Raw genomic sequence first — 72089 nt, 5'->3', positions numbered from 1 at the left:
TCCTATGCAATGAGTTTGCATAAGATCGGACCAAGAAATAAGTCACACTTACTTTATAACACTGTTTAATGTATAAGACTGACTATTTCACTTAGATGACCTAGGTAACTCAATCTTAATCCTAAGCTAACTATGAACTCCTGTTTATTCGGGATTATCCTTAGATTTTCATAGGTAAGGGTTGGCTCAACAGCGCTGGCTCAATAAGCTTCCCATATCAAGGGTAAGACCAAATAGATAGTTGGGGACATAGGGTGCAAGAAGGAATTCACGCCTACCCGATTTAGGAATAGGAGAAAGGTTGTTCTCTCAAATACTGAATCCAGGTCTTGAACAAGGGGCCTCACCCTCTCACTGGGCTGAGAGAGTTTTGGTTTAGTGACTGGATCACAAACAAGTTGTTCATTAGAGGATCAGTAGGAACTTAAGGAACAAGACGTAATCTTGGGGGTAAAACAGACATTTGACCCAGGCGTTATTACGAACAACCTGTGAATGGTCGACTTAATAATCATGGTTAAATTATATGGACATAATATATCTACAGTGAGGGAGTGCAACTATGAGTTTTAGTCGAGTGACCTATTAGTTAACGAATGAGGGTTAATTCGGTATAATGAGTTTAGCCAATTAATCTCGGATCGTTGGAGCACATGATCTGTAGGTCCGCGAGGTCCCTTACTACCTTATAAATGGATTAGAAGTAGCATGATAAGTTAATTTGAAATGCTCAAATTAGAATTAAGGGAATTAGTAATTATATGATATTATTACACGTTTAATTTTAAGAATTAAATGAAATAGAAAAATAAATATTTAAATATGATTTAAATATATGAAGGTGGATTTGTGTAAAATTAATTTAATATTTGATATTAAATTAATTAGAATTATTTAATTGTTTAAATAATTATTTATTAATTTTATTAATAAAATTAATTTTGCAAAATTAATAATATTTTAAATTTTCGAATTCAAATTGATTTTTGAAATCATTTTGGAAAAATTGAAAAAGAAAAACATTAAAATGGAATGTTGGTTTTTTCCATTATCATCTTCAACTTGCTCACACAAAACCCACCAACTTTGGCTTTAATAACTCCAAGCATGAGCTGCATCGCATGCAGCCATCTTCTTTGCATGATAGCCTGTAATATATTAAGAAGATTGGAGTGGAATTGAGGTATAAAAATATAGAATTTTGCTGGAAAAATCGGGTTGAAAAAGTTGTTCTTCAAGTGGTGGTAACAGTGAGTTTTTCTCAAAATTCCCTTCATTCAAGCTTATTTTGAGTCTCACAACTCAATCTAAAGCTCCAAGAGAATAACGGGGAAGATCTTGAGGTGGTCTACAGCAAGATTTGGAGAAGTTTACAGCTGAGAATCAAGATTTGAAGAAGTTCTACAAAGGTACGGCTTGAAATCCACTTGTTACTGTATGAGCATGCTTTAGTTACTACTAAAATTAATGAATTAAAGTGCTTATTGATCCTTGTTGCTTCCGTTGTTGCCGATACATTCCATCACGGACTTCTTTGAATCTCTTGAAAAGAAGATTGACGCAGTTGATGGAACATCAAGTGTTTCTTTTGATTTTGAGAATATTTAGACTTAATGTTATTGTTTTCTTTTATCTATCTTCATGTTTTTCTTAGTAACTTTTGTATATTTTAAATGTTGTTTTTCTTATTGTAATTATTTTCTTTTAATGAAGAAACGTGAATCATTTTCATACGTTGGATGATTAAAAAATGAGCAAAGAAGGTTTATGTTTGGCAGACAATGCAACTGCACACACAATAGTTACAAATAAAAAATACTTTTCCAAATTGACAATGCTGAAAGAAAAAGTAAATACAATATCAAGTTCTACAAACTTGATCGAAGGTTTTGGAAAAGCAAATATTATTTTACCTAGAGGAACAAAATTTACAATTAACAATGCATTGTTCTCTAGACAAACAAAGAGAAATCTTCTAAATTTTAAAGAAATATGTTACAATAGTTATCATATTGAGATTGATGTTAATGTGGAATATCTATATATCATATCCACTGTCTCAAATGAAAAACGTATATTGGAAGAGTTGTCTGCTTTATCTTCTGAAATGTATTATACTCATATACAAGTAATTGAAACATATGCAACAATGAACTTGAAGTTCATGAATCCAGAGATATTTACAATTTGGCATAACCGATTGAGTCATCCATGATCTATAATAATGAGGATAATTATTAAGAATTCAAATGGACACCCATTGAAGATAGAGGTGTATATGGGTTGGGTTCGGTTCGGTTAAGCGTATTTTTTGGACCAACCAAAAAATTCGAGTTTGTTTTATTGGCAACCTAAATGACCCAAATAAAGTTTCCAACCCAACCCTTAAAATTCGGGTTGGGTTGTCGGGTTATAACTTATTATTTTTTTATTTTTAATGAAAAATGTGTAAATTTATATACAACACATGACTAATAGCTAAAATCTCATAAAATTAAGATGCTAAATACCAAATATCTATTATATTTATTGTAAACTTTAAACAAAGACAAATATCATGATAATTTTAAAAGAAAAATATTAAAAATTAAAAAATTAATCAATAAATAGAAATCAAACTTTAAACAAAGAGGAATATATATATAAAATTCGGGTTGGGTTGGGTCAACCCAAATTTTTTTTTAGCCAACCCACAACCCAACCCAACCCTTACATTTTGGGTTGGGTAGTCCGGATTATTCGGGTTGTCGGGTTATTTGAACACCCTTAATTCAAGAACCAGAAAATTCTTCAATCTAATGAATTATCATGTGATGCTTGCTCTCAAGAAAAATTGATAATTAAACCATCACCAGCTAAAGTGGAGACTGAATCACCTGCATTTTTAGAACAAATTCATGGTGATATATGTGGACCTATTAACCCACTAAGTGGACCATTTAGATATTTTCTAGTATTAATAGATGCATCTAGTAGATATCACACATGTGCTTATTATCAAGTCGAAATCTTGCATTTGTAAGATTACTTGCTCAAATAATTAAGGTACGAGCAAAATTTCCTGATTATACAATTAAGACCATTCGTCTTGATAATGCTGGTGAATTTACATCCCAAGCTTTTGATAATTATTGTATGTCAATTGGGATAAGTGTTGAACATCTTGTAGCTCATGTTCATACATAAAATGATTTAGCAGAATCATTTATAAAACGTTTGCAATTAATTGCAAGACCATTACTTATGAGGCTAAGCTTCCTTCATCTATATGGGGACATACTATTTTGCATGCAGCGTCTTGTATGCATTAGGTCAATAGCTTATCATAAGTACTCGTCATTACAATTAGCTTATGGTCACGAGTCAAATATTTCCCATCTGAGAATTTTTAGATGTGTAGTATATGTTCCAATTGCTCCACCACAACGCACTAAGATGGATCCTCAAAGGAAGTTAGGAATATATGTTAGATATGATTCCCCATCAATTATTAAATATCTTTAGCCCTTGACGGGTGATGTATTTACTGCACGATTTGTCGATTGTCATTTGAAGGAAACAAATTTTCCAACATTAGGGGGATGAATTAAGAAGTTGAAAAAAGAAATTACATTGAATGCATCATTATTGTCTCATTTAGATCCCGTACAGATCAATGTGAACTTGAAGTTCAAAAAATAATTCATTTGCAAAATATAGCAAATCAATTATCAGATGCATTTATAGATGCAAAGAAAGTAACTAAGTCACAAATACCAATTGCAAATTTTTCATAAAAAAATTGATATCCTAATACAACAAGTTGTCATTAATGAGTCTGGAACATGCCAGATGCGTGGTAGATCAGGGGGTTCCAAAGATAAAAATCTTCGAAAACAAAAAATAATTAATAATGAAAAAGACTTGGTTAAGGATGTAAATACCCATAAAAAAATCATCGACATGACTAGTGAGGAAGTTGAAATACCTAAAGATAATAAAGAAATTTTAATAAACTATGTCATGAAAAGAAAAAGATGGAATCGTACTAATGTAATTATTGACAACATTATTGCGTATAATATTGTTCTTGATATTATATCTAAAAATGAGGATCCTGAACCAAAATCTGTTGAATAATGTGACATAGAAAAGATTGGCTTCAGTGTAAAGAAGCAATCAAGGCAGGATTAAACTCACTTTCAAAACATCAGGTTTTTGGACCAATAATCTGAACACTAAAATGTGTTAAATCTGTGGGATACAAATGGGTATTTGTGAGAAAAAGGAATGAAAATAATGAGATCACAAGATATAAAGCAAGATTAGTTGCACAAGGTTTTTCACAAATACCTAGTATTGAGTATAAGGAAACATATTCTCTAGTGGTGGATGCAATTACACTAAGATATTTAATTGGCTTGACTGTGTATAAAAGTTTGGATATGCATCTTATGGATGTAGTCGCAACATATTTATATGGATCTCTTAATATGATATTTATATGAGAATCTCAGAAGGATTTAAGGCACCTGAAACATATACATCAAATTCCCGAGATGGTATTCAATAAAGTTACAGAGATCCCTATATGGATTGAAACAATCAGGACGGATGTGGTACAATCGCCTGAATAGATATTTATTAAAAGAAGGATATCAAAATAATCCAATATGACCATGTGTTTTTATAAAGAAATCATAATTAGGATTTGCTATTATAACTGTATATGTTGATTACTTGAATATAATTGGAACTTCTGAAGAGCTTTCAAAGGCAATAGAATATCTTAAGAGAGAATTTGAGATGACTAGGAAAAACAAAATTTTGCTTGGTTTGCAAATTGAGCATTTAGTAGATGGAACATTTATTCATCAGTCAACTTATACAAGAAAAGTTTTGAAAAGATTTCATATGGACAAAGCACATCCATTAAATATCCAAAATGGAAGTTCGTTCATTGGATATAAAGAAAATATATTTCGACCTTGAGAAGATAATGAAAAACTTCTTGGTCCTTAAGTACCATATCTTAGTGCAATTGGTGCACTTATGTATCTTGCTAATAATATTGTTGGGTTTTATGTTTTAAAACTCGTGATTTGTAAACAATAAAACTTATTCTGAAAATTCAAATAAGTTGTTATTGAATATATGTATTGCTTATTTCGTTTTAGAAATAAATCCAATAAACCACAAAGATCCATGATTATTACATGAGTACTTGAACTTTATGTGGAGACATAAAAGTAGATAAGGTTCAAGTAAATAGTCAAAATGGTCTATAGTATATGAATGAGATTGGGTGCCTTATTCTGGAAACACTATTGGATGCGGCCCACTCTCTAGTTGTTACAAAAGGTTGTAAAGTACTACAGACGATGTGATCGTAATTTGTACATGTTATCACATGAAGAGTGGGGGCGTCTTGTGCAATGGGTTTGTACAAGATCGGACCACGAAATCAGTCACTTTTACTTTATAACGTTGTTTACTATTTAAGATTGACTATTTCAAAGTGATGACCTAGGTAACTTGACCTTAATCCTGAGTTAACTATGAACTCCTGTTTATTCAGGATTATCATTAGATTTGCATATGTGAGGGTTGGCTCAACAAGGCCGATTCAATAAACCTCAATTTCAAGGGTAAGATCGAGTCGATAGCTGGGGACATAGGGTGTAAGATGAAATTCACTCCTACCCGCTTTCAGGGATAGTAGAGAGGTTGTTCCCTTAAGTGCTGACTTCAGGTCTTGAACAAGGAGCCTCATCCTCTTATTGGCCCGAGAGGGACTCAGTTTGTTGATTGGATCACAAACCAATTGTTCATTAGAGGATCAGTAGGACTTAAGGAAATCTCGGGGGTAAAACAAACATTTGATCCAGCCGTTATTACAAACAACCTATGAAGGGTTAACTTACTAATCATGATTATATCGAGTAGACATAATATATCTACAGTGAGGGGAGTGTAACTATTGGCTTTAATATATCTACAGTAATGGGAGTGCAACTATTGGCTTTAGTGGAGTGACCCATTAGTTAATGAATTAAGGTTAATTTGGTGTAAAGAGTTTAGCCAATTAAACTCAGATCGTTGGAGCCATGATCTGTAGGTCCACGAGGTCCCCCTACTAGCTCGTACATGGATTAGCCTTAGAGTAATGTGATAAGTTAATTTGAAATGTTCAAATTAGAATTAAGGGAATTAGTAATTATATGTGATATAATTATGCGTTTAATTAAAATTAAACGGAATTGGAGGACTTAATTAATATTTAAATATGATTTAAATATTAGATTCATGAAGGTGGAATTTGTGTAAAATTAATTTAATATTTGATATTAAATTAATTAGAATTAATTAAATTGTTTAATTATTTATTATTAATTTTATTAGAAAATTAATTTATGATATTAATTTTGTAAAATTGACAATGTTTTCGATTTTGAAATCAACTTGATTTTAGAAATCATTTTGTAAATTTGAAAAAGATAGAAAAATGAAAATTTGGAAAACTCCATTATCTTCACCAAGTAGCTTACTAAAAGTCCACCATTTATTGATTCAAATCTCCTAGCATGAGGTGCTCTTCATGCAGCCTTCTCCATTGCATGATTGTCCTGCAATAAATAGGGAAGATTGAAGTGAAAAACGTTCATGCAAATTGTTTTATACTTGCTGAAGTTTTGTTGAAAACTCAAAAAGTTGAAGAAGTATTCTTTAAGTTTCTGTAGTAAGTTTCTTCTCCAAATTCCCTTCATTCAAGCTTATTTTGAATCCCACAACTCAATCTAAGGCTCCAAGAGAATAGTAGTGAAGACCTTGAGGTGGTTCACAATAAGATTTGGAGAAGATTCGCAGCTGAATTCAAGATTCAAAAGGTTCCACAAAAGTATGTTTTGAAATCTTATTATTGTATGAGCATACTTTATTTACAGCCAAAATTAATTATTATGAATGCTTATTGATCCTTATTATTTCCACTGCATTCTAATATACTCCTTCAAATATAAGACCAGATATTGCATTTTCAGTAAATTTATTAGCTAAATATAGTTCTTCTCCTACAAAAAGACATTGGAATGGAATTAAGCATATACTCTATTATCTCTGAGGAATAATCGATATGCGTTTGTTTTATTCAAATAAATAAAATTTTGATCTAGTTGATTATGCAGATTTTGGATATTTATCTGATCCACACAAAACTATATCTTAGACAGGTTATCTGTTCAAATATGGAGGAACTGTTATATCATGGCGATCGGTGAAACATACTATAACAGCCACTTCCTCAAATCAAGCTGAAATTCTTGCAATTCACAAGGCTAATCGAGAATATGTATGGCTAAGGTCAATGACTTAGCACATTCGTGAAATGTGTGACTTGTCTTCTAATAAAAATCTTCCAACAATATTATATGAAGATAACACAACTTGCATAGCCCAAATCAAATGGGGATATATCAAATGAGATAGAACAAAACATATTTTACCGAAGCTTTTCTACACTCATGATCTTGAAGAAAATGGCGACATCACTGTACAACAAATTTGTTCGAAGGATAACCTGGAAGACTTATTTATAAATGTATTACCAACTGTAATTTTTGAAAAATTGGTGCACAACATTGGAATGAGGCGACTCAGAGATCTTAAGTGATGTTTTCATGAGGGGGAGTAAATATATTCACTACAAGAACTCTGGGCTTTAATGTCAGCTTAGAACCGACATTAAAGCCCAAAATTCTTGTCCATTTTTTTTTCAAATTATTATCCGTTTTTGTAAATACCATGTCTCTTTTTTTCAATTATTATTCGTGTATTCAATATAATTATTGTCCAATCCATCTTTAATGTCGGTCAAAAAGTTAATAACGACATGTCCCTAAAACCAAGGTAATCAACTTGTCCATGCACAAAATAAATTCTTAATTGCTTTCACAAATCCATAATAATAAGTCACAAAAGAGGAATTGGATGATAATTTAACTCTAAAATCAAGGTAATCAACAAATTACCAAAACTCATAAGGGTTACCCAAAAAAATAAATAAATAAAAGTGCACACACACTTGTTGCCATTATATAGTGTTTTTCAAATAGTCTTTCAATTGCTCCTTCATTATGTTCTCTCCACCATCCACCACAAATTTGATCCAAATCGAAAGCATGACTTCCTGCAAGCAGAGAAAAATAGGCAAACAACACACTACAAGAATTTTGGGCTTTAATGTTGGTTGGAAAAAGTGAAATCGAATGTATAATGTAGGTTTTGTTTTTTTTAAAAAAAAGTGGATCTTTAATGTCGATTTTAAACCGACATTAAAGATCTGTTTCACTTTTTTCTCTAACTTTCTATTTTCCCCCCATTTTTTTCATTTCCCTCTTTCTTTCTCAAGATCTTCTTCCAAGCCCCGTGAAATTCATTTTTTTCATTTTTTCCCAAGACATTAAAGACACTTCCGAAAAACGCTTCCCCTTCCCAGAAAACTCACATTCTTCTAAGCCCTAGCCCATCTTGCCTTCTTATCTCCCTTGGTCTCACTCCCCTGTCCCTCCCCGTTCTTGTGAGGCCTATTTCGGCAATGGCTTCACCCATCACTACCAGGACTACCTTATCCTCCGAGATCGCTCCCAGTGATGGCTTCTAATCGGCGGCTAGTCTCACAACTAAAGGCAACAGCGCACTTCGTTTTCTCCGCCGGTGTTTTCTGGTGGTAATCGAAGCTAGAGATCTCACCTCCTTGACGCCTGACACCTTCGTTTCCTCCGGATTCTCTATGCGTGACATGTTCACCGGCACGCAGCAAGAAACAAACTCGAAAAGGAATTTCATCGGGAAATTAACCGCTCTGGCGAGTCTCCCAGTGGAAGAAGAGTGGTCAGAACGAAACGACATTTCTGATCCGACTCCGTGGAAGAAGCGAGGTTGAAAGTACAAAATATTTACAATCGCTACCATTGACTGATACAGCAGGAGTCCATTTTCCGCTCCGTCGTCCGTTGTAAAATTCCGGTAAATGACCCTCCCCGTTCTTGGGAGAGTGCGAATGTGGCCGGAGAGGATTTACATGTCCGGAGGAGGTGAGCAGATTGAAGAGGTGATCGGAAGAAAGAAAGAGATGGAGTTGCAGCTGAGGTCAAGGATCGGAAGAACCAATCAAGCTCTATTTTCAGCACCGTCGAAGCCAAGGTTTGTCTGATTCATTCATGTTTTTCATTTCTCTCTTAGATCTGTCCATGAAATCTGCTCAAGCTCCGTGCCAATACATTTAAACATGTTTTTTTAGGTCTAGTTTGTCTGGTTTGTTTGATTTGTTCATTGTTCAAGCTTCATTCTAGCTACTTTTTTTGTTCATTCCAGTGTCATCGTAGCTGAAGTTCGTTCAAAGTTTGTTTTAGGTCTGTCAAAGCAGCTATTTTTAATGGGTTGTTTGGATCTCAAGGAGTTTAGCTATATTGTTTAGATCTGAGCGGAAGCCTCTTAGGTTTACTCTCGTTTTCAATCCAAGTCATTTGTTGTTCAAAAGGTGAAATATTCTTTTAATATTTATTTGGAATTTAGTAATTTGAAGTTATTTCAATCTTTCAGTTTTTATTTCAATGATTATGTTTCTTTTTTGTGACATTATAAATTGGAAAACTTTTTTTCTTCATGAAGAGTTGAACCATAAACTAAGATTTTTTTTTTATTCAGTTTCATTTTCGTAAGGCACTGTATAGTCTTGTCACAGGGATATTTATCTTCTTCTTCTTCTTCTTTTTTAAAAAAAAAAATTATGAAGAAGATGACAATGCTAAAGTTAGAAGGATAAAACTAGAAACTAACTTGGTCAAGAACAAAAAGATGAAGTTATGAACAACGAGAATTTTATCATTTTTTATTTTCTACATAACTTCAGCATATTTTAGTTTATTTTCATTATCTACATTAATATTTTTTTCATTTTCACAATCTGGAAGTCATTGAAGAAAAGGCTGGCAATCAACATAGGAAGATAGGGAGATCGAGGAAGTAGAGAGAGATTCCAATGTAAAGGCATCAAGAATTTCATGGATGTTGACATCTCCAAGCCATTGCTTCAGGTACTCCACACCACAATTCTTGTTGAGCCAGGGTATATATTTTGGTAGATAAAGGAAGTCCAAGATGAAAAAGGGAAAAAAAGGGCAAAAGAGGAGTTTTGATTAGAGTATAAACTGACAAACTCCTATTCAGAATCGGTTTAATTCAATGCAGCAATGTAATAAGTTGCTACATACAATTCCATCTTTTTAACATAATTCTCTCTTATTGTGCCTCTTGTGGTGGTTAGATCTCTACAGAAGACTATAATCAATGCAATGGTTATTAATCAGGGAGGGTGTTATGGTGGTTGGAGGTATTATTTTACTGTGTTGATTAAACATAGGATGGAAGTGTTGTTGGATATAAACAAGTTCATTCCCTAGTGCTTGTATGCAAAATTAAATTTGTTTGCCTATCGTTAGATTCTCTAAAACTTCCATCTTATTGATAATGACATTCACATGCCACTGTGGAAATGGCAGGTGAGTGTCATTATCAATAAGTAATGCCATTGTGGAAAAAGAGGTAAGACTTTTATAATCTTCCTTTGTCTGTTTCCATAACTATGACACTCACATGCTTTGCTTTTTTTCTTTTCTTTTAGAATGGAGGTTGTTTTTTGTATTTGGTTTATTGAGGAGAATATGTTTATATGGAGTTAGAAAAGCTGGAGATATGTAATTTGCTATATCAATTAATATCAACTCTTGAGATCTATTTATTTTTCTTGGAAGAATATGTTTAAATTGGCTATTTTTGTCAATTATTGGCATTGACTTCGTGAGATTTGAGTAGTTTATTCAAGGGTTGAATTCTAATATGTTCAGAGACGTAAAATTTAGATTTATACGAATGACCAGATCCCTGAACCTGTTTTTTTTTAACCGGCATCTCTTCTCTTTCTAGATTACGAATATTCACTATGGAGATTGTCCGAAGGGAGTGATGAGAGGGAAAAAGTTAAGCATGAAGTTCACCTTAGATCTACACATAGAATTCAAGAATTATGCTTAAAAAATGGAGGAATATATATCAAGCTTGGTCAACATATTGGTCAGTTGGTACGCCTTCTATCCACATCTCTGAGCATGTGATGAAAAAGAAGATGGGCCTACAGTCCTTAATTTACCTTACCTCATTTCTCATGCAGGAGTATTCATGCCTCAAGAATATGTCCAAATATGAGAGAATATATGTTGAACAGATGTCCAGTATCCCCGTACAATCAAGTGTGTGAAGTGTTCAAGAGAGAGCTTGGCATGACACCGGATAAGGTATATTTACTTGGCCAAACCTGTTTCATATAATCAGATTATGCATTCATTCTGTTGAATGGAGATTACTTTTGCAATCTGACAGAAGTTGGTTATCTTGATTGTGTTACTGTTACATATGAGTTGGCACTTCTGTTTTTTGTATCCTGATCACATTATAGCACGTTTCAATGTGCATGAAAAATTGAAGTTTCACTAACATTTGGCCTTTCATATGATTATAATATTAATTTTTCTCCTTGGATCAAAGTCTGCCTGAGGTTCATGCAAATGTGGCAGAAACATTATGTGCTATAGCCCGTAATGCCCCATCTGCTCTTGTTGCCTAACTTTCTAGCCCCAGGTTGACCAAGAACTGCTTCTTTATTTTTCAGTTTTTATGGTAGTATGTAGATAAGTCATCGTTGTTTTGACTTATCAATCACTTCTTATGCAGTTTTGTTGCAAGGATATTTGATCATGCTTTAGAAGATTCACATTCAAAGTCTGGCCTTGTGCATTCACTTTCTGTATGCATTTCTTTGTTAGATTCAAAGAGATCATCAGCGTATTCTCCTTTGTTTCACTCTTTCAGAAATCAACATATGTATGAATGTCCAGTTCCTGTTGATTCAGAGACTGTTGGTGAAACGCTCCCTAAACTTGGTTAGTGTATGATGCTAGTTTCATTTATTTGATGGTGCCTTAGTTCACACTTGTGCTCTCTATATTCTCTAAATCAATGGGCTAGATGTATAAAAGAAACCATAGAAGGCATACAACTATCAATATCAGGTCAATAATCATCAAAGTTTCAGAGAAATATTTAATTGTTATTGATCTGATATTGATAGGTGTGTGCGCTTTGTGGTTTCTCTTATACCTCTAGCCCATTGATTTGGCATGCATGTACACAGCAGGAAAGCAGCATTGTGAGTAGCACTATGAATATAGCAGCATGGTCTCCATAATTACAAATATTTGATTTACTTGTGGGAAGTAAAATTCTTCTATTAGTTTCTGGTAGCACTTGTCTCACAGGTGATTTGTTAAAACTCTTAAACTTGTCATCTGATGATAAAGTATTACCCACAACATATGGAGAATTACGGCCTCCTCTTGGAAAACATCGTTTGAAGGTAGGTGCTTAATTTGTGTTGTATAAATTTATATGTTCAAGGTATGGCTCTCTGCTAGAAGTTAAGTTTAAGAGAATTTTGTTTTAGAACTTGATATTGTTCTTGTGTGTTGTGATGTGTGTTTTCTTAACTCATATCCTAACTTCAATTTTGCTTTTTTGCAATAAACTTTCAAGAACTATTGACATGGATCTGATTACCACGGGAGTATCGGCAAGCGAAAGGATGCGAAGGGAGAGTTTATTATCGGAAACTTGCAACATTATTATGGAAAAAATGTAGCTTGGAGGACCCTCTATGCGCCTGGCCGAGGTCTGCTGCTAACTTTTACTGTGTGCAGTAATTTTACTTGTTAAGTTGAAGTTAAATTCTAAATCTTTCCAATTCTTCTGTAGTTGCTGGATGAGCTGAAGAAGAAGAATCCTGATAATGAAGTCCATCTCAACAACGTATATTACATCTCTTAATCTCTGAAACCCTCCCAAATTTATAGAAAAATAAAATTGTGTTGCCCTTACACGTTGCCTTGTAAAATCATAATCTTTGTATTACTTGTAATTTGTGTTTTCAAGGCCTAAATTATTATACGCCTTTTAAATTATAATTCTATAGCAGAATTTGCATATTAAATGTAATAGATTTACAATCCATACATGAATAATATGTCATAGCCATAGCGTTCGATGATGATGTGTCATGTTATACTTTTTTACCGAAAAAATGGATTTGGCAAGGGAACTTTAAAAAACGGACAATAATTGATAAAATGAACAAATTTAGACTTCAATGTCGATTAAGAATTAAAAAAAAAAGGGATTTAATGTCGGTTGCAACTGACAAGCTTTAATCACTAAAGACCTTTAATGTCGGTTGCAACCGATATTAACATTGAAGGCTGTGTTATTGGTGTTATTGTAGCCTTTTAATATCGGTTTAAAACCGACATTAAAGGGCTTTAATAACATTATCTTTAATGTCAATTTCCAACTGATATTAAAGCCCTTTAATGTTGGTTTAAAACCGATATTAAAGCCCGAATTTTTTCTAGTGACATATAATAAGAATTTAATTACCCCACACAAAAAATTTATGAAATTCAAGCTAGGGAGCTATGGAAAGACAACATGGGAATTTATGATTTCGAGTCTTCATGGGAATTTGCAAAGAAGGCCAAGATATCATGTTCTGGTATAAACAACTACACAGAAGCTCGAATCACATAATAAAAATCCAAAATATGCCAAAACATACGCATAAGCAAACGAGAGAGGAAAGGAGGAAATTAGCATCTCCAACTAAAAAGTTTTACATTATTCATATAATTAAAAAGTAAAAAGCCCCCTAAAGCAACACAAAAACTTCAAGCAATTAAAAAACACACCAAACGGATACAAGACTTCAATCAAATGAAACCACAAAAAATATCTCCAACTAAAAGATGCTATCAAGGGTCAATCCTAGATTATCCAAACAAGATTCCATGGACAAATTAGATTCAAATTAACAAAGAAGCACAATAAATGATTAAACAAGAGATAACAAAAGATTCGAGGATGATAATGAAAAATTAACCTAACCCACAATGCATGAATAACCCACACACTACCATAGTGCAATGATAACGGGCAGAAATGCACGTTATCATAGTGCTAAGTTCTTAAATAATGTTGGATTGCGTTGATTAAATATGATAAGTTGCGTCCATTAAGTATAAAATCTATAATATTGCGGTCGTATGCGTCCAACGCATTAGAACTGTTGATCTTTATATTTTCGTGCAGAATATGCGTTAATGCAATGCAAAGATGGCGATTATAGGAATTCACTGGTTGAGTGCAACTTCACCGCAAGACTTTGCGTTGATCGTGCTCGCAAACATTCGCCCAAGAAGAATCACCGCAACTTGGTCAGCGCAACATGGTGGGCGCATCCGGGTGAAAGGATAATTAAGAGCGATGGGAAAGAAAGCTGATGACAGTGGGATCCAAATTAAGTTGACAGCCGATAACGGTCACGAAGTACATTCAGCTTTATCGGTGATAATTATTCGGCGCGTCAATTAGGAATTAAAGCTGTCCCATCTGTACAACCGAGAGAGAGAAGCCGTCTTTCACCATGGAAACTCTATAAATACCAAGTGCATTCTTTAGAGAATGGATTAAGCAGTCGATTAATTCATCACTTTACAAGTTCACACCTCCGTCCATAGTTTTCTTTCATTTTAAGGCGGACGCGAGGAAAAAAGTGTGTCGGTAGATCGTTCCGGTAAGCTTGGGAAAGCACGGAAGCTCCAAGACAGAGAGAGGGCCGACGCCTGTGGAAGCGGGAACATTTGTAGCTCAGAATAGAGATTCAGAGTAAAAAGCCTTGGTCAGCAAGGAATTGCTACCAAGCTCTCTACCTTTACTTTCTATTGTCATTTTGTACTCAACTCAGTTATAAGAATGGAATTTCTTTCTCTATATCTGTTCAATCTCTATTATTCATGCATGAGTAGCTAAATTAGTTGAATGGGTTGAGAAGCAGTTACCTAGCATAACGAGGGAATCTTCACTCTTTACGATCATATTATTTATGTATACTGCATTCGTCTATTAGAGATACTCGGGAGGGTAGCCTAAGAACAGGATCTAGATTTGGGAAGGTCAGGTCAGAATCTAGGTTTGAAAGAACCAGATTAGAACGCATAAACGAGAGATAGGCGCTTAGGAATGAGCACTATTTGTTATTAATGCATCGCATACATCTTAGCAATAAGATATGATTGTATGTGGTCACCTTGCTTTCATGCATTTTGCATCAATGCATAGGACAAGAGTAGAGACTTAGGAATAAGCTCTATGGACATTTTGCATTCAACACATGCGTCCTAGATTTAGGAGCATCGCATTTACATTGGGAAATGACTTGTTGTGCATGGTTGTAACATGATCGCAAAGTTTGACACATTCCCGTGTAATGCTAGCTAAAGATCTTCTCAATCCGTTCATCGCATACTCATTGCATCTATCAACGCAATTATCTTTCTCAAATTCACCGCCTTTATTTACTTCTTTTTCATCAATTCAATAACACACCCAATACTTTATTTATTTACTTGGTTACCACAAAGTTTTCATAAACATTACCAACGCAACTATTTTCACAAGTCCCTGTATTCGACCCTGGACTTACAGGAAACTCAGAGGAATTTACACTTGAATTCCGCTGGGGAAAATTGAGTGCACAAAGCAATCCATCAACGCATATCATTCGTAATTCCATTCAATAAAATAACGCATCATGCAACCAGATTCATTTAGAAAAATAATGCATAAATATAAACTACCTAAGGATACCTAAGAAGTTCCACTACCATAAACCACTCAATGGAAGTCATAAACAACTAAGCAATAACTACCATAACTGTAGGATAGTTATATCATTCCAACACTGAATCTAATCCAATGTTTAGAACAAATAAACTTTTAAGATATGCAACTTATAAATATTACTTTGTACTTGTTATTAATGTTGTTATGAGTCCTTTTTGTGTTGGATACAACTTCTCCACTTGTCAACCTTCTTAAAACATGTCCAATGCAATCTTCCTATCTTCCTTCCAAAACTCCAAGAATCAAAATTTAGCCTTACACGTCAAACTTGAACCTAATAAAATGAAAAACTTCACTCAAAATCATTTCATTATTGTTCAAATGAATTAGCTAAAAAATTCTAATTCAACTAGTTTCCAATAGAACTTTAGTCTGAAATAGTTTAATTTTTATCTCAATTTAACATATGCGAACGATGAATCAATAATGCTAAAAAGAAAGTCTAAGAATTTAGAATGATTCACTTATGAAAGTTAAAGAACTCAATTCAAACTGTAATTATTTTGAAATTTTAGTTGACAACTCCTAAACTAAGTTTTGAAATTGGGGTAACAACCTAGTACCATTCTTACATCCAAATGGACATGTATGAGGGAACAAGTTTCATGCACCTACTAATAAAACAAAATCGTTAATAAGGAAATACCTTAATCAAATTCAATATAATTATTGGATTCCCATATCTCAAAACAAGATTCTCAAACTGTAGTCTTGTGGCTTCGTAATTCTGATCCTTCTTTGACACAGGTTCAATGTCGTAAAAAGTTTATGAACAAGTTGATCAAACAGGTTCAATGCCATCTCAAGCTTCTGAACAACAAAAAAAAAATGTAATTACAAAGCAATTGAGAGAAGATATTGTGTAACTTCTTTAAAATGGCTACCATCAAACTGCCTTCAATAGGGTATAATTTCATTAATTGGATTTTCATTATTGTTACAAATTAAGAACAACCCCTCTTCAATTTCTTTTAAAAAAATCTTGTTCAGGTTGAGCAGATCGTGAAAGATGAAACCAGAATGGCAGCTTATGAGATTTTGGACCATTTTTGTGAATTTATACTCTTAAATCTCTCCTACATACGCAAACAGGCTGACCAAACGGCATAAAATGTTCTAAACATAGAAGAAACTCTTAAGAGGAATAAATGTTCATGGGTACATTCCATTTCGTTTCTCTTGTAAATAGTCGATATGTTTGGATGAACCGATTTCACTAGCTCTGAACTGAAATACTACCATACTTGCAGCAAGTAGCACTCAAATACCATGAATTTCTTATGACAATCATAAGGTGTTCAATGTCTAATATGCTTTATGATGAGGATATCAAGAATATATGCTCAAATCACATATGTGTACTTAAGGAACTAAATGTACAAAGGCTCCATTGGTATGAAAATCTAGTGAAGAAAGTAAGGCATACGAACCAGTTTCCTTTTCTTCATTTCTCTGAGAGCTAGTTCACCAAGATCAACCTTCAGGAGAAGCTTGGCTTTTGGCACCACATTAGACATTAGATTTAAGACCTTAAGAACCGGTTCTGGCAGTTTCACATCGTCTGCAATCTTAAAAAGAAATGAAATCACTATTCACATACCTATACAGGCCAAAACAATATCAAAAAAACTTTTTCCTTTGCGAAAATATTTGAATTTACTTTACACATGGGAGCCACAAGAACACTCCATCCCATAGCTTTGGTTTTTTCAAGTGCATTTTCAAAGTAACAGCTCTCCCCATGGACTGTCCTAATATGAAATGAGGCAATCCTTTCAATTCTAGTCTACCTGCGAGTCGAAATAATAGATTCGGTAATCGAAAAGGATTGAGAAATGATGGTAAGAGTAATTATCCACATATAAAGTTAGTATCAACCCAACAAACCTTTAAGCTTCTTGTATTGTTCTATAACATCATCAACTAGTTGATCAAAGTCAGGAATGTAACCGTGCAATCCTTCCAAAAGACCGAAACCCGGATAGTCCATAGAGCAATTTCACAATGCACAACACAAAAATTTCAATCAACAATCAAATATCGAATCCTTGATCATCCATACCAATCACAGTCACACAATCAAATTCAAAACTCAATGAACCTGACTAACAAGCTGCTGAGGTTGAAGGAGAGGGTCAGTGAGGGAGCGAGCTCGAGAACTCGAACTCTGCGATAAGGCGTTTCGATTCTTCTTACCGGAGGTCAGTTGCCGGAGCGAAGTAGAATGATCAAACAACACATGACAATTGAGTGGACGTTTTTGGAAAAGCGTCGTCGCTGCCTCCAAAGCCTGCTCTGAAGTTAGCGAGTCTCTGATCTCCTCTCTCCGCAAAGAGCGCATTCGAGACCATCAGTTACTGGAAATGGACAAGAGGAGGGGGGTAGGGGAAGGTGTTGGCCAGATGCTTGGCCGGGTTGTGGTTTCACATGGAAGGATGAAGGGAGTCGTGTTGGAAGGGTTTCGTGCGGGTTGTGGGTGAGTGGAAGTCTGAGAATGAAAGGGAAAGGAAAAAGAAAATTTGGGGGGGGAAGAGAAAATTGTTTTTTTTTTAAAAAAAAAAAAGAAAAAAGAAGCGGATCTTTAATGTTGTTTTAAACCGACATTAAAGGTATACCTATAATGTCGATTTAAAACCGACATTAAAGATCCATTTTAAAAAAACAAAAACAAAAACAAAACCGACATTATACATCTGGTTTCACTTTTTCCAACCGACATTAAAGCCCAAAATTCTTGTAGTGATTGTATTCTTTTAGGAGTATGTATTATATAAAATATGTACTCTTTTTCCTTCACTAGGATTTTTTCCCATTGGCTTTTTCTTAGTAAGATTTTAACGAGGAATATTTCATATATATATATATATACACATCTAAAGGGGAGTATTATGAATATTATAATTATAAATAAATGTCTATTGCTTAATGTCTCGAAACCATGTGTCACCTTCATGTTGTCCACGTGTCTTGTAATTATTCATACTTGGTGTGTGCATGTAAGTCCACATCTTACTTGCCACTTTGCCTATAAATAATGGCATTTGGTGGATCTTAAAATCACACATACATCGGTGAGAATTCCACTTCAAAATTCCACTAATTTACATATTATCCAATTTTATAATTTTAGTTATTTTATATTATATTATATTATATATATTTAATATTATTATATAAATATATTATTATATTATATTTTTTTCATATTTGTGTTCCTGTTGTGCTCCTCAATTTCACAACACTTAGAAAATTTTATCACTTTTCATTTTAATTCATATAACTTTATATATATATACATTATCAAAAGAATTGTATTAGAAAAACGTGGATAAAATTTTTGCTTTAATATTTTAAAAAAAATGGTGAAACAATTTAACTTTTTACTGAAAATGTTGGTGAAGATATTGAAGAAAGTTTATGAAAATTAGATAAAATAATAAAATAAAAATAAATTTATCTCTGCGCTGATGTCATCTCCACTAACAAATGAACTAAAAAAACAAAATTTTAAGCCCATTTTTATTTCCTCCCAATTTCTAATCAGAATCTGCATATTTTTTTTAAGTACCAGACATGGATTCTTATTCAAATTTTCAAAATAAAAAAACTACTTTCTTTTTTTAAAAAAATTTAAATAAAAAAATTTAGAAATAGAACGAAGTATTTTTAGAATTAATTCTTAAGAAAAAAAATAAAAAAATAAGACCTTCTTTAGCAATCATTTTATTTTTTTTATTTTTGTTTTTCTTATCATGATTTGCATGTCTTAAATTCTTATTCAAATTCAAAAAACAAAATCAAAATTTAAAAATTTAGCTTGATTTTTAAAATCATTATTAAAAATTCTTTTAACAATGATCTTTTTTAGTTTTTTAAAAACTATTTTTTTAGTTTTCAAAAAAAAATTTGGCTCGATTTTTTTAGTTTTTAAACGTTATTGTTTTAGTTTTCGAAATTCTTATCTAAATTCAAAAAAAATAATAATAATAAAAACAACTTTTAAAAATTATTTTTTTAGTTTTCAAATTTTGAATTGATATCATTACTAAAAAGTAGATAGTTCATAAAGAAATTTAGAGAAGTAAATAGACTTAATTTTTTTTTTTTTAAAAAAAAAAAAAAAAAAAAAACCAAAGGCAAAGGCAAAGGTAAACCGGGCTAATTTTTAGAAATGAAAATTGAAAGGTGATTTTGATCAATATCCGAGTGGGCATGCCCGGGCATAGCATAGCTCCAACCTGCAAAGAAATGGCGGGGAGTTTTGGGTTTTGAGTTTTGACCCACAAAGTCCAGTTCGTTGCCTGTGCTAGGGATTCTGTAATTAATTTGTTAGGGCAAATTCAGAGTTTGAGTTCATATGGATTCTTCTTTCCCTAGGTGTTGTGGGTTGATCGAATTTGCAAATCAGCCGGCAGAGATCTATAGAAGTTTGAGATATTCTCCGGTAAGATTACAAGCCGTGTTAATTTTCTCTTCTTCCGATTTTCCCCCATTTACTTCCATGAAGAGCATAACGACATGTAGTTTAAGTTCCCAGTCGTTTTCTTATCTATTCTGATGTTTCGATGTTTCGTTTTCTATCTTCTTCGTTGACTGCTCAAGGTATCGCTAACAGCAGCCACGAGGAATGGTCAAATTGATGGCTGATACTCGGTAAATTCGGATTTTTCTTTCATCCTTCGTTATACTGAAACATATAATCCATTAGGTAGATGCTTTTTTCTTCCTTAATTTTGGTATACTTCATTTGATATCTGCTTGAGGATCAATCGGATTGGCATTTGTAGCTATGGAATATGGCGAAATTTAGTTCATCATGAATCAAATTAGCCTCAACCCTAAATGTTTAATTAGGTATTTTACAAACACAATCTGATTACGATTGAGGCTATTTAATTTGTATTGTCATTTAAGGTCAATAACAGTAGATTACGATAACGGTAACAATATTTGAATGAAAAAAAATGGAAAATTGTTCAAAAATTTCTCTCTTCTCAATTTCTATGCTAATTCTTGGTCAACCAACCCTTCAAGCCATTTATCTGTCAATAAGCCAAAGCAATAGCCGATCAAACATTTTACGTTGTCGATAGGCCTCAGTTGCAATAATTACTTGTTAATTCATTGTGACATTCATAAAAAACAAGAAGTTATTCATGTTGACTATCTTTTCTATTTGATGTTCTTGAGCTTAATTATTCCTGATCTGTTTCCTAATCTCTGTTTCTTTGATGGTTTCTTATTCTGACTTGCTTGATTAACAAGGACTTCTCCTCATCTCTGTCACTTGTATTAAATTATAATTTATAATTTATAATTAATAAATTATATATGTAGTTAATTAATTGTCATTATGATCAATATTTTATGAGATTATTTTGTGATAATTATAATCAATTTATTATTGATTAATTATAATTCATTGTTTTTAAATCACAAAATATTATATTTATTCTTTTAAAATTTCATTTTCATTGTTTTATTAATCAATACATCATATTTATATAAATTCATCAAATTGATATATCAAATTATGTAATCAAGTAACTTTAATTCTAAATTATCCATTTTACAAATATTTGTAATTAATATTATTATTTGATAGTTAAATAATTAATTTTGCCCAAAACCTTAAATTAGATTTATTTTTTATCAATTAATCTATCAAAATTTTTTAGAGGTTTCCAGGATTAATTTTGTAAATAAAATACAAAGGTAATTTGGTAGACAAAATTTTGATAGTTTTCTCATGTACAACCAAATATAGTCATCATTGATTCCCGACAATCTTATTATTAAATTTTTTTATTTCTAGAAGTACTTATTAGGTATCCTTAAAACTTTAAACCAAATTGTCCTTTATGAGTGTTAGTCTCTCAAATTGAATCCTATAAAACAAATGAATTGCCTCCGCATGAGCTGGCCTCCAACGTTTTAACAATTGTTCCCAAATTGGTTGTTGGGAACATTTTGTAACTTAAAACAAGTGTATTAAATTAATTTTAAAATAATCTCATAAAATATTAATCAGAATGACAATTAATTAACTACAAATATAATTTATTAATAAATTAATAGTATCAATGCATCAGTTTTTTACGGTTTATTATATAATTAACTAAATTATTTATAAATATGGAGTAGTTAAATTCAAATATTATAATTTAAAATTTAATATAATTTTTTAAATTATAAATTTAATATTCACATATTAATTAATTTTAATAATATAAAATAAAATAATAAATTCACGTATTAAAATGAGAGAAAATGTATCAAAAAAACACATCATTTTGGATGAGTATCATCTATGAGTATAAGGAATGCATGCGAATAATTTATTCTCATGTTTAAAGCTTCAAAATTTGTACCAAACAAGGCGATTTGTATTCCGTACCCAATCTCCCTCTTATTTTTATCCCAATTTCTTCGATTCAAACGCCTCCCAATAAAATAAAATAAAAATCTTATGGTCTCCCTACCCAATATCCATGGTTATTAGCTCAGACTGAATTAAAAAAAAAAAAGATGATGGTGAAAGCCTTGTTTGTAAATTCTTCAATTGTGAGTTTGGTTTCAAAGTCCAACTCTGCCCCTTCTCAGTCGATTCAACTTCAGCTAGTGCAACCCTTTGAATGCCGGTGGTGGTTTTTGTTAGACATATTTAAATAATAATATATTTAATTAAAGTATAGTTATATATGTGGATCAATAATTTATCACATTGAGTTATTTTATTAGATTGGACCCTATTATGTGATCTAATTAATTAAGGCCATAGATTCCTAATTGAGTATGGACTTAATGGGTAGAAGCTCATTCCTAGCTAATTAGGGTTTAATGGAAACCTAATTGAACTAGTATATAAAGAGACCTTAGGGCTATGATTCCCGATATACCAAAACAATAAGCACTCAGTCTTTCTTGAATCTCATCTAGAGAGAGTTTTGGTTGAGGAAGACCATAGTCATCCATCATCATCTTGAAGCTATCATCAATTTTGCAATGGAATCCGGTATGTTATTCTTGACAATTTGACATGAACGATCCTAGGATTTATCTATTCAATATAGATATAAAGAATTTATGCTAACAAGTGGTATCAGAGCATGAATTTCATGTTGGATGGTTAGTTTATGCATTTTCCATTGGCATTGTTGATTAAATTTTGGTTTCGATAAATAATTTAAAGAATTTTAAAAAAAAAAATGGTCGGCTTACTATAGCAGCATTGTAAACTCATCGACGATAGGATGGAAATCTCGGCGGTCAATTTTTTCTTTGGCAATATGTGTTCTTGCAACCCGTATTCTTGTTTATGGTATTTGGCATACCCATCACCGATTATGAATGATGTGCTAATGGTGGATTAAAGTGATTTTTTTTTTGGTTGATTCTTTTGATTGAACGTGGTTTCTAAAGTTTTTTTTTTAAGAAAAAAAAAAAAGAAGAAAAACTTTAGTTCTATTATTGTCAAAATTAAGGATGTTCAGTTCACCATTCTTGACAAAAGTCCACCAATATGATGAAATCCATTGGAAAAAAGTTAAAGACCGATCGAAGGAGTTAGGTCTTTAGTTGCTACAATTTTACCCATCAAGACTTTCGGTTAAAGACTAACTGGAGTTACCGTTGGGCGAAGGTATCGGTCAATTACCAATTAAAGTCTTGCCTGCAGTTCTTAGTTTTAATTATCAGTTTTTTTTTCTTTAATTCTTAATGGATGACTTTATGAGTTTGGTTTTAAATTTGATTAATAATGCAAAAGTTAATGTTGTCGCTGTTTTTTTTTTTTAAAAATTGAAAAGTTAGGTTAATACTTAATTGATGAATATGAGTTTCAAAAAAACTGAATTGTGATTGATAATTTTAGATACTGGTGGACTGGTTGAATTTAGTGAATTTATTTTTTAATAGTTTGATAATATTGAATTTTTCAACTATTTGGATTAATTGTTGATTGAACTTCTTGTCCGCGTTTCTAAGTTTTATTGATTAATAACTTGGTGAAATTCTTGAAAATGGTTCTTAGTTCTTGATTGATAAGTTTGTGAATTAAAATCTACAATTTGATTGTTTTTGTGATATTCACATGTTTATGTTACTTTAATTGTATTATGTGTATGCAATTATTAAGTGAATTTTGTAAAAGACTATTTAGTGTTCTTTTTCCTTTATTTTTTGTACAATAATATTATTATATTATTGTATCTTATATTTTAGATTGAATTGGTAAAAAATAATATGTTACCAAAGTAGCCTCTATTATCTAGATCGTTTTAAGTATGAAATATAAGATGTTCATATTCATGAATTTATGCGGATAATTATCGGCCAAAAGGAAGATAATTATTTGGCCAAATTGTGGGTATGCATGTGGTAATGAGTATGTGGCAATTATAAGGATTGCTCATGTGAAAAGTAGTCGGTCCAAAGAAAGACTTTTTTTTTTTTTTTACAAAATTAATTGTCATTACTTTGATTTCTATGTTGAGAGTACCATTTACCGTTGGTGTTTTTTACCCAAAGACTGGACATCAATGTTATGCTAGATATCTTGTTAAAGGGGCCCACCACATATGTGAAATTATTTTGTTATGTTTTAATTATGAACATATATTTTGTTGTTTATTGTTTCAGTTGGTCTTACTCAAATATCTAGAAATCTAAGTTCAATCCCTAAGTTGAATGGATCGAACTTCAAGATTTGGAAAGAAAGCCTAGAGATACTTCTTGGGTGTATGGATTTGGACTTTGCATTAAGGACCGATAAACCTACTTCTACTGAGGAACGGCCAAATATGGCTAATATAAAGAAGTGGGAACGATCAAATCGCATGTGTCTGATGATCATTAGGCACTTCATTCCAGAGTCTTTTCGAGGCTCTATCACGGAATGTGAAAATGTAAGTTCCTTACTCAAATTGAGAAATATTTTGCTAAAAATGAGAAAGGGGAAGCAAGTAATATTTTGACTTATTTAACTTCTATGAGATATAAGGGCAATGGAAACATAAGGGAGTACATTATGGAAATGTCCAATCTCGCAGGTAAAGTAAAGGCACTTGATATCGAGATAAATGAAAATTTACTCGTGCATCTAATATTTTTCTCTCTTCTTGCACAATTCACTCAGTTTAAGATAAGGTATAATACTCATAAGGATAAATGGAGTATTAATGAGCTTATCTCACAATGTGTGCAAGAAGAAGATAGGATTAAGAGAGAAAGGACAGAAAGTGCTCATTTGGCAATAGGCTCTCGTGATAAGAAGAAAAGGAGAATTGTAGATGCTGCAGAAGGGACATCTCAGCAGAATAAAAACAAGAAACAAGCTACTGAAAATCCTTGTTTTTTCTGCAAAAAGAAATGTCACTTCAAGAAAGATTATCCCAAGTACGCCAAGTGACGTGTAAAAGGGTAAACTTCTTACTTTGGTTTGTTCTGAAGTTAATTTACCAACTGTACCTACAGATACTTGGTGGATAGATTCTGGTGCTACTACTCACATAAGTATATCAATGTAGGGTTGCCTGTGGAGCCGTCAGCCAAGTGATGCTGAAAGATTCATCTATGTGGGCGATGGCAAAGCTGTTCCAGTTGAAGCTATTAGAAATTTTAGATTACTTTTAAAAACTGGTTGTTATTTAGAGAGATAAGAAATGCAATTCCAGATGATTATATTGTGTTTCTTCAAGAACATCAGGATGATGTGGGCGTAATGGAAGATGATCCAATCAACTTCCAATAAGCTTTACAAAGTTCTAACTCTCAAAAGTGGATAAGTGCTATGGAAGAAGAAATAAAATCCATGAAAGACAATGACGTTTGGGAACTTGTCGAACTACCATCAGGAGTGAAACCCATGGGTTGTAAATGGATATTTAAAACCAAAAAGAATTCACATGGCAATATCGAAAGATATAAGGCTCGTCTTGTTGCAAAGAGTTTTACTCAAAAGGAAGGCATTGATTACAAAGAGACTTTCTCTCCGGTTTTATCGAAAGACTCTTTTAGGGTAATCATGGCACTGGTAGCTCACTTTGATTTAGAGTTACACTAGATGAATGTAAAAACTGCGTTTCTCAATGGGAACATTGATGAGACGATTTATATGGTGCAACCAGAAAACTTTGTGTCTGATAATTCAAAGTCTATGGTGTGCAAATTAAAGAAATCCATCTACGGTCTCAAGCAAGCCTCTCGTCAATGGTATCACAAATTCCATAAAGTGATAACCTCATTTGGTTTTGAGGTGAACATTGTGGAAGATTGTGTATATCACAAGTTCAATAGGAGTAAATCAATTTTTCTGGTGTTATATGTTGATGACATACTCATAGCTAGTAATGATGTAGGTTTATTGCATGACACTAAGAGATTTCTCAAAAGAAATTTTGAGATGAAGGATCTTGGTGATGCTTCTTTTGTATTAGGAATTGAAATACTGCGAGATCGTTCTCAAGGTATTTTGAGATTGTCCCAAAATAACTACATTGAAAAGATCTTAAGTAGATTTGGCATGAAAGACTGTGCGTCGGGAGATACCCGATCGCTAAAGGTGATAAATTTCATTTAGGTCAATGTTCCAGGACCACACTCGAGACTAAGGAGATGCAGAAGGTTCCATATGCATCGGCCATTGGAAGTCTAATGTATGCTCAAGTATGTATGCGTCTAGATATTATGTTCATAGTTGCAGTGTTAGGCAGATATTTGAGTAACCCGGTGATGGATCATTGGAAAGAAGCCAAACGGGTTATGAGGTATTTACAGAGAACAAAAGATTATATGCTCACTTATCGGAGATCAGAAGTTTTTGAGATCATTGGGTATTCTGATTTTGATTATGCTGGATGTCAAGACACTTTGCGATCCACTTCAGGCTATATCTTCATGTTGGCTGGAGGAGCTGTATCCTGGAAAAGTGTTAAACAAACACTTATGGCTTCTTCTACCATGGCTGTGGAGTTTATAGCATGTTATGAGGCATTTAATCATAGAATATGGTTGTGAAATTTTGTCACTGAGTTGCAGATAGTGGTTGGCATAGAAAGACCACTAAAATTATTTTGTGACAATAAGTCGGTGTGATGTATTCCAACAACCATACGAAGTCAAAGCATGTAGACATGAAGTTTCTGGTTGTTAAAGAAAGAGTTCAGAATGGTCAAATTTCGATAGAACACATAGGAACAAACTCTATGGTGGCAGATCCATTGACTAAAGGTTTACCACCTAAAGTTTTTCATGAGTATGTTGCTCACATGGGTATTAGTCACTTTTCTGATTCCATGGTTTAGTGGGAATTTGTTATTGAGGATATTCTTTTACCTTATTTTGTTTATTTTCTATATAGAATAAAGTGGATGGTTTATGTTTTATTATCTGAACTTGTTTATCATGCATGCAGTTTAGCATAAATTTTTTTTTTTTAGAATGATCTCATTAAGGAATTTGGACCAGTTGGAAACAGGCATGATCCAGATCACTTTACATGTAGTTTCCATGCTATCCATCCATACTTGATCTATGTCATTGAATGTATTGGAATTGGTGATCAAGGAAGGTTTAGTTACAAGGGTAGTGACGAAAGTCGCCTTGATTCCATGCTAATATAGGAGATGGACCAGATTGAACTAAAGGGGAATTCTATTATTGAAATAGTATGTTTATGCGTGTTTAAGGTTTATGTGATTTAATTATATTAGGTACATAGACATAGCCCAAGTGGGAGATTGTTAGACATATTTAAATAATAATATGTTTAATTAAAGTATGGGCTATGTATGTGGATTAATAATTTATCACATTGGGTTATTTTATTAGATTGGACCCTATTATGTGATTTAATTAATTAAGGCTCTAGATTCCTAATTGAGTATGGGCTTAATGGGTAGAAGCTCATTCCTAGTTAATTAGGGTTTAATGAGAACCCTAATTGAACTAGTATATAAAGATACCTTAGGGCTATGGTCCCCGATATACCAAAACAATAAGCACTCAGTCTTTCTTGAATCCCATCTAGAGAGAGATCCCACTAAGGGCATTCGGAGTTTTGGTTGAGGAAGACCATAGTCATCCATCATCATCTTGAAGCTATCATCAATTTTGCAATGGAATCCGGTATGTTATTCTTGAAAATTTGACATGAATGATCCTAGGGTTTATCTATTCAATATAGATATAAAGAATTTATGCTAATAGCCTTATCATCCCAACTTTTTGTCACACACCATTTTGGTGTTCTGAAGCTAGGACTTCAAAGCAATTAGCGGAAATGCACTCTTTGGCTGCTCCGATGAGCTCGTGGATTCAAGACTAAAAAATATCAATTCTCTGTTCTATTAACTTCTTACTCTATAAACTTCAAGAGCTCACAACTTTTTAGACTTTCACAATACTTCGGAGTTCACAATTTCATTCATTTCTTCCAAGGAAATTTGAACTTTGAAGGATTAAAATTTTTGTTCACATTTCAATCAAAAAAAAATTTCTTTTAACTCTCTTTTCTAATCTACTTGACTTTTTGTTGTGCCATTCTATTATCATCTCCTCAGATTCTCTGTTCTCATCTCTCAAAGAGAGAGAGAGAAAGTGTGTTTAATTATCATGGAGCTGATTATGGACTCTCACGTTAAGACTATTCTTTCGAGCCAACTTTTTGCAACATGTCCTGATCTGACTTTTTATCAAACTTTTCGAATAGCAAATGTCTGGATTTTTTGCTTCTCACAATCTTTTTAAAATAGTGAAATATGTTCTTCTTCATTGTAAAAATGCACTAAAAGCTTGTTAATAATTCATATTTTTCCTTGCAATTTCAGTGAGTGTGAAATAGTGCTCTATCATGTTAGGGCTCTTTTTTTCTCCATTGTCCTCACGCTCCTCCTCCCTACAAATCTAACACAGTATTGTTCTCACACCCTGTGACTTTTCCCTTGTTCAAAAAGAAAAAAGGAAAAAAAAACATTTTTGGTCCCTAAGTTTTTTGTCTAGTTTCTATTTAGTCCATAGGTTTCTAGATGTTATACATCTATTCCTTAATTTTTTAGTTTGGTTTTAACTTAGTCCATAGATTTCAAAATGCTATAATTTTACTATTGACATTTCACTTTACTTCAATTTAGTTCCTGTGTCTCGAGGTTTACACTTTTAACCCCAACTTTTCACTAAATACTCATTTTCCGTCTTTTGAAGTTAACTTATGTTAATAAATTAAAAATCGTTAAAAGAATTATAATTAGTTAAGTTTCATTATTTTTATCACTTTTAAAATTAAATTTAAAATTTCACTTCTAATTAGTTTTATAGATCAAATTAACATCAATGATTGAAAGTAAGTATATAACGAAAATTTGAGATTGAAAATGAAAAATCTTAAAATCTATGGACCAAATTGAAACAAAATTCAAATCTCAGAGGTAAAATTGCGACATTTTGAAATTTAAGGACTAAACTAAATAAAACTCAAAACGTAATAACTAGATGTGTAATATTTTAAAATCTAAAAAAATTGTGTTTAGGTAAAATTCAAAAGGAAGTCATGCATATTATAGATTTGGTTTAAAAAAGTCAACAATATAATCATATCTGGAATTTCTAAAAGCAATAATGTTATCAACAACATAGGATTCTGAAATCTCATGTGCTCATCTTCTCCCAAAGTCCGAACCAAAATCCAGAACTTCCAACGTGATTCTGTTTCCCAAAGAGTCTCCCATTTCTACAATCTCTTGCTTCACCGTGGCTTGTCGGTTTTTCCAGGTTCTACGACATGTCGTTTTCCCACAAACCACAAGTTTTAGTTTTGTTTTGTTTAGTTTTTCTCGAAGACGACAACAAAACTGGTCGTCCACATCTTACAAATTCACTGTCTGTAAAATGAATATTACTAAATTTACCCTTCAATTCACTTGTCTGCTTTTTAATGCACACTTGATTGATTATATGTCAACTATTTATTTTTAATTATAATGTATGATATAATTTGGTTTTTTTCTTTCCTTTTTAACTTCTAATATTTTGTCGGGGTCAACAGACGTCTTTTTTGTCATTTCTTTTTTCCAAGCTTTTGCTCTTATTTACATTCTTGCTCTCTTTTTCGCTCTTATCCTCTCCATTCGGTTTGTTTAATGTTCGAAAAATATTCCAAATTGTATTTTGTACGTTGTGTTCGGGTTTAATAAAATAAATTCTCTCTCTTCATTTTTCACGTGTTAGAAAACTCTATATGTTGTTGTAGTTCGTCACACATTGTTGGAAAAAAAATGAACAACTTCGCTCACTGTTAGGGATAGTCATTCAAACCGAAAAAATCGAACTGAATCGGATCGAAAACTCAGTAAAATCGAAAAATGTGATTCGATCCGAAACCGAATTAATTCGGTTCGATTCGATTTTTCATATTAGAAAATTCGACTCGATTCTATTTGACCACTAAATCGAATCGTTTTCACCGTACTCATTGTTGTCCATTATCATTGTCGAGGTACAATATAGAGATAGAAACGTATAGTCTTCACTAAAGAATGGAATATAGGAAAGTGATTTGGAGGGATTAGAAAATATAGGAGAGAGTTTTGGACAGATTAATAAAACCAGAGTTGAGAGAGAGGGAAAACAGGTAATATATTAAAAAAAAAAAAGTTTGAAAATATCGATAAAACTTTGTTTTAAAAAACTATGTTAAATATTTTGGTCCAAATTTTTAGGTCAATCGATTGCCCCCATAAGACTTAAGATCTATACCTAATTCTATATAATACTTTTGAGACTTTTTCTTGTATATATGTATGTTATGAATGTGTGACTTGTAAGGGAAGATTTTATATATATATATATATATATATATATATATATAAAGAGATTGAATTTTACATTTGGAGGAATTATTGTCCCAAAAAAAATTCTTAAATTCAGCAATGATTTGAAGCTTTAGTCTCTTGTACATATTTGTTGTAAACTTATTAGGTTACTAACTTGACCAGTATAACTTGACTAGTTTGTGCAATAAATATATATGTTTTTTTTATATAAAAGTCAAAACTTTGGTTAGATTAAGATATAAAATATTGAAGTTATCCATATTTCATCATTACAATAATCCTAAAGACTTTATGTGAGATATTAACAAAAAGAAAATCTCCCAACAAACACATGTCAATTGTTTATAATAAATCTTGGAAAACATGTATGATATGGACACAATGCTTTTCATCATACCCTTAGTTAAAAATTAAAATATATGCAAAAAGTTGAATATTTTAAAAATATACAAAGAGTTTTGATATAAAAGTAACCGTTAAAATTGACTTAGTTTTTTAAAAGATCAGTAAAAAATAGATTAAAAAAACCAAAAAAATTAGAAGTGGGTGAAGTATTTGTAAGCTTGATTTTCATAAATTAAAAGTAGAAAACCTAATGATTAGAAATGAGAACTTAATTACTTTAGTATAGGTATGATTATAATCGATACTTCAATCTTTTTTAGAATTGAGATTGAAGTTAAATAATAATAATTAGGACAAATATCTAGTCATACCACTAAATTTTGGGAGTTGTATATCGATTAAAATCCTAAACCTCATAATTGTATCAATTTAAACATTGAGTTTTCAAAAGTATATCAATTACCTTTGAAAGTCATTCATGCATTGATTCCCAAAGGCCAATCCTCCGAGAAGATTATCAAGCTAGAGATCGATCATCCAAATCATCCAAGAAGATCATAAATCCAAAGGTCGATCCTCCAAGGAGATCATCAAACTTAAAGTTTATGCATTCGAAGGAAAGAATCAGAAGATAACATTAGAGACGGTAACACTTATACTACAAATTAATAAAATCAAATTCATTTTCACGAATTAAATTTTATTTATTGAAATCTCATGTGAACAAATACATCTAAATTAAGGGTATAAATTAATATTTTTGCTAAAAGTTAATATTAATATCATTTTATTGGGAAAATTAGAGTGTTTTTCGGGAAATGATTAGGATGCATCCCTCCTTTTTTATATGGATAGGGAAAAAAATAATTAAAAATTGCCGAAACCTATTTTTATCGAGCAACTATCTTGGTTACCCAAGTGGCACTCTAAGCTTTTCTCCTTGTTTTTCCAAAAATAAAAATAAAATTGTTATTTTTGCCTTGTGGGAGGCAAGGCACGTGCCATCCACGAGAAACATTCTCTACTTTTTGTCAACATGCTGGATCAAGCACTTGGACAAGCTTGAATGTGCTACTTTAGTCTTTAGGTTTTAGGATAAGACATCATCAAATATTTTTTATAACTTTTCTTCCCTTCCTTTTTCTCTCTTTTTTTCTTTTCTTTTCTTTTTTCCTTCTACTATTTTATTTTCGCTAAATTATATATAAAAAGGAATACTCTCAACCCTTTTCATTTATTTTGGAATGTTCTTGTTGTTTTAAATTGACCCTTATAAATATTTTAAATTTTTGTTTGGAATAAAAAAAATGATGGCGCATAAGAAAATTGAGACTTGGAATAGAGTGGCAATGATTTGGAATGAAAATTTAGATCGTTCCATTTTAAGTCACTCTTATATAATTGTAGATACTAATTTTTCTCCAACCTAATGAATTTACATTTTAAAAATAATTTTGAATATTTATGAAAAGTCAATGATAAATATTGCTACTTTTATAAGAATTGAGATACTTTATAAAAAAAAATGATAGTAATTTAACCTTATTTTAAAGGTTAATTGTTTTAAATGGTAAACCTATTGAAAATATTTTCAAGTATAGCAAAAAATCATTGTTTATCAATGATAAGTCGAGGTAGACTGCGATAGACATCTATCACTGATACTGTAGAAGTCGATAGATAGCAATAAATATCTATGTAGATGTCTATCGCGGTCAATCACTAATAGACGGCGATATTTTGTTATATTTATAAATAAATTGACTTATTTTCCTTTATTTGAAAACAACCCTGGCAAATTATTTAAACTTTCTTCAAATGTATTTTGAAATTTGTTTTCTAGAATATGCCTTTAAGTGAATGTTGTTTTTAATAAGTATTTTTTTAGTGAAAAGACATGGGAAAAATACCCTTTCGTTCCCTATTTTTGTTTTGAATCTAATTTCTATTTTCATAGGTTTCAAAATATTTTACTTGTACTCTTGAATTTTCAGTTTGATTTTTAGTGGACCCCTAAGTTTTAAAATATTACATATTTCCCCTAAAACTTTTAGTTTAATTTTTATTTGATTCTTAAATTTCAATATTGTACACTTTTGCCCCCAAGATTCTACTAATGCTCATTTTGGTATTTAACATCCACTTTTAGTTGATTAAGTTTAAAAAGAAAATTATGATGTGATTTTTTTATGGAAATTTGTATCAAATAATACAAACAGGGAAAAAAACTTATCCTATATTCCATGTTTGAAATATTTGCTAATATAGTAAATGTTGACGGGTCAAGGTATTGGTTTTTTAAAAATTCCAAATTTACACTCGCTTTCCCTTTATTAATTTTCCTTTTTTACATTTCTAATTTCATTCTCACGTCTTCATTTCAGGTATGCAAATGATCGACAAATTCAAAATCGTGAAGCTCTCTGATTCAATCTCTTTGTGATACTACGGCCAATTCCAATTCGTGCGTTCGTTTTCCTTTTCCCTATTGCATCTTCAACCGTGAGTTATTTTTCTTTGAACGTTTTTTTTTTCTTTTTTTATTTCTTCAGGTCATTTAATATTTTTTTTCTCCTTTTCTCAAGAATCTAATGATTTCTTTAGCTCATTGTGAATAGAGTAGATTTTGAAGGAAGTTTGTTGTGCTTTCATATAGTTTTGCTTTTTTCATTGCGTTGTTCAGTTTTTCTTTGATATTTTGAGTTTTTATTGATTAATTAAGTTAGAGTTTGCATTCTTCACCCTTTTCTTTAATTATTTTGATGTTTGCATTCTTCACTCTTTTCTTTAATATATATATATATATATATATAAATTGTATAATATTTCTAGAAACATATCTATTTTGATGTTTGATATTTTTAGGTTTGATATTATGGCTACTTTGTCTTTTTGTTTGTCATTTATGATTTTTTGCAATTTTCACTGTACTAACTTAGGATTTAGAAGCTACTGTCACCAATCAGAAGATATCAGTTGGCTATCATTGATAATGACTATCACTGATAGAATATAGTGACTGTTATCAGTGATAGTGATAGGTTTATATTTTCTTTGGATAGATATTAGAACCTAATGATATTGTTACCAAGAGTTTTTGTTTTACTTTTGTAGGAATTTTAGAACATGGTTATTCCAATAGTTGTTTTTCATAGTGGAATATGGAATGAAAAACATTGTTATGTGAATTGCAAATCTACTGGAGTTTTAGTAAATGATATAATGGTTTTTGAACATTTTGTGGGTTTAACACTAAAGGAGATTTGTTTGGACACATCTACTTCTTCTATAAAACTTTCAACTTTATTAGATTTTGTTATGAATGAAGTTCAAAATGTAGTTCAAATTCGTGAAGATAAGGATGTAGCTTGGTTTTTGCCTTTAGTGAAGGAACATAATACAAAACATCCTTTGGTTACTCCTGTCACTAGTTCATGTTTGGAAGTGTCTTCTAATGTTGTTTTTAGTGGAGCTGAGAATTATTTATCTGTTGTTCCTTCTTTACGCTTATGATTGATGATGTTGATTTACAAGTAATTATGGATATACATATTGCTCGTGATTCGAAAGAAAAGAATGTGTTTTTTAGTAAAGAGATTTCATCAAATTGCTTTTACTTGATAACAGTCGAGAAGAATTTTGAATTTAAAACTGTAACATCAAATTCAAGGGCAATTGTGTTTTGATGTGTTCAAAATGGTTATCAATGGCATGTGAGGGCATTCCGTTACAAGCGCAGTGTTTTGTGGATGCTTAGGAAGTTTATTGATATTCATGATTGTTCTATAAAAAGTATTCAAACTTCTCATAGGCAAGCTTCCTCATTTTTAATAGCTTAATGTTTGAAAAATGATTTTAGATTTAGTTCTTCTCATACCTTAACTCCTAGTGATATTGTAAATAAAGTCCGTAAGGAATTTGGAGTAAATATTAGCTATTATATAGCATGGAGGGAAAATGAACAAATAATGAAGTCTTTGAAAGGCGAGACACGTGAATCATATGCTTTGATTCCAAAGTTTTTTTATGAAGTTAGAAGAAAAGAATCCAAGTTTATTTTCTTGTTTCCAACTTGTTAGCATGTTGTATGGTCTATCAGTGATAGCTTCTATCACTGATAGCTTCCATCACCGATAACATGAAAATGATGGAGTTATTGGTGATAGATTCCAACCAGTGATAGAAGCTATCGCCGATAGGCATCAATCAATTATATACCTTTTGTAATCTGACTTACTTATTTATTTTCATGTTCATCTTATTTTATTCATTGCCTATGAAGCTGACATAAATGGTCATTTTAAGTATTGTTATATAGCTATTGGAGCGTCAATTAAGGGTTGGAAGCTTTGTAGACCTAATATATCGGTTGATGGCACGTTCTTGAAATGTAAGTATGCTGAGACTCTTTTGACGGCTTCAACAATTGATAGTAACAATCAGATTTTTCCACTTGCTTTGAGTATTGTTGACTCTGAAAATGATGCATCATGGAGATGGTTTTTTAAGAATCTAAAGAAAAGTTTCGATCAACAGAAAGGATTGGTCATTATTTCCGAACAACATTTTAGCATCCCAAAAGGTGTTATGAATGTTTTTCCAACTATTGAGTATCGTGTTTGTCTACGACAACTTTTGCAAAATATGAAGTTGACTTATAAGGATCCTTTAATTGATGACATATATTATAGTTGTGCAAAAGCTTATACAATTGATAAATTTGAGTTTTATATGAAATGGATGAAATCGATATATCCTACTATTCGAGAATATCTCGGTAAACTTGGTTTTCAGAAGTGGGCACGTACACATTCTAGGAGAAGAAGGTATAATATGATGACTACAAATATTTCAGAGTGCTTGAATAATATTTTGAAAAAGCCTAGGGAGTTCCCTGTTTCATTATTACTTGATTCCATTAGAAAAATGCTTCAAAATTAGTTTTATAAAAAAGGTCAATTAGCATTATCCATGAGACCATTTTGACTAGTCGGGCAGAATCTGAGTTGTGAGAGCAACACAATCAGGCAGATGCTTCAAGGTACAAAATTAGCCAGTAGAAAATATCATTAATTTCAATTTATCAGTGATAGCCTCTATCATTGATAACATGTTATCAGTGATGAAGCAATCACTGATAGCTTGAAATCATTAATAGCTTGAAAACATTTCATCAGGTAGGGATAGTATCACTTACATTTTTATTTATATTTTAGTTTTCAATGACATGCCATCAGTTCACTTAGTTGATTACATTTTGTTGATTGTTTTGTTTTTCAGGTTGATCCTATTAACAATAAAGTATCTAAATTAATTGATGGAGAAAATCATTTTATGGTAAATTTGGCCTCTATATCATGTAGTTGTTGTGTTTGGGATTTGGTGGAGATTCCATATGCTCATGCTCGTGTTGCTCGTGAATTAAATTTAGATATATATGCTTTTGTATCGAACTATTATTTTTTTAGTACATTATTATAAACTTATAAAGGATCAATTTATCCTATTGGAAATCATTTTGACTGCAAATCTGTTGATGTTAGTGTGGATATATTACCTCTAATAGTTCAACGTCCACCTAGATGGCCACGGAAACAAAGAATATTGTTAATTGGTGAAAAGAAAAGCAGCTCAAAGTGCAGACGAGCCATCGTCATGACCACAATTGTAGGACATGCAAATTTCCATTAGTTACTTCATGAAGAAGCTTGTTTTGTTACTGATGTTTGTCATCAATTTATCAATGATAGTGAGACAGCTTGTTATTGATGTTTGTCATTAATTTCCATTATACAGTGAGATAGCTTCTTACTTATGTTTATCATCAATGTATCCATTATATAGTGAGACAACTTATTTTCTTACTAATGTTTTGTCAAGTTATCAACGATAACTAGTGAAATAGACTTTGTTGTTGGTATATCTATATTCTTTAGCCAATATGATGCTTTTGTTTTGCTTTAGCCACCGAAAAGAAAGAAACTTGTGATATTTCTCTATACTTAGCTGTCATTGATATCAAGCTATCAGTAATAGCTTCTATCGCTGATATCATGTTGTCAGTGATACCTTCTATCAGTGATCTCAAGTGTTTAATTCTTGAAGTGAATAATTTATTTCATCCACTTTATCTATCTAAATATCTAAATGAAATAAATGTATTCTCTCACCAAGAAATTATTTCAACAAAAGTAACTATACTAAAAAATAAGCATTTTTTGCATTAATGATAAAGAAAAACTATTAGTGATAGCTTTTATCACTGGTAACATGTCTATTACTGTTGGGTTTTATATTCTAAAACTCGTGGTATGTAAACAATTGAACTTATTTTGAAAATTCAATAAGGTGTTATTGAATAGATGTTTTGCTTAATAGAAATCCAATAAACTTGAAAGTCCCTTGACTATTGGATGAGTACTTGAACTCTATGTGGAGACATAAAGATGGATCAGGTTCGAGTAAATAGTCAAAATGATCTATAGTATATGAATAAGGCTGGGCACCTTATTTTGGTAATACTATTGGATGCGGCCTGCTCTGTAGTTGTTACAAGGAGTTGTAAAGTGCTACAAACGAAGTAATCCCAATTCGTTCATGTTGGGACATGAGGAGTGGGGTGTCCTTGTGCAAAAGTATTTGTACAAGATCGAACCCCGAAATTAACCACTCTTACTTTATAACATTGTTTACTGTTTAAGACTGACTATTTCAAAGCGATGATCTAGGTAATTTGACTTTAATCCTGAGCTAACTATGAACTCTTGTTTATTTGGAATTATCCTTAGATTTGCATAGGTGAGGGTTGGCTCAACAACGTCGACTCAATAAACCTCCTATTTCAAGGGTAAGACTAGATAGATAGCTAGGGACATAGGGTGCAAGATGGAATTCACTCCTACCCGCTTTTAGGATAGTAGAGAGGTTGTTCCCTTAAGTGTTGATTCTTGGTATTGAACAAGGGGCCCCGCCCTCTCACTGGCCCAAGAGGGATTCGATTTTGTTGATTGGATGAAAAAACAACTGTTCATTAAGGGATCAGTGGGGACTTAAGGAACAAGAGGTAATTTCGGGGGAAAAACAGAGATTCGACTCAGCTGTTATTACGAACAACCTGTGAAAGGTTGACTTACTAATCATGGTTATATCGAGTGGACATAATATATCTACAGTGAGAGGAGTTCAACTATGAGCTTTAGGGGCTTTAGTGAAGTGACCCATTAGTTAACGAATAGAGGTTAAATCGATCTAATGAGTTTACCAATTAATCTCAGATCGTGGGAGCCCATGATCTGTAGGTCCACGAGGTCCCTCTACTAGCTCGAAAATGGATTAACTCTAGAGTAGCGTGATAAGTTAATTTGAACCGCTCAAATTAGAATCAAACGAAATTGGAGAATATATATTTAAATATGATTTAAATATATAAATATGAAATTGTGTAAATTTAATTTAATATTGGATATTAAATTAATTAGAATTATTTAAATTGTTTAAATAATTATTTATTAATTTTATTAGAAAATTAATTTATGAAATTAATTTGTAAAATTATTAAATTTTGATTTTAGAAATAAATATGATTTTAAAATCAATTTTGGATTTTGGAAATAGAAAATTACACAAAAAGGAAAAATGGTTTTTTCAACTTCATCATCAAACTAGCTCACAAAGAACCCATTATCTTCAATCTTCAATTACTCCAAGTATGAGCTGCATCTCATGCAGCAAATCTCTTTGCATGATAGTCTACCATATACTGAAGAGATTTGAGTGAAGTTGAAGTGGTTGCAACCGATTGAATTTTTCTGAAAAATTCGAGTAGAAGAAGGTGTTCTTCATTGGGTTGCTACAGTGAGTATTCTCCAAATTCTCTTTGATTCCAACTTATTTTGAGTCTCACAACTCAAACTAGAGCACCAAGAGAATAGTAGGGAAGATCTTATGGTGGTCTGCACAAAGATTTGGAGAAATTTGTAGCTGGAAATCAAGATTTCAACAGTTCTTCAAAGGTATGTCTTGAAATTCATTAAATTCTGTTTGAGCATGTTTTCTTTTCTGCCAAAATTAATCAATTAGAGTGATTATTGATCCACGTCGCTTTTGCTGTGTGTTGGTACTTGTCTAACAATTACTAATACCATGTTATCAGTGATAGAAGCTATGTAGCTATGTTTAAATTTTGAATAACCGAAAAACTTGTTGAAGAACACTGAAATAAATTGAAAGCTGTAGCTATATCAATCTCATTTTTGAAAGATTGATATGCATTTCAAAATAAAAATTTCATGTAAAATAATAATCTAATTTCCAAGAAAATCATAAGCATAAAGTCTATCTATTGTCAAAGAAACGGGAATCAAAGTCTATCTATTGTCACAAAAATAAAAGTCTTTCTATTGTCAAAGAAATAGGAATCAAGTCTATTTATTGTCACAAAAACAACAATCATTGTCACAAAAACAAAAGACTATTCATTTTCAAAGAAACAGAAATCAAAGTTGTGGTAATTTGAGATCAAAGCTTGGAGCGTCATCCTTCCACCTTGGAGAATGCCTTGTAGCTTTGCTTGAAGACACCTTAGAATACACCTTGGGAGACATGTTTGGAGAGACTTTTTTGTCCTTTTTTAGATTTTTTGCATTCTTCAAAATTTTCTTGGTTAATTTTGCTTGTTTCTTCGGTCTCTTCTCCATAACAAGCTCCTCCATATTTTCAACTACAACCTTTGGTCTATTTTTTTTTTAGGCTCTTTTTAAGAGTCTTTTCAATAATATGAAATCATGGAATAAAAAATAACATAACATCTATCAAAATGCTATCAGTAAAGTAAATAAAGCTTCCTATCATTTATACTATCACTGATAGATGCTATCATTGATAGTATGTTATCAGTGATGTCAGATATCATTGATAGGAGGCTAATCCTACACTGAAAAACATCAAGCAATCAATGCTTACCTTCTTTTTGGTCATATGTTCTTTATCTACGTACTCTTCCTTTTCTTTATCTTTATCTTTTTTTTCTTTCTCTTCATCTTCAAGATCTTTTTCTTCATCTTGCAATTGTTTCTACTTTTCATTCTCTTCAACCTCCTTGTCTTCAATTTCTTGAGCGCCCTTTTCTTAAACCTCCTTCTCCTTAGCAATTTCAACTTCATTCTGCATGCATATATCATTTATGTTATTGTACTTTTTTATATAAAAAAAAAAAAATACAAATTTTACCTCTTTGCCTCCAACATCTATAAGTTCTAAACTTGCATCTAAAAAGCTTCAAACTATATGATAGCGCTTTGTTCTTCTCAAGAGATTCTTGAGATTGCTTGTCACCACCTTCTTCTTTTTGTGGACGTTGATCACTGAAGCTTATTTTATGTGGCTCAGTATATTAAGAATCTCCTTATATTTTTCATGTATGTCATTCTTAATGTCTTCTTATTCTTTTTTTTAGTTAGTCAATTCCTTCTTGTAGTGATGTTATTTTCTTCCAATTGATATTTATTTCCATTCTTTTTCTTTTTCCTTTTCAATCTCCATCTCCTTTGTTGCCAGCTCTACAAAATACCCATAGTAGTGTGATTGTAATTCTTGTTCAGTTGGAACTAATGAAGCAATAATAAACTAAAAGTTTAATAAAGATGTTAGTGATACTATCACTATTTGATAGCATGTTTATAGAAACAATCACTGATTTCAAGCTATCATCGATTGCTTCTATCTATTATAACATACTATCAATGATAAAAGCTATCACGATAGCTCAAAATAACTTGAAATTAGTTGTATCTTCTATGTCATTAGTTAGTTATCAGTGATAGAAGCTGTCACTGATCTTTTAGTGATAGTTTCTATCATTTAATAATAGGCTTATAATATATAAATAAAGGAAATAACAATGATAAAAGACTTATAACAGTGGCTTTGAAAATATTTCTATTGATGTGTTGCCAATCATTAGGTTCTTGAGATTTTCATTGAGTAATTCTAGGTCCATCACTTTTTATTCTATGTGCAAATCCAATAATAAGGTTGGATAATCTTGGTATAATCTCGAAAGCCCAATATACCAAAGTAAGTGGAAATCCTTAGAGAAAAATTGAAGATGGCTTATTGATGACACCATTCTTAAAAAAACTCTACAGTCAATTCAAAGGACACCCTACCCCATTGTTGGGGTTGATGCCCTAAAGTCTCGTGTCCTGTAGTTTGTAAATAGTTTGTACGAACGCTTGTGATGTATAATATATGATATTTACTTCACATCTTGATTTTGCTCATCTGAATGTTTTATTTGCATTACCACAAACCAATAAACTAAAATCCCTGGTTGTCTTTATGTAACTTAAGCATGTATGTGGTGACATACAAGTGGATCGTGTCTTAAGTGATAACCAAAATGGTCTGTAGTATATGGATATAGAGGGAAACTTTACCCTGGTAATGCTACGGATGCGGCCCGCTTTGTGAAATAGTTACAAGTGTTGTGACTTGTCGCAGATGATTTGGTTCTGGTCATTCGTATAAGGGACATGCAAGCGGGGACGTCCTATACAAAGAGTTTGTATAAGACCTGACCATGATGTGTTAACGTCTCGTTATTAACATCGTCCATGACAAAGACTTCACTTCACTAGGATGACCATAGATAACATGACCTCAATCTTAAGTGAGTTGGGAACTCTTGCCATTGAGGGCAATCTTTTGATTTGCATGGGTGCGAGTGGCCAGGCCAGCGACTCAAACCTACCACTTTGGGGATTCGTCTGATTTGGGAGGTGGGAACTCAACTACACAAGATGGAATTCACTCCTTCCCCAAAGCAGGGGCAAGTAGATAGATAGCTCCCTTAAGGTCTGATTCCAAGGCTTGAACGATGTGGCACCACACACCTTCTCATGGCTCGAGAGGTGTTCACACATAGTTGGACTATGTTGTATTGTTCATTAGAGAGATCAGTGGTACTTAAGAAGTGAGATGTAACTACAAGGGAAAAACGATAAATTGACCCAACTGTACTTACGAGCATCTGTAAAGGGTTATCGTACTCATGATTGGTTATATCCAATGGACACAGAAATATATTTATGGTAAGAAGAGTTCAACTATCAGTCTTTAGTGGAATGTCTAACAGTTAATGGATGGTGGATCTCGTGGCTAAAGAGTTTAGTCAGCTATTCCCATACCGTTGGAGCTTCGAGCCATAGGTTCATAAGGTCCCCTTGGTAGCTTTGATACAAGTTGAGAATCAGTTTTTGGGTTAGTTTGAAATGTTCAAATTGACAGGAGGGAATTTAATTATATATGATATAATTGAACTGGTTAATTATGTATGATATGATTGACCAAATGTATGAGATACATTATTTTGGAGGAAGTTGGATATAAATATGATTTATATCAAGTAGAAGAGAAAACACTATAGTTGATATATGATATCAAACTATAGGTTAAGACTCTAATATGATTATATTCATTATTTTATTAATTAGGTGGTTATGAGATAATTAGCCGAAGTTTTCTCCGGATTCATGCGATAATGAGAAGTTGAATTCAGTTTTAGTAACTGAAGAATAAAATGAAAATAGTTTTCATTTTGCTAGACACACGCTAATTCGCTCACGGTGTGATTACTAGACAATCGCTTAGTGTTGAGAGCCTATACGATAGTGCCCATCTACTAAACGATTGCACAGCCGTATTGCCTAAATGACCGCCCTCGATTATCTAAATGATCACTTACCTTTATTAGACGATCGCTTAGCGCGCCGAGCGTAACTAAACGATTGCTTATCTTTTGATAGACGATCACTTAGCTTTTTCTATATGATCGTGTACCCCGACCTAAACGATTAAGCATCCGACTATGCGATAGTCTTCTCCTTTCTCCCACTTGTTTGTTCATTGTACACGATTGCTTTTCCTCCTCCCCTCTACCAATTCCATCAAAGTCCACCCTTTGGATTCTCACTCCGAGAATACTGAGAGCTTTGAGTGGTGGTGTCGTCCCCATTCACTTGTTGTTCGTGCGCTGCTATTCGTGTAAACGACAGTGGTGGTACTAGGCGTTTTCTTGCTGGACGAGTGAGAGTGAGAGAAGTTCACACACAGTGAGACCGAGTTCTTGTGAATACAGTTTTCAACTGGTACGTTCTCTCGGTCTTTTGTATTTATCTTTTTTAGCATGCCAGTAATTAGTGTTTTCAATGCATATTTGTTTGTTAGAATGTATGTGTGGAAATTCTGTTATAATGAAATCGGGAAGATCCGCTTCCGCTCATAGGTACTCTTGTATAAGAATTCCTTCACCCATGGATAAGATCTAAACTTTTCTTCATCGTCTAACATTTTTAAATGTTTCCAACTTACTTTGTTATGTCCTTATGTAGGAATTAGGAAGCTTTTTAAAAAATGCAAGTGTACGAGTTTGACCTTTACATCAATCGGTATATTGGAGTCAGAACCTAACAAATTAAAAGTAGGTTGGAGCTATCTCCTTATAATTTTCATATTTGTCTTGAAAAAGAAGTTCCTAATTCTGTTGTCTATTGATTTTTTTCCACTATAGATACCATCTACAGGATAATAATTACAATTTAAACCTGTTATTAAACAAAATTCCTTGAGACCAAAATTTGAAATATGTCCTTCTATATTAAAGGCCAAGATATTTTGTTTTGTAGTCGTACATTACCTTCTAATCAGGTGTAATATGAGTTGGATGAGCACTCTTTTCATTTTTATATCTAAGAAGTGCCTAAAAAGATCTTCACCAAATTGTTGGAGTGATGGCTCATCTAATTTTCCTATGTTGTATAGGACTTCTAAGGTTATGAAAGAGCTAACCTTCAATGGGTTTGTTCATTCACTTTCTGGAACAATTAATACATTTTCCTATTTATATAACAACAACATAAATATAAGAAAAAAAACCACAAATGTATATAAATTTATAAAATATCATTAGATTGTGGACCTTGAACTTCTTGTGCTTTTTTGTAGATGATGTTGATCCTTCCAATAATTTTTTCTTTCTTTTCTCCATTTATTCTAAAAACAAATAACAACAATATCACTTTATGGAAACATTACATTCACATCATTGATAGTAGCCTATTAGGGATATCATTTAAAGATGTTACCAATGATATTCTTCTAATGTGATATACTCTTAGTGATATTATGAGTGATAGATACTATTAATGATAGCAATAAAAGAGTATCACTGATAGTAGCAATAAAAAAATGTTAGCATAAATAAACAATCAACGAATCACAATACAAGAAATAGAGATAATTCCATTAACAAACTATCATCATTTTCACTAAAACATCAGTGACAACTTCTATCACGGATAACTAACTAGATTAGCAACATATTCACTGAAACATTAGCAAATCACAATCAAACACAGTACAATAAACTTCACATAATTAGCAATCAAACACAATCAACAACAAACTACCAACATATTCACTGAAACATCAACAAATCACAATTAGCATATCAACAACTATCAACAAATATCAAAAAATAAACTTCATATAATCAACTTTTGTTTAGAAAAAAAAGCTATCACAATGACCAAAATGTATTAAAAAATAATGAATGAAATACCTAAAAAAGATAGAGGATGCATGCCCTAATTTGAAGGAAATCAATGAACTATCAACAACATATCAACAAATATCATTTTATGAAGAATTAAAATTACTACTATCAACGGAAGAAGAACGATACCCTACGGTTTCAAAGGTTTCCTATCAGTAAAGGAGAGATGAAGAAACGAAGAAACGAAGAAGAAAAGATGTACCTTTTGAATTTTGGAGCAAAATCGAAGGGAGGTAGAAGAATCACATGGTCGGTGCAAAATCGATGGAAGGAAGAAGAATCACTTGCTATCAGTGACTTCTGATTTGTCTTCCCCCAATTTCAAAGGATGGTGGGGCTCGAAAATGGGCCAGACTCGTGGAAGAAGGATGGTTGTCATAATAGGGCTTCTCTTCAAAATGGGCCAAACCGTGATGTCCATTTTCGTCTTTTTAGACTTCTAGGCCTAAATCTGCATTATAAAAACTCTATATTTGCAATTAGTTTCCCCTTGTTATACAAACTCTAATATTTATTATATAATGACTATCCATGCAAGCATCACTTTTTTTTAATTTAGTTTTGATAGTGATGGAAAACTAATGAAAGCCAGATTAATTCTAATTAATTTAATCATTTTAATTAATTAGTGGACATAAACATCAAGAATTGAAAGTGAATATCCGGTGAAAAACAAGATTAAAAATGTAAATATTGAAATATTTAGGGACCAAAATGAAACAAAATTAAGAATTCAAGGTTTAAAATAAAATATTTTGAAATTTAAGGGTCAAATAGAAATTACTGAAAACTTAGGAGTAAATATATACAATTTAAAATCTAGGGACTAAAGAAAAATAGATCAAAATCTAGGGACTAAACAAGTATTTTCTCTAAAAACATATTACATGTTTTTTTTTTGTTTAACAATATGCGGGGCGAGAGAATCGAATATGTGATTTCGATGTTAATATAACAAGCATTATGAAAGTTGAACTATGCCCATTTTGGTATATCAAGATGTTGTTTAGGACGTTGAGTTAGTTAATATAGTTTGTTTGGGGTACGGATTATTTTGGTCTGGATTATAATAGTTTGTGTTTGAGTTGTAAAAACTATTTTAGTCTGAGTAGAAAATAGTATACACTATAACAAAATGATAAAAAATAGTAAACACTAATAGAGCGTTTGAGATAAGAAGTTAGTTATTATTGTCCTATGTTATTATAGTTGGGTTATAATAGTTTGTGTTTCGGTTATAAATTATTTTAGTTTGGAATATTATTGTACGTGTAAGAGATGTAAACGATTTTAGTTTGAGTTAGAAATAGTAAACACTATACAAAGAATAAAAAAAATGATGAATGTAAAATAGTAAAAACGGTAGCAAATAAAGGTTTTGAAATAGTGTTAATTGTAACTAATTGAGAGTTTTGAAATAGTATTTACTATAGCAAAAGGTAGTTATTATAGTTTTAGGATAATCCTTACCCTAAACGTCCCCTAAAAGATTTTAAATAGTAATCTTATAATTAATTGTAGGTTATAATAGTTTAAAACATCAACTATAATTGGAATCTCGAACTGAAGTAGGTTATAATAGCGCACTTCACCTATTTGAAGTTTGAGCTAAAAACATCCCTTAGATGTTTCTCTTTCTTTAATGGTAAGTAATCAATGAATAAAATATATATCCCATAAATAGCAGTGATTAAGAAAATGGATATATTGTACTAAAAAAAAAGGTTAGTGGGATTTTTAAAAGAAAAATCCGAATAAAGCTTTTGATTCCCATTTAAATCTTCTTTGTAAAGAAGGCACATGAAAGGTTCTTGTTTAAAAATTAACCTCAACTTTTCTTGACTAAAAAGAAAAAAGCTATCTTGGGAAATCTAAGCATCCAATCACAATTTCATGAAACTTGTTAATGCTTCAAAGCTTTGTTGGACAAATATTTTTTTTTCTATTTTATGTTTTGATTTTTTTCAAAGTACGTTTATTTTATTGCAATTTCTTACAATAATTTTTACGTTTATTAAAGAAATATTTGAATCCACGGTTAAATTCTAAAAGCAAAATGCAAATTTTTGAAAACTATATACTTTTTCTTTCAAAATTTGACTTTACTTTTGTCAAGAAATTGTAAAAAAATTGAATAGCAAATTAGATAAATGATCCAAAAGTGCAAATATTGTTTATAAACTTAATTTTAAAAAATTAAAAACAAAAATTCAAATAGTTATTAAAGGAAACTTGGTTCTCTTTTTTTCATTCTAATTTTTTTAAAAAAAAAAAATTAAAGTTAAATATTCACATAAATTTAAGAAAAATTGAACGAGAAAATGGTTAGAACTTAGTTTTGATAATATTACAGATGGTAAAAGCACACTATAATAATTTTAATACAAATATGAAATAAATCCAATTTAAAAAGGATATTTGCACCTAAGTGGATTTAGATAGATTTTAGTTCAACATAAATGATATATCCTCATTCGTTTGAAGTTCGAGGTCCCATCCTACCTACCTTACAATTGTCATACTAAAAAACACTCTATTTTAAAAAAAATATTTTCTTAAACTCACAAGGGATTTTATTTATTATTTATTTATTTATTTTGTAAAGTAAAAAATAAAAAGTTAGAAAGAGAGTGAAATCCAACAGGGACCTACAGAGAAGGGAGGAAAAAGTTGGGGGAAAAGCAAAAAGGAAAACACTTTTTGGAGTATGAAGTAAATAATAATAATAATAATAATAATAATAATAATAATAATAATGTTTAAACCCTATTTTCTTCCTCAACCTTGGAACTTTATTCTATTTTCATCACTAAACTTTATAAAAAAATATGTTTTAATCTCTAAATTTGTAAAAAATATTTATTTTGATCCCTACAATTAAGATTATGTTAACTAATGAGGGCAAAATCTTGGACGCAAAACGACTTTTGAGATCTCTTATAGAAAATTACCTTACCATCTAATTCAAAATTAAAACCTTATATTTTTTAATGTAACTAACTTATTTGGCAGTCTAGTCATCCAAAAAATACAAGTCATCTCATCATTATGTTTAAGAGTTAACAACAATTCAATAGTAAAGACTAAAGTAAGTAATTTTTAAAAGTTAAGAGACTAGAATGAACAATTTTTTAAAAAAATTTATAGACCAAAAACAAAACAACATTCAAAATTAAGAGACTAAAATAAAATTTAAAAATAATAATAATAACTTGTGTGAAAGCAATAGGAAGAAAAGAGAGATGAGAAGAGCAAAATCAGGGCCTTGTCTGACTCTTGAGTGCTAATTTTGGGAGTTGGATGTTGTGCTTCATTCATTTTTGTTGGACTGCCCTTTTCAATGACCATTTATATGTAGTCTTTCTAAAAATACCTATTCTCTCTCTTCAACTTTACCCTATACATATTTCCATTTACATTTTTCTTTACCTCGGTGTAATTTTACACTTTAAGCTTTCGAGGCAAATAATTGGTTATTATAGTCCTAAATTATTATAGTTAAGTTATGATAGTTTGTGTTTAAGGTAGATTATTTTAATTTGAGTTATAATAGTATGTGTTTGAGGTGTAAACTATTTTAGTTTAGTATGATGAATGTAAAATAGTAAAAACTGTAGCAAAATGTTGTTATTATAGTCTTAGGATAGTTCTTACCCCAAATGTCTCCTAAGAATCTAACTTATTCAAAATGTTCTTAAACTTATAAGTTAATTTTAATGATACTCACATCCTTGTTTTACTTTTACTCGCCAACTTCAAATTAATCGATTCAACTATGCTCACGAACAATTGTATAATTGAATTATAAATAAAGTAGTGCTTCACGTAGCTCTTAGAATATAAATGAAAAATGTGACAAGTATCAATAACGACTTGACAATCATTTTTAAAGTTAGATTCGTCATCATATTTTAACTCATGATCCTAATCCAATATTGCTCCGTGGTTTTCGATAATTGTCACGTTTGTAGTTTAATTTTTGAAAGTCATGTTTATCATGTTAGAATTATTGATTAGATGTATGTTTAAAGTATTGAAACAATTTTAATGCTCCAAAGTAACTCGAATGTAATAGGCAATTTGAATGATTTAGCTTGAAAAAATTCTAAACTCTTTCTAAAAAATTTATATAATGATTTTGTTGGGCGTGAATAATTTATGAAAAATTAATTCGTTGAGTACCTTGATTCTTAAAAACATGAATTAAGTACAATATTGATGTTTTTTTTTTTATATAATAAGGTTTTTTTTATATATATATATACTAATACTTGCCTCAATTAAAATCCTAAAACACATATAATTGTATCCGTTTAAAATCTAGATTTTTATGAGAGAATTGTTGGACTCAGTTTGAAAATATCAACAATTTTATATATTATATTCATTTTTACACTAAAGTTATTCATTATTACGAACAAATTATGTGGAAGATTTCATTTTGGATTTTTTTTTATATAGAGAGCTAAATTAAAATACTGATTATTGTCACTTTTTTTCTTTAAAATTAATTAATGTATTCTAAATATTATTTTAAAAGGAAATTAATTAAAAAAAAATTAATGGTTAGTTAGTATAATTGATTTCAGTTGGACCAGACTTCAGGGAAAAAAAACATTTATCTAAATTTGCTACTACAATTAATTTTAAAACTAATTTCCTTAATTTGGGCTGCATAATATTATATAAATATTTACTAAAAAAAAAAACCCATCATATACAAATATCTTGAGATGGTTCTCAGAGAATTAATTTAATAAGTTTAGAAATGTACATCTCTCACCTAAATTAGGTTATAAGTAGTGTTGATTTTGATTTTTTTTCCTTTTAATTTTTTTTCTCCCCAAATTCTACTCTATATGGAACATTAAATATCATATATTTTCTTAATCCAAATTTAATGCAACATTATTTTTTTCTTAACCTTCTTCCTCTAAAAGAGAAAACAAATTAAAGTACCATTCAAGTGAGTTTTAATGATAACTTAAATATATTAATTGTTCTACATTATAATTATAAAATACGAGACGACGTATGTTTGATTAAAAAGAAGTATATTTTGACTTGTAATAATTACAAATTTATAAATGATATTTGGAATATATACTTGAGATTTAATTTTTTTTTCTTACTATAAATATAAATGATTAAATAATGTTTTTTCTTTGGAATTTTGTTAAAAGTACATGCATGACACCCATGTTTCAAGTTGCTTTTGGATAATCTTATATTGTACCCTTTGCTTTAAAGCTTTATATGATATTTCTTTGTTTTTAGTCCAAACAAAAAGTGGGACAAATATCACCAAAGGATTTACTTTGATTCCTTCATTGAATGAAACCCACCTGAATGTGTACAAATAAGACTCCATATCCCATTAAATAATACTTTTTTTTATGAGCATCAATAATGTAGTTCTATCTCACATTGTTTTTGGTATTTGGTTTTTTATTTCTAAAAAATATTTTGCCTAATTACAATTTTATCTATAAAATCTTAAATCATATTTTTTAAAATCCCGTTTGGTAATCATTTAGGCTACGTTTGTAACTATTTGGTTTTTTATTTTTGTTTTTTAAAATTAAATCTATTTCGTCCACATTTTTAAAATGATTTTCATATTTCTTAACTACAATTGTTGAATTTATAGTCAAATTCTAAAAACAGAAACAACTTTTTTAAAGCAATTTTTTAGTTCTTAAAATGTGACTTGGTTTTTTAAACCATTGTCGAAAAGTAGATAACAAATGAAGAAATTTAGAGGTGGAAGAAGTAACGTTCATGGGATTAATTTTCAAAAACAAAAATGTTACCAAACATGACCTTAGCTTTTAGTTTTTGTTTTTGAAAATTAAGCCTATAGACACTATTTTCACCTTGAAATTTATTTATTTATTATATACTTTTTACCTACTATTTAAAAAACCAAATCGAATTTTGAAAACTAAAAAAAATAACTTTTAAAAACTTGTTTTTATTTTTGAAACTTGACTAAGAATTCAATTATTATACTTAAGAAAAAATACAAATCATTGAAAGAAATAAAATTATATAAGCTTCATTTTTTAAAAGATCAAAAATAAAAAACGAAATGGTTACCAAACAGGACCTAAAGTTTCAATTTATAATATTTTTTTATATGTTAAAATAATATATCAATATAGTAGTTATATTTATTTACCAAGGAATCAATTAAATATCAGCTTTTAAAAAGTTGGGCAACAAATTTAAATGAAATTAATATATTATAAAATAAAATCAATGCACCAAAATGACCAACTTTATTTATAAATATAGTAAAATGTTACTTCTCTTAGTGATAAACACATCTATCAACGTCAAACCAACACTCTATCAATATCTATCACTAGACATCATAATAGATGGTGATATTTTACTATAATTAAAATTATTTTAAGTAGTTTTGCCATTTAATTCAATTACCTAAAAAATGAAATCGTTTATGCCTAAAAATCAAATTTATAAGGCTCCATTTGGTAACGATTAGATTTTTTTTTTTAAGATCAAATTTATATTCATCTACATTTCTTACAATGATTTACATTTTTGTTAAGTACAATGATTGAATTATTAACCAAATTCAAAAATCAAAGATAATGTTTCGAAAGCTACATTTTTTAGTTCTCAATTTTTTGTTTGTTTTTTTAAACCATTGGTGAAAACTAGGTAACAAATGATAAAATTTGGAAGTGGAAATAGTATTCAGATGCTCAAATTTCAAAAACAAAAACAAAAAACAATATGATTATGAAATGGGACCTAAATTTTTTGTTTTAGGTTGGATATAACCGTAATGATTAAACCCAGTGAAATTTGTATGTTCCATTTTGGATAGTAATTATAACTATAATATTTACTTTATAATGAGTTGGTTTTTGTAATTTTCAAAAGTTGAATTTCCATTGCTTAATTACAAAGACATTAATTTAAAAATATATAAAATATACATTGTATTGTAGAGTAGAATACTCCACTCTACTGAACTGACCAATCACATTGGTAATATGTATATATTTTTTAAAGGCTATGTATTAATCTAATATTGAATTATTATATATTAGAATGATTAATTCTTAAGACCGAATTCAACGCATATTACTATAATTTATGAAATCCCTAGTTTTACTTAAAAAAACCTCATATTATCCACATATATTTTTAATTATAAGAATGATTTTTTATTTAAATATTATTAAAATCCAACTCCCAATACTTTTGCTTGACCTTTTCTCTAACCAAAAAGAGGATGGGCATTTTTTATATTTAATTCAACGAGTGAATTATTTGTATTAGAAACTACGTTAATTTATAATAGATTTATAAATATTTTAAATGCGTGTCTAATAGGTATTTAACCTTAAAAACAGTTTATTTGGTTTTTAAATTTTTATTTTGTGTCTAGTACTCTTCCTAATTTTAATTTTATCTCAAATAAGTCTGACCTATTTTTACATTTTTAAAATTCACAAGGCTACCGATCATTAGACATAAAATTGAAAGTTAAGTGTCATAATATACATAAAATATAAATCCATTGTTTTTCTTAAACAATGAATATGCTATAAATTTATTAGACACAAAATTGTAATTTTAGACACCTATTTGGCCTTTTTTAAAAATTGAAAGACTTATTAATCATAAAATTGAAAGGTGAAAGGCCCATTAGCTATTTATATATAGCTTAGAAACTAAATTTATAACTTAGCTTAAACAATATATGGTAAATATAATTTTCTTATCATAGAATTTATTTGCTTCATAGATTGTAGTACTAAAGTTAATGTTAAATTACAAGTTGGGTCTTCAATTTTTTCGGTTGTATTAATCATAGAAATTTAAGATGTGTCTAAGAAGTATTTGAAATTTTATGAATCTAACATGTCCTATATATATTCAACATTCTTTTAATTTATTGGGTTATTACCAAAGAAAAAAATCAACAAGTTTGAAAATTTAAATACAGGTTGGATAATACCAAACCCATTTAATATAAAGATGAAAGGAAAGACCTTTTAAACACAAAATGTAAAACTCATTGAATTTATGTTTTTAAAAATCGAAGAAGCTATAGAGTAAAACTCTAATATTAAACTTTAATTTATGACCTATTTAGTTAAAATAAACCAAATTCAATTACGTATTATTAACTTAATTAATATAGTATTTATATTATCAGTTTCAAAGTAAAAGGTCAGTTTCCCAACTCCACATATCATCAAGAAAAAACATATTCCAGTTGGCACTCGTAATCTTTTAGCTTTTGAAAATTAACAAATTTTCTTTCAATTTCTTTTTATGTTTTTTATATATTTTATGTAAAAGAATTGAATTGTTAGTCAGATTTAATAAATAAAATAAATAAATAAAAACTATTATTTTGATTTAATTTTTAAATATATTTATAAAAAAGTTAGTAGTAGAAGATTTTTTTATAGATTTAAGTTTTAAAAATAAACCATAAAATCAAATAGTTACGAGGTAGGATTTAATAATGGAAAATAAAGGAGTATTGAAAAACAATAGAGAGGAAGTTGGGTAAATATTATGTAGTTTGGATAAAGCACATTAAAACAATTCATCAATTATTTTATTAAATAAAAGAATTATCTTCGATGCGTGAATTAATGTAAATCATATATCATGGCCCCAAAAGAAATAAAAAATAAAAATAAAGAAAATGGGAGAAATGGAAAAATGGAAAAATGACGTGTCAATTCTTGGTAGGTCGGCGGTTTCCGCTCTCCTCCCCGGAGCCCCCTCCTCGGTCTCACAAAATACAAAACAGAAAATTAAAAAATGAAAAATGAAAAAAAACAAAAACAAAAAATAGTGAGAAAAATCAGAACGAACATCTCTCTCTTTCTCTCTCCCCTTCGCTCGCTCGCTCGCTACGAACATTCTCTCTCTCTCTCTCTCTCTCTCTCTCTCTCTCTCTCTCTCTCTCTTATAAGCAAATTTATAAATTTTGAAATCATTCTTCCATTCGATCTCTCTTTTTTGTGTCAATTTTCTATCTGCATTTTCTCGTTCAACTTCTCTGTGTAAATCTCTCGCCATTTTCAGTTTCTCTTTTTCGCATTGTGAAGGGGGGAATTTTAGGGTTTTGTTTCTCATACTTGGTCAGGAAATAAACGCGCAAAAGAGCTTCAGAGGTACGTAATTGCCGGTGAATCTCATAATTCCTACTCCTTTAACCTTAATTTCTTGTTTTAATCCCATCCTCTTTCGTCTTCCCATTCATTTTCTTTCTAATTCGACTGTTCATGATTTCCAAGCTAATCTAATTCACTCCTGGGTCGGCAATGTTCTCATCGGATCTTCGTTTCAATGTCAGTTTTGATGATTTGATTCTTCGTATTCTATTTTTATAAGGTGCTTTTTTTTGTGTGTGTGTGTGTGTGTGTGGAGCCATTTGGGTTTGAATCCGATTGTTTAGTTTATTATTACCTCTATTGGGTTTGAAAATATTGTTAGGGCTGGTTTGTGGTTGTGGAGTAATTCAACCGCGTGATTTTGTTGGTTCTGGGAGGGAGGGACAAGGGTTAATGGTCTTGTTATTGTTGATAGAAGGTGGAAGGTTTTGTTGGGACGTTGTTTTTTGCCCGATGCTGGCAGTAGGGTAAGAGATTGCAGAGTATGACGGATTTTCAATCGCTACAACAGAAGCCTGATTCTAGTGATGCCAGAGCGGAATTAGAGCGTGGACTTGAGGAGTTAATGCGTGGGCACCTGGATGAATGTATTCCATTTGCTTCATGTAGTTCTGCTGCCAATCAAGAAGTTGAGGATGAAGAAGGTGATCAGCTTCTACGGAGGAGAAGGCGGTCTGATCTTGAGGGTGATGATTTAGCTGAATCTTCAGCTGCACGCCGTCGTCACTCTCGAATTTTGAGCCGCTGGGCTGCTCGGCAGGCACAGGAAATGATAACCACAATCGAGAGGAGAAATCGTGAATCTGAGTTGATGGCACTTGCAAGATTGCATACCGTTTCAATGCTTGATTCATCCTTTTTAAGGGAGTCCCATTCTCCAACTTCAAGGCAGCAGACTACCGTTGAGACTCCAAGCACACAAGCTTCTGCGATATTACAGATGTGGAGGGAACTGGAGGATGACCATGTGTTAAATCGGGCTCGTGAGCGGGTGAGGGAAAGGTTGAGGCAGCAAACAAGTGTTGATTCATCTACCAATATGTCCAGTACAAATATGTCTGATAGTCGGGGGAGTGAGAATCAGGGAAGCTTGGTGGATGCAAGTGAGAGTGAGAATGATTTTGGGGCATGGAACCATGATCAAATTGCATCACAGCATGTGAGGGATGAAAATAATGCTTCTAGCAGAGAGCAATCTCCTGATCTTGGCGAAGTTGAGAGGGAGAGAGTGAGGCAAATAGTACGAGGATGGATGGAGAGTGGAATCACTGATCCATCACCTAATGTTTCTGAGAGGAGCACAAGATCCAGAGCTGAATGGCTTGGGGAAACAGAACGTGAGAGAGTTAGGATTGTTAGGGAATGGGTACAGATGACCAGTCAACAAAGAGGAAGTCGTGGTGAAAGGAGAGAAGATCGAGGAACTGGACGTGGTGCACAAGTTGATAGAGGCCGTGATGAATTGGTTGCTGACCAGGATGAAGGCCAGAATGAACACATTCGCAGAGACTTGTTAAGGTTGCGAGGAAGACAAGCAATACTTGATTTACTTGTAAGGATAGAAAGGGAAAGACAGAGGGAACTTCAAGGGCTTTTGGAGCATCGAGCTGTTTCTGACTTTGCCCACCGCAACCGTATCCAGGTCAGCTGCCAAGTGTGAATGTTGTTTTTATTTATTCTACCTTTCTTTGTCTTGGTTCACTTTTGCGTAAAACTCAAATTGATTGGATTTTGAGAGGTCAAGAAGTAATTGAAGACTTTGCGTTTATGTGTTTTTCCTTTTAGAGTTTGACTGTTAAAAATATTCTACATCCCGCTTCATTTAATGTGAAGCTCTTTAAGACTCAAGAGCGACCCCAAATTTAGGAAGTACTTTAAAAACATTTTCTTTTTAGGTATTATAATCGTATCACAATCTTGATTACAATTTTTAATTATGCTTACTATATGTTTATCTCTTCAGCGTCTCATTGTTCCATTAGATGCTATTTGCATTGGCAGCTATTATATGACCACTAATCCTCTATATTTCCCCAGTCATTGCTTAGAGGTCGATTTTTGAGAAATGAAAGGACTGTTGAAGAGGAGCGGCCACCTTCTATGGCAGCAAGTGAAATAGTACAGTTACAGCAGCGACACACTGTTTCTGGTTTAAGGTATGTTGTGTTTGTGAGGATGATTAGTTTCACTTCCTTCTGTGTTTACTATCTCGTGCGAAAATAGGTATTATTGTGTATCCTGAGCATTGTTATCTTCCTGTTTGTAGTAATATATTTTTAATCTAGGATGATTTTCTGAAATGTCCTGTGAGCCTTGAATCATGTCGAAAAGACCTTCTCATTCCCAGAGTTTTGTTTTCTGAATTCTGATTTGTGCTGAGTTTATAAAGAATTATTATTACTTGGGAAATGGTTTAGTTTATATGTGTATATATACATATTTGGCTCAGGGAGGGATTCCGCTCTAGATTGGAAAATATTGTTCGTGGTCAAGCAGACGGCCAATCTGATAATGCAACTAACAGTGACATGAATGATTCTAGAAATGATCGAGGTCAAACGAATGGTTCACAGAACATCGAGCAAGAATATGTACAGTCACAGCCTGAGAGTCAGGTAGCTGAAACCAGTCAGTTGCCTGATCAAATTGAAAACATGGAAAGTAACTCAGAGATAGAGAATATGAATTGGCAAGAAACTACGAATCAGGATGGGGACTGGCGCGGACAAATTACTGAGGATGGTAGAAGAAACTGGCAACGGACAACCTTTGGCCCACTCAGTGAGTGGAGAGATGATAATGCTGAGGATGTGACATCAAATTGGCAGGCAAATTCATCTAATGATTGGTCACCGCCCAGTACACAGGTAAATGCAGAACGAAGAGAAGTTCATCCAGCAGAACCTGCTGCAGTTTGGCATGAGAGAGGCACTCGAGAAGCTGCTGGAAATTGGCCAGAGGGGCCCTCTGGTCCATTTCGAAATCGTCGGTCTGTTCCAGTGAGAAGGTTCAACAGGTTTCACCCACCTGATGATGATAACGTCTATAGTATGGAACTTAGGGAACTCTTAAGCAGGTGGTTATCATTCTCTAATTGTTATATTTATATTGGCAGGCATTGATGTATTTACACATTGCTTCCAATTTTTTTTTTGTAGGAGAAGTGTTTCTAACCTTCTTCGTAGTGGTTTTCGGGAAAGTCTGGACCAATTAATACAATCATATGTGGATAGGCAAGGTCGTGCTCCCATAGATTGGGATTTGCATAGAACTTTGCCTTCACCAACTCCTGCTTCTCCGCCTCAGGATCAGGACCAACAGAATGAACAGACTGATGAACAAAATGATGCTGTAAATAGACCCTCTCTGGTGCTTCCATCTCCACCAGTTCCTCCACCTCAACCACTTTGGCACCATGACCTGCATCATACCAGCTGGTCTCGTCATACGATGCACCGTTCGGAAATTGTGAGCTGCTTCTTCTTTTTATTTATTATCTTTTTTAATTCTTATCCTGGATTTAGATTTTGCAATGTCTATAAAAGGAGACATGGCCCTATTTGTTATAGGGGAGGGAAGTCATTTATTCAATGACTCGGGAAACCTATAGAAAATTGATCTTGGTAGTAATTGTGTTTCTTCTCTCTCTCACTGAACACACGAACACACGAACACGCACATTCTTACAATGTGAACAAATAGTCGAAGCTTTTGGACTGGTACTCCAAGTGAGCTTCGATGGTTGAAAAGCTTGCACGAGAATACGCAAAGTTAAACCACCACCCAAGTCATTTAATTGCTTCCAGTTTATCTTCAACCGAGAAGAATTGTTTTTCTACAATATGTGGAACAATCTGAAATTCGTTTGTGAAACTTTCCTGCCTTGAAGCTGTTTATTTCTGAATGTAGATTGTGTGGTTTGAGGGTGTGCTAAAATTCGTTTCTGATTTTAGCAGGAATGGGAGATTATTAACGATCTGAGAGCAGACATGGCAAGACTTCAACAAGGCATGAATCATATGCAGAGGATGTTGGAGGCTTGCATGGATATGCAATTAGAATTGCAGCGATCTGTTAGACAAGAAGTCTCTGCAGCATTAAACAGATCTGCCGGAGAAAAAGGTCAGATTTCATTTTACTGCAATGTAATCCTCTCCTATATGTTGAAGAGGAATGCCTATAGAACTACTCTAAATATACATCGACGCAAATTGCCTCTCAATGTAGGTCTACCCGCTGAGACATCGGAGGATGGTTCTAAATGGTGTCATGTGAGGAAGGGAACGTGTTGTGTTTGTTGCGACAGCCACATCGACTCTCTCCTCTACAGGTATGTCTTTTAAGTTCTAATTAATTTTTTTAGAGTCAAATAGGAGAGATTCAAACTTTTAACCTCTAAATTGTGTGGTATATATGAGTTCTAACTGTTATCGGCTTAAAAATGGGAATAGACTTAGATACCAACTGTAAAATGGAAATCTTACTGCAGATGTGGACATATGTGCACTTGTTCAAAATGTGCAAATGAGTTGGTCCGTGGTGGTGGGAAGTGTCCGCTGTGTCGAGCACCAATAGTGGAAGTGATCCGGGCATACTCGATACTGTAGAAAGAAATGGGAAAAGGAGATATAGTTAAGTCAGTAGTGTGCAGCTCTTTCAATTTGATTGGGGAGGTAAGTGGTTTATTTGATAACACAGATGGGAGCCGTGAGAATTAGCGTTCAGTAGGTGCCGCTGTGTTGTTCTGATTATATGGAAACATTATCTTGCGTTGTATAATTGGAATGACAAATTTGCATGGTCGATTCATCATTTTTTACGTAAATAAAAAGAAAAGAAAATGTAAGTCTGAAGATATTCTTTTCCTTTCAAGTTTCAACTCTTTGACATTAGTTTTCAACACAGGCTTAGGTAGTGCTTCAGTCCTGGTATTCTGCTAATGCTCTTATTTCAAGGTAAACTAATTTCTTTGTACATTTATTAAAAAAAAAAAAAAATGAATTTCAACAAAATTGGCTTATCTAATATTAGATAAAAGAGGGAGTAGTCCATGTATCTCTTAAAAGTTTGTGAGGTCTCATCATTTTTCAATGTAAATCTTCACCATATAAAATTGGAATTTCATCCATCAGAAAGGATATCATAAAGTGGTTCACCTTTTAGCCGACACCGGAGGGGTGCTCAGTTACTAAAAATCCTTTGTAATTTCAATTCAACGTTGTACTCATTCATTAGAACCAGTTGCTTCTTTACCTATCCTATTTATAGACATTAGATGACATATTTAGAGATGTTCTATTCGATATATGATGAAACATTGATGAAAGGTCAGATAATAGAACATATCTAAAATGGCTTCGAGCATCCAGCTTCACCACAGTTGCCTGCCCTCTCCTTATTCGGCACTTCCCAGTCCACAACAGACCTGATTCATCAACCCGGACAATAACAAGATTGTTTCTGCAAATTTCTTAAGCAACTTTTAGACCACTTCCTATACCTATGAATTTTATTGGATCTAGAAATGATACGTTGGAAGAATCTTTTGGCTCTTTCAATAGCAATGGGTGGATTGTTTCACTTCTATTACTAAAAGAATTTACGAAATTTACTCAGCTAAGATGTCTAAAATTTTGCCTAAAACTACTGTGTTAACAAGATGTATCCAGTTTGATCGAGGTCAATTTTTTTTTCAAGAGAATGTTATAAGGAGTCAATGTCTATGTTATGATTTGAAGATTTTAATGTGGTTTAGTTTAAAATCGAGAATGTCTTGAGATTAATGTCATTAGTGTTTCTTTGCTTGGGTCTTCAATGAAAATGTAGAGAAAATGACAATATAGTGTACGAGAATGATTTTAAAATAGTTAAAATCATGTTTAAAATCAGTTTAATCGCTCAAAATCACATTAATGTTTAATTTTATATTTTTAAATGCATTTTTTATACCATTAGAAATTGATTTTAAATGGTTAAAAGCACTTTACAAGTAATTTTGAGATTTAAAAAAGTGATTTCAACAATTTTAGAATCACTTCCATTCCAAACATGCAAATAAGGGTTTCGTTTCATTTATGTAGTCTTTTGATCCTAATTTGTGAACAAGAAGTCAAATTCCAATAAGATTAGATATACGATTAAACTTGCTTGTTTGAGTTTAACAATAGTAGGATGAAGAATTCAACTATTAATCATTGAGATGTTAATTACTAAAAGAAAAACTTCACTCCAAAAAATAACCTTAGGAATGAGATTTTGAAACCAAATCTTTACCAAAAGTTACATGATTATTAAGCCAAATTTCACAAAAGAAAGCAAGACTTAAGCTGAATAGATATATTTATCACACCATTTACTATAAATTAAAAAGATGTAAGGTTTTGAGATTTTGAGCCCCATTGCCAATATCGCCAAAATCCAATTATTACTCATTTTTCCCTCTTTTCTTCCCACAAAATGTGAAGCAAGTTTAAAAGGCAGCAGCTTTTTGTTGGAATTTTGAATGAAATGACATTTCATTTCATTTCAGCTTTGATTGCTGAAGCCAAATGGTCGTACGCTCGTGTCCAGGCATTGCCCATTTCGTCGCTCCATTTTTCTCCCAATCCCTCTTTCACTGTTCGTAGCAATGCCTCTTTCACTACCTGTCCATATATAACCTCCATCATTCCCCAAAATCCAATTACCACTTTTAGGATATGTCCGGGAAGTGATTTTGAGATGGTCGATATCATTTTTTTCTCTTGTCAAAATCACTTTTCCTTAAAATGATAGTATTTAGCATGACCTAAAATTGATTTTAGAAAAATCTAAAATCATTTCAAATTGATTTTGGAGGAATTAGTTGATAGGTGATTCACTGAGAATCAGTATTAAAATAGTTATCTAATTCTGTTTTTGTTAAAATATTGTTTGTTAACTATTTGTGAAATCATTTTTTTAGCTGTAACAAAAGATGACAGATATTATCTATCATTAAATTGTTAATAAAACAAACAATTGTATATATTTTGACTTTTCTTTCCAAATCTATTATAAACATTCATCCTACTCAAAATATCAATCATGACATTAAAAATTTAACAAAATAAATAAAAATAGATACTTACCACAATATTTAGTTAAATAATAATTTTTCAAATAGAAAATACAATTTTGAGTAATTGGATAACTCTAAATTCACTTTTAGAACCAAACATAAAAATTCAAAATTACTTTTAAATATTTAAGAATCGCTTTGAAAAGTTTAGAACCAAACATAAATTTTATTGCTTAAAAATATACTTTACAAAATCAATGGTACCTAAATCTCTTTTTCTAAAATCACTATTTCAACTATCACTTCCAAACACACTCTTAAATTATTTAAATTACCATAATTTTTCTTTATATACAATAAATAATTAAAATCTTACTTTTGTCTCGTCTAACTATTTTTTAAAATCTATGGAGCTGTTAGATAGAAAATTGAGAGTTTATTAAACACAAAATTGTTTTCGACTAAAAAGTAAGAAGTTTTAATCTTCCTTCACATAGTAATGAATTATATGTTAAAGAAGAAAAGTTAAAAACAAAAAAATAAGATTCACTTTTATGTCTAATATATGAGTTTTAGAAAATGTCAAATATGTCAGAGTTCCATTGAATACAAAATTAGTAATTGAAGATTTTGTATATATTTGTAAGGTTGGAATTTATTAAGCACAAAATTAAATGTATTATACACTTGTTAAAGTTCAAGAAATTATTTAAAAATACATTTAAGAGACTGAAACTTAAATAGTAAGTTTTTTTTTCTAAAAAAATGTTAAATTACAAATTCAGTGTCTAAATTTTAAGTTTTTGTCTATGCAATCTTCGAAATTTCAAATTTGTTGTATATTTGATTTCTAAGCTTTAAAAATATCTAATTTGAGTCAAATAGATCTAAAATTTTAATTTCATAAGGCACTTTTTAAGAAAAAAAATCATAGACCAATTAGACACAAAATTGAAATTTAGATTAACATGAAATTTAATTTTATATCTAATATATAAGTTAATTTTGTAAGTTTCAAATACTTTAAAGGAGTATGAACACAAAATTGATTATTGACGATCTATTAAATAATAAAAATATTCAAAATTTATTAGATATAAAATTGAATTGTTACCTCAAAATGTGGATCGATGACTCCATTACGAAGGTGGACAGACCCCAAATATTGTAGGGTAGTCTCAGATACAATCACTTCCCCTTTCTCTTTCAATTGAATGGCTGCTTCACATGTCTTCATTTTGTTCATTTTTTCTTGTGTTAGTTTACAATCTTATAGTTATTGCATAAATTATGATTTACAAACAAATGTACATCAAACAACATTTCAATTTATAGTGTTTTATTGCCATTTATTAAAAGCTATGATCAGGCAAACATATTTGATTACTATATATATTTGAGTTCGACGATTTCAAATGAAAATTTAAAATCAAATTTTGAGATGATAATTGATATCAAATCGATTTAGCTATTCTACAAAGGAGGGATTAAAAGTATAGTAAATTAATCGCATAACAAAGAGTCTATGAGTGAAAATGAGAGTCAATCACATTTGGAGAATACAAAGCCCTTTGGTCTTTCCAAGGACCGACAAATTTACATTTTAATTGGTGAGCAAAACAAGACTCTATCATTGGTATATGCATGCTAACTTAACGATCATCCATCATTAACTAATAAAATGCATTCAACTAAAATGATTGGGGCGATATTCAAGATTCAATTTTCGATTACAGATTATACTGTATTACACTCATTCATATTTCAATTTTTGTTAAACATTTTAATAATTTTTATTCCAATAACATAAATAGTTTTGAAATATTTAACGAGAGATCAAAGATAATGTTACAACTATTAAAATAATAAGAATATTGAAACAAATGACAAAGTTCAAAAGCGTTTTTTTCTATATTTATATAAAATAAGTCACAAAAGATTTATTTGTGGCCGTTTAGAAAATATAAATATTCAATAAGTAAATTTTTAGTATAAAAAGATAGTCTATACATACCTATTAACATAGAATTAAACTCAACTCAATTGACATAAAATTTGTGCTTTCAGAACTTCGAGATTAGAGACTCGATTCCCGTCTCGGTAAAAGAAAATATAGAAATTCTAGAGAGTGAGAGATAGAGAGAGCAATAAAAATGGCTTAAAGATTGGTAAAATGTGAAACATATGAATTGAAAAACACATAGAACTGACCATTTTGAAAACCTTGAGGGCATGAGCCTTGAGCTTAGGATTGTTCTGAGGAATCTCTTCTGAATCCCTTAAGAAAGAAAACATGTTCTTTGCTGCTGGAGCTATCTCCAATATCCTTTACATTATAGTAAATAATAATTAGTAAATTAAACACCATTTACAATAATAATAATAATAATAATTAATAATTAATAAAGCTAATTATTAATACTTACTGAGTAAAGAAACGAAGGCTGTACAAAGGCAAATCCTTCTTCAAAACTTCCCATGATTCTTTCACTAAACCTTCTTCCTTCTCTGTGAATTCCATCTCTCTCTCTCTCTCTCTCCTATTCTTTCTCTCTCTAACAGTTTCAAGGATAAGGTGCTTTGGGGGACCTCTCTTCAATTTCCAACTTATAATGTTTTTCTCTAAATAAAAAATTAGTATTAAAAAATTAAAAGATTAAAATACTATTTTGATCGTCCTCTAATTAGAAGCTTATCCAATTTTAGATTTTTTTTTTGTACTTTTAAAAGTTGAATTTTAGTTTATATAGTCGGAGTGAACTTAACTCAACGGTAATTTATATAACATTCCTTCTTAGAGGTTGGAGGTTCAATTCTTCATCTCTGCAATTTATGTATTACAAAAAATAGTTTATGTACTTTTAATCAATTTCAAATTTCAAATTTATTTGTTGATTATTTCAAAAGAAATTTGTTATCTATTTACAATTTTATTCTAAAATTTGAAAACATATCCACATTTGTATTTTAAAGATGGTTGTTTTCAAATATAGAAAAAATGAACAAAAATATTTACAAATATAGATAAATTTCACCATCTATTGCAATGTATCGATTTTTCTATTATTTATAAATATTTTTAGCAGTTTGTCATTTCTAAAAAATTTTCTTTTAAAAATTATTATTATTATTTCGTTAATTTTGATAGAGATGGGCTAAAACCTAAATTTAAGATTTACAGAAATAAAAATACCAATACTAAAATGAAAAAAATCCAAAATACCGGACAACAAATGATATTTTAATCAAAATTATTATTATTTATTATTTAAAAAAAAAAACTAGTTCACGTGTGAAAATCAGGATTAATTGGACAAATCCCATGGATTATGGGACGTGTTTGGATCTGTGGTCAGAAGATGAAAAGGTTTGAACCACACGTGAATAATTGTTTATATATAGATAATTTATTTATTTACCATTTTTTGTGATAAATTAATCATTGTAATTATTCCATATATATATTTATATTATGTGGCTACAAATGAATTCTTGGCCAAAGACGACATTTCCATTTTTGTCCTCAATTAATCCCCAAGTCCCTATGAATAATTTTCCCATTTAAGAAATAAGAGGAAAATATATAAATTAGAAGCAAGTTCAATAATTTCAATCAATGCCCTGAATATATCATTTCCTATCTGTGTATGATACGGCATCGTATCTCACAGACAAGGCCGCCAATTCACGAGCTCCTGTCATACATCTCTCTACGCCCTAATTTGAAACCACGTCTTTGTTTAGTTATATTATATAATTCTTCGGGTTATGGTAGCACGTCTCTATCTTTTATTAGTCGCGTTAACTCGATTTGTAATAATATTAAATAGTTTTTTCAATGTCGGTTAAATATTTAAAGAATATTAGTTAAGAGAGATTTGTATATTTTCGATCAACGAGTCAATGAATGTATGTGTTGTGCTGAGGATCTTACATTAAAAAGAAAAAAATCAAGAGACCTCACTCCATGATCTTTATAAGATAGACTGACTACCTCCTTTTATAGCTAATCGATCTTAAGATGAAATCTCATGTTATATTATATGATATCAAAGTCTATAAAGTCTAAACAAGGCAACATCATTTTTTAGTTAGTGGTCTATTTGACTCATATTAAAAAATTTAGGTCGTATTAAACACATTCTAAAATTTATCAAGCATAACTCTCAAAAGTTCACATAATTTTGCATATTCTTATTTGTCATCAACGTTTTGTATTTGAGAGTCCAAATCCAATTTGAGCATTCGAATATACATTCTAGACCAAAAATTAGATGGTAAAATTTCTTAACTCCACACGCATGTTACTATTGAAATCACTTCAACAAACATATAACCAGAAGATTCCCTTTTTTTTTTCTCTTCTCTAATTTCATTTTAATCTTTAACATTTCCTTTAAAATGGAAAGGTAAAAAAAACTTCTAGTAATGGAGAAAATGAGTACGTGATGATGAATACAGTTTTGCCCTTTAGAATGAATGGTGGCATTTTATGCTTATTTGCAAGCAATAATTTTCCTCCACTTATACCTTTTTTAATCCTATATATATATATATATATATATATATAAGCAATGTGCTCCCTCCAAGTGCTCTCTTCCTCTTTACCACATCAAAAAAAAAATAATAATAATAATAATAATAATAAAATAAAATTATTATGATGTAATTAAGTTTTCCCATATATATATATATATATACGTACGTACGTATGTATATACACAGCATTTTTATTTTTCAGTTCCTTGCAATAGATGAATTAAATTTGGAAACCTTTTAAAATATTGTTGGTTATGTATTCGGGAAAAGGAAATTTATTTTCAAGCATGAGAAAAAGAAAAAGGAAAAAGAGGAATAGGAGGAAATAGAAAAATCGGGGGTGTATTTAAATTTTTGTCAAAAAAAACGAAAATAAGAAAATTTTTGGCAAAACTGTGCCACACACATGAAATATATTTTTTAATCCCAAATTATCCTTACCATGGTCGATTAACAATTTTTCAAATTTCCAATAAAAAACAGTGTAAATAGAATCATCTATTGTCAAACTATGTATCAATTCTCGATAGAAATACAGTATAACAAGAGATAGGTGTCAACCTCCATTTTAAAATTTGAATCTGTTTTGATTTGATTTAAGCAGTTTTCGAAAATATTTCAAATTAATTCATCTTTAATTTGTTTATCACCATTTTGATTTTAATTTATGGTATATCTTTAAATTTTACATTATTATATTTATCTTTTATTATTTTAAATTCGGATTAAATTTTTTTAATCCTGATTATGATTTTACTTAATATTTTATACATATTATCATCCTGCCTTCTTCAAGTACTTCCTCGCGGTTGTCGCATTTGCTTTGAACAAAGGACTGTGACTTCTTTCTTCTCTATCTATCTAAAAGTAGAGTCACTGGTCAGTAGAGCAGTTTTATGACTTTAATAGCGTTTAGTAGTTCTAGGGATAGGTAGCTACAAGAATCTACTGAGCTAACCATCTAATCTAAGCAGTAGCATCTCAACTGAAGGTCTTTTATTCCCGCAAGAGGAAAGAGTCTCTATCTACACAGTATATTTCATTTAAATTTTATTATTTTTTGTATTTTTAATCACCTATTATGCATTATCATCTTATTATATTATTATACCATCAATTTGTCTTTTTGACAAACAAATAAATATTCACTTTTGCAATAATTTTGTTTTTACTATGTCTCTACAATAAGTTAGGCTTCTTTCATGGATTTTGTGGTTGATGGAGTTATGAATGTAGTTTAATTGTGAAAAGCTTAAATGAAAATTGAATTACAAATGGAGTGTAATTGTAAATAAACAAGTTCTCTTCCTGATTTTTCTCCTACAAATTATATTTTAATTTATATTTTATTATCAAATTAGATTTTATCTAACTACTTATTGAATTAATCACACTAAACAAAAACTTCATGATTTCTCTCCAATTTATATTTGAATTTATCTTTTATTATCAAATTTGATTTTATCTAACTAACTTTCGATTGGTTTAAAATGTTTGTTACATATTCAATTGTATCTTCATTTTTTTTTCATTATTTTATACATATTATTATCAAATTAATTTATTTATTTTTCTTTTTATATTTTCAACGTTTACAATTTTTCATACAGAAATACAAAAAATGGCTTGTTCTACCTAAAAAGAAATATATAAATAGGAATTAAACTTTAAATGTTTGAAACATGTGCGTGTATATATATATTTTTTGTTCAAATTATTATTATTGTTATCATCATCATCATCATCATCATCATCATTATCATTATTATTAAAATAAGATAGCAAAAAAATCTTAAATCTCATATTCTCCGCGTAGTCGACCCCCAAAATCACTTTTTCTTCTTCTCAATCTCATGTGTGCAATCGTTTGTTCAGCTACCCTTTCTTGGATTCCATCATCTTGGCTAGCTTTTGACGACAACCCTCACCAGGTTACCGACCTTTTTCATTCGCACACGTTTCCTGCTTTTATTTCTATTTTGAACATCGTTTTCAACAATGACGTTCTGGGATTGGCAATATTTAAAGTTGGCTTTCAAGATCTTATGAGCAAAATTGTCACATGGAATGAAAATGATGAAACTCCCTACAACAAGTTTAGTGTCGAATGCAATCATATTTCCAATAGTCACATTGTTCTGGAGTTGCAATTCCTTTAAGTATTCACTTGCCAACAACAATTTCACCGATATAATAAACTTTGCTCTTTCTTATCTTGGAAAAAGTTCATCGTTGTGGATATCCATAAGTTTCTAATGACTTTAGCGTGGTCGTCATCTTCCCTCGTATACAGATGTTCTATAGGCAGTTAAAAGTGTTAAGGACCATATTAGTGATTTTTAATTTTTGTCTTGAAATGTTTAGATACTCTAGAATGTTTAGGTAAAGTGTATTTGTGGCATTCGAGTTGTTTTTAAAGTAATATATCTTTACATTCTCGTTGTACTTAATTTTATTGTTTTTATGGTAGTTTTGTCATTTATTAATTAGTATTTTTTATTATATAAATTTATTGGGCTATTTTTATAATTTTAAAACATTTTTGTCATTTTTCAAAATAAAACTTTAAAATTTATTATTTTTCTAGGCAGCCCAAAGAAAAATAAATGAAGACCCCGTTAACGAGGCCCATATTCACGGGCTTTAGCTCATTCTCCAAGTGGGCTAAGGTTATCACAGGCTCACCGCCATTGTCGTCCTTCAATAATAATCATAACGAGTGATTTAATGATATACTTATATAAATTATACTTTAGTTTTATTTTTTAAACAAAAAATGTAATATCTCACCAAATCATAGATCATTAAAAATAGAAAAATCAAGTTATCTTTTTCTATTATTGAATTTTACGGAATTATAAGTTAAAAAAACATGTTGAAGATGAATCTGTAACATGAATAATTAATTTTTTAGGAAAAAAATAATTAAAATTTTTGTCCGATATAGTATAAATAATAATATATTTGTTGTCAGCATGAATGGTGAAGGAACCTAAAACATTATTATTATTATTATTATTATTATTATTATTATCATTATTATTATTATTATAGGCTAAAATCTCATTTTCTTTTATGAATTCTTATATTTATTTTATTTTAATCTCTAAGATTCAAGTATTTTATTTTAGTATGTAAACTTCATATTTAAGAACTAAAACAAAAATTAGATAATTTCATTTTACCTTTGAAATTTAATATCCACCTCAACTAGCCAACGTATATCCATAATATATGTCCAACTTATTGCGTTATTACACATGATTTTGAAATTCAGTTTATTAATTTGTTCCATGTATAGCAAAATGATCGTCACAATGACAAAAATTCTTATTTTTAATAATTCAATGATTGAAATAAAAATTTTGGAAATTTAATAGAACAACATGAAGAATTATGAGAATGTGAGAATTGAAATAAACGTAATTTTATTAGCTTGATTACATACTAAGGTCTCGTTTGTGATTGCGTTAAAAGGTATAAAGTAATTATAGGAAAATCTTTATGTCTAGATTATTTGATAAGACAAAGTATTTTTTTAATTAAAAAGCTTTTTAATTTAGCTTTTCTAAAATTTGTCACATTCTTTAATTGGTTAAAATTTTCAATTGTATCATTCCATATATTTTCCACTATTTATTCTCTCCTTATATCAATTGAAATTCAAATAATTTTGGTTAAACAAAATGAGCTGATTTACATCATATACTTTCAAATAAATGTCATATAATACCTTAAAAACTATAATAATATATCCACATTGGTCATGATTAACTAAATCACTATAACTTAATATTAATTTACTCAACACAATAACTTCTTTTTTTCTTACTTAAAATTGAAATGTACCAAATATTAGTTTCAAATTCCTTAAAAACACTTTACAATTAGGGGTGTTCATAGGTTAAGTTCATTAGAAAAAATTCGGGCTTTAATGTTGGTTTTGAACCGACATTAAAGATAGTGTTATTAAAGCCCTTTAATGTTTTAAACCGACATTAAAGGGCTTCAATAACACCAATAACACAACCTTCAATGTTGGTTGCAACCAACATTGAAGGTCTTTAGTGTCGATTGCAACCGACATTGAAGGTCTTTAGTGATTAAAGTCTGTCGGTTACAATCAACATTAAAGGTCTTTAATGTCGGTTGCAACCAACATAACCTACATTGAAGCCCGAATCTGTCCCTTTTTTTAAAAATTTCGTTGTCGAATCCATTTTTTTGGTCAAATAAGTTAAAAACGACATTATATGTCTCGTGTTGGGTCAGAAAATGTCTGTCTTTGTTTTATATTAAAAAGTATAAACAAATTTGCATAGCGAGCCCATCAATATTTGTCTTCTACCTATGAATTTATCCACAAATAAGAATCAATATTTCCAATCCATTACATATAGTCATCAATATTTGTCTTCTATCTATGAATTTATCCACCAAAAATTGCAAAACAATACAAGAACCAAACTTTCATAGAATACAGCTCACACCAAAGCCATCATTTCTCTCATTCACAAATATCAATTAGTACTAATTCCATGAATACTTAACACTGAATACCCCATGAACACAAAAAAAAAATATATTATATATAAATCTTCCAATAAAAAACAAATCATGTCTTCCACCTATGAATTTATCCACAAACAAGAATCAGAATACCAAAACCAGACTTTTATAGAAAACTTACACCAAGCCATCCTTTCTCTCATTCACAAATATCAATTAGTACTAATTCCATTCACAAAGATCATGGTTAGATAAATTTACATTCATTCTAAGCTAACATTTACATTCTATTGAGACAAAAAACAAGAATTACATCCTTACACAAATCGGCCAACAAAACTTGTCCATTGGGTCTGAATTACGTCGATCTCTCCTTGCATATATGCATCTTTTGTATTGAACTACAAAAAGGGAAAAAGAAAAAGAAAGATAAATTCAACATAAATTTACGTCCATTTATTAAATTAAAGCTAGTACTATATAAAAAATAAATAATTTACGTACAAGGCTAGTAATGGGAGTAGTAGGATTATGCACAATTTCGTGTATATACTTTTGCACATAGTACCCACATCCTACAGAATCTAATTGACGGAGCACTGCATATAAAGAAGTTGGAAACAATTGTTAAATTGTTATAAAGAAGTCGAATGAACATGAATTGTTAAAAAATGAATGCAAATTTACCTTTACAGGTTTCCATTTTGGAGAAGACCGATGGTGTTGGAGATCGTGCTCGGCTTGCCATGTTTTCAATCCACTAAATAGTTTAAAAACATTAGTTAAACATAAATACTTCGATTAAGAGCTAAGAAAGTTCAATTACACTTACATATTTATAACTCCATGAAAATCCTCTTGAACCTTACTTCGAAGAGAGTTCAAAACATAAACACAATTTTTCTTTAGATTGATTACAATTAATATCCAATGATAACTATAATAGTATGTGTATAATGCAAATTAAAAATAACTTAAGAACTTATATCTACTTACCCTGTGTCATATGGAATAAGGACTAATTTATCTAAATTAGCCAATTCTAGTTGATGGACTAAATTTTTGGATCGGATATCTTGAGACTTCACGTGTGGCGATATTCTTGCTTGATCAATTATAAAAAACTTCTTTGTAATATCACGACCACATTCATCCCAAAGATACCTAAACAAAGTAAAAGTTATTGTTTATCAACATAAAACAAAGTATACATGAGTGAATCTAGATGAGTAATACTTACGCAATGTATGTCAAAATACACATGTAGCCTATTTCAACCATATTGCAATATTGGATCAGTTCATTGCGGCCTAAATAAATAAATTTGTCTCTTCCAAATATATGCTCGTCCAAAGTGATACGGATCATGTCTACATCATTCATGTTATGCATAGCACGTCCATTCAATAGTTTGATAGTACCATTGGCATTAGTATATTTAGAGGATTAGTTGAAACTCTTAATTGGTGAATGATCATACCATAACCAAAGTTACAAAAATTCAAAGAAGAAAAAATAATAAAGAACCAAACTCATATATTGAAAAGTGACATACTTTTTTCTCGTCAACCATAACAAGTTCACGAGGCCTTTTACGAAGTTTCCCATTGCTTGTTTTAAGAACTCTATTTTATCCTTCATAGAAATTGGTATAGATAAATCTTCTCCAATGACAATGTCAATCAGAACTTTAACAGTTAAGCATGACACATCATCATCAAATGTTGTGGCTATTGCAACAATATTATCTACAGTTCCTATAGCCAAGATGCATGGTGTCCCATTAACAAAATTTAAAAGAACTTATGTCATGCATGGTTAAGCACGTACAATATGATTAAAATTTAAAAGTCGCAATAAATAAATTACCTCCAAATCTTTTTTAGGCATCTTCTTAGTATCTTCTTCTTTAGACATCTTCTCAATATCATCTTCAGATGACTTAATGCAACACTTCTAACAGATGATTTAGACTGATGAGATTGTCTGCTGTGAGTTCTTTCTCTTGACACTTTACCATGTCGAACATTTTTTTTTTTTACTAGAGCCTCCTTCAATTTCTTAGCTCATAGAGGACTTTGGTTTTACTAATTTGAAATATTGAGAATGGGAAACAAAATCACCCATTCCTCTAACACGTCCCCAATGTTCTTCCGTACTTGATGCTTCAGTGAGAACATCTTCACCTTCATGAACTTCAACCAATTTATCTTGTAAAACAT

General features: G+C 31.0%; 2 protein-coding genes, 1 long non-coding RNA gene and 1 pseudogene across 10 annotated transcripts; 2 read left to right on the top strand and 2 right to left on the bottom strand.

Moving 5' to 3' along the window:
- Positions 1 to 16506: 16506 nt before the first annotated feature.
- Positions 16507 to 17812, bottom strand: LOC120081042 (caffeoylshikimate esterase-like; annotated as a pseudogene).
- A 2165-nt stretch (positions 17813 to 19977) lies between these two features.
- On the top strand, positions 19978 to 20805 carry LOC150035142 (uncharacterized). Its single transcript, XR_016530669.1, has 2 exons — positions 19978 to 20266; positions 20425 to 20805. It is a non-coding gene; the product is annotated as an uncharacterized LOC150035142 (long non-coding RNA).
- Positions 20806 to 53426: 32621 nt separating this feature from the next.
- On the top strand, positions 53427 to 58633 carry LOC120081369 (RING/U-box superfamily protein). Of its 8 annotated transcripts, none has more exons than XM_090315529.1 (8): positions 53435 to 53780; positions 54199 to 55422; positions 55818 to 55936; positions 56230 to 56856; positions 56939 to 57248; positions 57737 to 57902; positions 58008 to 58110; positions 58270 to 58633. In XM_090315529.1, the coding sequence occupies exons 2-8, from the start codon at positions 54265 to 54267 to the stop codon at positions 58385 to 58387; spliced, it is 2601 nt and encodes an 866-aa protein (XP_090171655.1). In that variant the 5' UTR covers positions 53435 to 53780; positions 54199 to 54264; the 3' UTR covers positions 58388 to 58633. The 8 variants fall into 8 exon arrangements, with proteins under 8 accessions (XP_090171650.1, XP_090171655.1, XP_038892105.1 ...); XM_039036177.2 differs by having other exon boundaries at positions 57734 to 57902; XM_090315528.1 differs by having other exon boundaries at positions 54196 to 55422.
- A 1353-nt stretch (positions 58634 to 59986) lies between these two features.
- On the bottom strand, positions 59987 to 63428 carry HB2 (hemoglobin 2). Its single transcript, XM_039035970.2, has 4 exons — positions 63246 to 63428; positions 63031 to 63145; positions 61934 to 62050; positions 59987 to 60424 (listed from the first exon to the last, which is right to left on the bottom strand). The coding sequence occupies exons 1-4, from the start codon at positions 63338 to 63340 to the stop codon at positions 60296 to 60298; spliced, it is 456 nt and encodes a 151-aa protein (XP_038891898.1). The 5' UTR covers positions 63341 to 63428; the 3' UTR covers positions 59987 to 60295.
- Between the last annotated feature and the right edge of the window lie 8661 nt (positions 63429 to 72089).

The sequence above is a fragment of the Benincasa hispida genome, chromosome 7 (assembly GCF_027475165.1).
Source record: "Benincasa hispida cultivar pf3 chromosome 7, pf3_genome.v1.1, whole genome shotgun sequence".
NCBI lineage: Eukaryota > Viridiplantae > Streptophyta > Magnoliopsida > Cucurbitales > Cucurbitaceae > Benincasa > Benincasa hispida.
The sequence above is the reverse complement of the archived record's forward strand: the minus strand, read 5'-3'. Positions and strand labels throughout refer to the sequence as shown.

Excerpts from the sequence above, each read along its gene's own strand:
- LOC120081369 (XM_090315524.1), top strand. The coding sequence starts at position 54,265 with ATGACGGATTTTCAATCGCTACAACAGAAGCCTGATTCTAGTGATGCC. Across the intron at positions 55,423-55,817 it reads CCCACCGCAACCGTATCCAG|TCATTGCTTAGAGGTCGATT; the intron begins GTCAGCTGCCAA and ends ATATTTCCCCAG. Across the intron at positions 58,111-58,269 it reads ATCGACTCTCTCCTCTACAG|ATGTGGACATATGTGCACTT; the intron begins GTATGTCTTTTA and ends ATCTTACTGCAG.
- HB2 (XM_039035970.2), bottom strand. The coding sequence starts at position 63,340 with ATGGAATTCACAGAGAAGGAAGAAGGTTTAGTGAAAGAATCATGGGAA. Across the intron at positions 63,146-63,245 it reads AGCCTTCGTTTCTTTACTCA|GATATTGGAGATAGCTCCAG; the intron begins GTAAGTATTAAT and ends TATAATGTAAAG. Across the intron at positions 60,425-61,933 it reads TCATCGATCCACATTTTGAG|GTAGTGAAAGAGGCATTGCT; the intron begins GTAACAATTCAA and ends ATATATGGACAG.